The sequence below is a fragment of the Hydractinia symbiolongicarpus genome, chromosome 5 (genome assembly GCF_029227915.1).
Source record: "Hydractinia symbiolongicarpus strain clone_291-10 chromosome 5, HSymV2.1, whole genome shotgun sequence".
Classification (NCBI taxonomy): domain Eukaryota; kingdom Metazoa; phylum Cnidaria; class Hydrozoa; order Anthoathecata; family Hydractiniidae; genus Hydractinia; species Hydractinia symbiolongicarpus.
The window spans coordinates 27583777-27655865 of NC_079879.1; the positions used below are offsets into that span (position 1 = coordinate 27583777).

General features: G+C 36.2%; 3 protein-coding genes and 1 long non-coding RNA gene across 4 annotated transcripts; 3 read left to right on the top strand and 1 right to left on the bottom strand.

Annotated features, from left to right (window-relative positions):
• The first annotated feature begins 19549 nt into the window (after positions 1–19549).
• On the top strand, positions 19550–24456 carry LOC130645803 (uncharacterized). Its single transcript, XM_057451903.1, has 7 exons — positions 19550–20095; positions 20226–20408; positions 20501–20646; positions 20809–20980; positions 21218–21940; positions 22365–22696; positions 22930–24456. The coding sequence occupies exons 1-7, from the start codon at positions 19729–19731 to the stop codon at positions 23590–23592; spliced, it is 2586 nt and encodes an 861-aa protein (XP_057307886.1). The 5' UTR covers positions 19550–19728; the 3' UTR covers positions 23593–24456.
• Positions 24457–28620: 4164 nt separating this feature from the next.
• On the top strand, positions 28621–32549 carry LOC130645804 (uncharacterized). The gene is made up of 2 exons (XR_008982741.1): positions 28621–29494; positions 32323–32549. It is a non-coding gene; the product is annotated as an uncharacterized LOC130645804 (long non-coding RNA).
• Positions 32550–54853: 22304 nt separating this feature from the next.
• LOC130646103 (piggyBac transposable element-derived protein 3-like) lies at positions 54854–55714 on the bottom strand. The gene has a single exon (XM_057452241.1). It carries the CDS (start codon positions 55712–55714, stop codon positions 54854–54856), a length of 861 nt encoding a protein of 286 aa, XP_057308224.1.
• An 11518-nt stretch (positions 55715–67232) lies between these two features.
• On the top strand, positions 67233–70694 carry LOC130646310 (uncharacterized). The gene is made up of 4 exons (XM_057452482.1): positions 67233–67310; positions 68568–68720; positions 69190–69321; positions 70261–70694. Exons 2-4 carry the CDS (start codon positions 68610–68612, stop codon positions 70408–70410), a joined length of 393 nt encoding a protein of 130 aa, XP_057308465.1. The 5' UTR covers positions 67233–67310; positions 68568–68609; the 3' UTR covers positions 70411–70694.
• The last annotated feature ends 1395 nt before the right edge of the window (positions 70695–72089 follow it).

Here is a 72089-nt window from a genome sequence, read left to right on the forward strand (position 1 = left end):
AGAGAATTCATGGCGAAATCATTTCAGCTTACCTGATGACGCCACGCGTGAGTTGTTTGAAGGATTGTATGATATCGATATGTCATAATGTGTATATGTTTTGTGTGTTATGAACACACAAAAATCGAGAAATTTACCATTCCTTAACATACTCCAGAGGTAATTCAATATCCTCTGGAATCAGCATTAGTTCTTCGGCTACGAAAGATCTATTGGGTCCATCTGCCAAATAGTATAATAACCTCGTACCAGTCACTATACGGTCTAGCCTGTATGTACGCTTCGACCAATAGGCATCTGTCGCGCGTCTCCAAGCATCCCCATGTTCTTCTCCAGGCTGCATGAGATAGAGGTGAAGGCCATCGTCGGGTAGAGGCTTTTCCTCAGGATATTCCTCGCTTTTCGCAAGCGGTACTTCATCTAGTTTAATGGCCTTGCTTGGCTTCATATCGATCATGGTAGTCTTGGTATTATTCATGGTTTTCACGATAGTATATAGGTGTTTCACCCAGGTGGTACTCTGTTCGTCACTGACCAGCTCCTGGGCATCTTGAGGCTTGAAAAGCTTTTGTGCGAGTACCTTGTTGTAGCTGTCAACAAAAGCCGTGAAAGTATGGTGGTATTTGGTAGTTGCTCGCTTTATCTCAACATCTTTGCTTTCCAACAACCTAGTCACGTCTGATTTAAACTCACTATCGTTGTCACATTGGAATATACTCGGATAACGCAAAGGTCCGGCTTTGTAGATGTCTTTGATCATTTCGGCGACTTTGCTAAATTTCTTGGTTCGCAGCGGCCTAGCTACTTCATGCTTCGAAGCTACATCGATGCCTGTGAGGATATACTTGTATGTATTACCATACAGCTTGTCATGTGGCATATAGATTAAGTCAAACTGGTGTATATGATCAGGCTTTGTAACTGTGAAATGCGGGTAACCAATGCGCTTAGGCCCTTTGATATGTTTTAACCAGAGCAACTGACGACTAAGCCAATGTATGACTTTCTTTTTGGAAAGACCACTCTGCTCTGGGAGTAGTTTAATAGCTTTCCGTCCAGTCCATAGATGTTCTGGAGAATAGTAGATTTGACTTAGTTTTTCAGCTTCCTTATCGGTAACAATATGTGCTTTTGTTTTCGACATATTTATTATACATGTCAAAAGCGACCTTACATATATCTGTACACCGCGAAACCCAGCAGAGCCAAGGGCCCTACGATGAACGTCAGCTAACCATTTTGCTTTTGCTTGGAGGGTATATAGTAGTCGGATAACTTAGGTGCCTTCTCAATGGTGGCTATATAGTAATTTCTCATGCCCTCGTCCAGCTTCTTTAAATCTTCACCAGCTTGGCGCCTAAGCTCTCGCTGCTGGTTATACCAGTCGATCTTTACTTGTCTATCGCGTACCCACCGGGCTTTAGCGGCTTGTAATTCTTCAATTGCTTTATCGTGTCTTTTCCTCTCCTCCTCTCCGTGTCCACTGAGCTTACTGAATAAAAAATTTGAGCCTGAAAATGCTAATGCGTTTATAATGGCTCCACCTGCGAGTACTGCTATGCTTGCCATGTTTATTTTATACGTCTTGGATCTACTAAAAACAAATTTTGATCTCTTAATATTCTACACTGTGGAACCTACCGTCGAGGATATTTAGCTTTGCATCCATCAACAAATACACATGGCAACGTATATCACCGGTTCCGTCAGCTTTTTTCGTCATATGAAGAGTAATGCCGTCACTGAGCCTTTGGAGGTGGCGCCCACTTCCGTGCAAAGTGTGATCAGGACTGCTACGAAAGTCAATGAACAAAGCGTACCTTTCAGTGAAAAACTGTCCAATGGTTACTATGAAATCGTGGGATCCCATGAGTTCAGCGACTTGTTCCATATCATCCTTAGGCACCATGGCATGTGAATAGAGCTGAGTAGGCTCACCCTCGATAGTGACGCTGACCGACAATATGCCAGGATTATAAAATTTTTCATTGTTACCAGCATATGCCTTAACCACCTCAGGGTCCTGGAATAATAGGAAGACTCCCTTTAAGCTCTTGGCAGGAGTATCTAATTGTAGATTGTAGGTTGTGTCAGCCTTTTTCAGTGTCACCACTTTACTTCTGGGGATCCTGTGATAGAGTAGGGCTAGACGGCTGTAGCGCGACATCATCGCACTCGCCAATTGTTTATCAAACTCAAGCGCGATATTGGTAATTTTATAACCAGCATTGGCGGGTTTAGCTGCCGTGTTTCCAACTGCTGCGGTCCCGAAGTCCTTTATCACATCACCGTACGGAGTAAAATGCAGGATGAACTGGAGCCGATCATGGATTCCATGTTGATAAAACAGGATCGAACATGGATCGTAATGGAATACAGAACGTGTTGCCGTAGGCCTCGGCTATGGCCTTTTCCTCGTTATTTCCAACATGGTCGCTGGCGTTGACTTGCAGAGCTCTTATGGTGCCGTCATTCGGATTGATACCTTGAAGGATCATATTATTGTTCCTATCAAATTTTGAAATCCAGAGATCACGGTACACTGCGAGCGCGTTGTAGTCAGCAATATTCTGAATTTCATTCCCGTTGAGTGTTATACGAAGGTTCTGTACCAATGCTTTGCCGATGTTTGATACGATGGTACGCTTGGTGTTTGTACCAGTCAATTCCAAGTCGAACAACAACTTGATTGAGCCGGGAAAAATTATGTCGTCCCGACTAAGGTTTGGCACGTCCACATACAAGTCCTCATTCTGGTTGATTATAGATGGTACGTGAGATATTTTCACCCTTTGTTTTTTCCCTTTCATACCGATCATTGTCTTTAATTCCTTATGCGGATTTAGCTTATTTCCGAATATGTTAGACATGTTTATTTATAGCGCTTTGGGGTTGAAATAAATGCCTATAAACCCAGCGTTTGAACCAGATTTTACACCAGAGGAAGACATTCCATACGAACCTGAAGAGTTCAGCAGTGAGATCCTTCGACCAGAGCCTGATGTCGGCATAGCGCCAGGAGAGCAGCAGGGAGGTGCGCGTAGGCGATGAGATGTTGGAATTGAAGAACAGAATTTAGAGGAAACTGTCGACGATCTTTATGCTAAGCTTGGCGAGCATTTAGGATTGCTGTCAACCGATAAAAATTATCATTATTTTAGGGTCGATGAAGGTAAAAAGCTTGTTTTTCGGGCGGTTACGCCGGGAAGTAAAGAATATAAAAAGATAGCGCTTACGACTGCGACCGGTGAGCTAAGAACTATTACAGCTATAGAGACGGCCTTAGGACCTACGCGTTTGAAGGCCTTAGGTTTTGCCGACTATGTTACACCCAACAAAGGCAGTAAAATGAGACCTCAAAAACTCCTGAATGATATTGATACAGTCGCAAATAACCCTGGTGAAATCGAGATGCTGCTGGTACTCGAGAATGTTCTAGATGAAACGAAGAGCCTTATGGAGGATACTTCGTTTACCGAAGCCTTAGACGAACGTGAATGAAAGGGGTTTAAGCGCAAGCTTCAGACTCTCAGCGGTAAACTAAAGAGGTTAAAGACAAAGAAAGCTACACCAGATGTATCCGAGGAGCAACAAAAAATTTGGGATAAGGATATCCATAATCAGCTTAAAGCGATTAAGGAGACCCTCATGAAAATAACCGAAGATGACACATCGCTAAGGGAGAAGCTGACTATCCTCTTCAAAGAGCAAGAGATAACTATAGCGAGCATCGTTTCTGCTGTTGGATTAATGGTCTCTACCATCGTCCTGGCGCTCACAGGTGGTAGTGGGGCAGCAGGAGCTGGTGCTGGAGGAAGTAGTGCTGCAGGCAAAAGGTTTGTTCAAAAGCAGCTGGGGAGAATCGGAAAATTCCTCAAATATTTGGCGGGTAAGGTTTTGGGCGCATTACCAGGGATCATTGGCAGCGTGGTGTCGTTTTTTTTCAGAGTTGCCGCAAGAGTTGTCGAATATGTAGTGAAGCACCTCTATTTAGCGATTGTGGGAGCCGTGGGTATTGTTGTTGCGTATGTAAGTAACAGAAGTAAGAATCGATGAAGAGTCTAGTATGTTGTTCAACACATTAGACCTATTTCTTCGATGAAAGCGAGGATAAGTCCTACTCCTACCATAACCAGCGTGGCTTTGGTATCCTCGTGAACAGCAGCTTCCTCGGAGGATGGTGGAGGGAGGGGTATATCTTGTAGCTTTGGTATATCATGTACCTGCTTCCTTGGTATGGTAACAGCATGTGAAGCGTTAATATTAGAATTGATACCAATCTTGATTGATCAGGATCTTGTTGTTAAATCCTTGGACATTCCCGATCCTCAGGTTCATATCTGAGGGGATCATGTAAACCCCGAATGCTACTGAGAAGTCTACCTTGGATCTCGCATATCTAAGTACATTCTCGAATTCACTGATATCCCTACCCAGCGACGTAGGTCTAATCACCAATTGTTCGAATGTAGTCAAGTATAGCCGTTGGTCATCAATCGCGGAGCCCTCACTCCCGATTATATTAGAGCGGGCGTTGGCTTGGCTCTCCAGAATCAAATACGCGTAGAACCTTACGCTTTGCGATAACTTTTCAATGCCAATACGGGTTAAGTCGATCGATTTCTCGATTACTCATCTGCTCCATGATCCCTCGTCGAAATAACTAGGTCCCGCATCAGGAAAATCTTTACGTTAGGCTTGCCACGAACTGAAAATACTCTTATTTTTCCATCCTTGCTCATTTGAAGATACACCAAATTCACGTGCTAATTGCCGAAGCTTTTGATTATTGAATGGGTTATTCAAGATATTGAAGCGAGAATAGCCAGGCAACGATACCTCAAGCTCCTCTAATATTTTTCGAATTTGGAAATAGACATGGAATCGATAAACAGCGCGAACAAGGGGTAATGGAGAATTAAAGTGCTGCATTGAAATGCCGCATGCCGATATAGCGCAAAATACCGCAAAATTCAATTCTGTCGACCAGAGGCCGAAGGGGTGGTTTTGCCAGGTATTGACCGAAGGATTAATGTGGAAAACATAGTCCACGAAGATATCCGGGAATTTTACTTTAAATGACGAGCCTTTGGCATCAACAACGATATCCTGCTTGGTAAAGTCCGAGCCCTTGAGTCTTTCGAGATAACGCCCATGATTAGGGGCATACTTTACCAGTGGGTTATAGCTATAAATATTCATTGTTTCTTTAAAGAAACATGCGACAGCTGTATGTCGCAGATATAGAAAAACCTACGATTTTTGAGGACTACCTAGGGCAGGACACTGAGATCGCTCTCAAGGCGATTAGCATTCGACTTACATGGTTGAATATATATAGCAACAACGATTTTACAATACGCAAAGTAGGACCTGATCAGACTGTTACCCGAATTGAAATAATGAACGGCCTGTACAAGATCGAGGATACCGCGCCATAGTCAATACCCAGGCAGGGGATAAGATTAAGCTGCTTGTCCTGAAAAATGGACTATGCAGGCTCCGTGTCAATGAAGGGTACACAGTGGTGATTCATCGACAACTACAAGAGCTATTAGGTCTACCCTACGATCCCAGTAAAAAGTATTACATGAAAGGTGACTATGATGCATTCTACAAAACTGACGTATACCAGCGACTGAGGCTTGTTTGCCCTCAGCTAGATGAGGATGATTGCTTGCTGGATGGTAAAAAATCAAAAAATTTAGCCGTACTTCCAACAAAAGTGAACGCATGGGGAGACATGTTGACATGCAATTTCGAAAACCCTGTTTACCTTCATTTGAAAGGTTCAACAAACAGACTGGAGTTCATGTTAACAGATGAATATCACCATGATAAAAACGTTTCGTTTGTGGGTATAACCATGCATATTCTGATACAATAAATGACGGTTTTTACAAAGCTTTATCCGAGCTTACCTTCTGCACCTCGGGAGAGTACAGAGGAGGACAGTTCACAAGTCTATAGACTGAAGAAAATTGAAGAAGTGGAACAATACCTGCGGGCTGAGATTAAAGAGCGTGACAAGCTCGCCAAAAAGTTTAAAATGCATGATACGTGGTTTAGATACATGGATCACGGGCTGCTAGCGGTAAGTGTAATAACTTCAGGCGTAGGGATAGGGAGCATGCTCAGTGGGATCGGTGTACCACTAGCCGTTGCTATCGAAGGCATCACCATAGCCACGGGATTAGGACAAGCCGGTCTGCGGAATGCGGGGAACAGGTTAGGTGTCAAGAGTAAGAAGCATGAGAGCATCAGACTATGAGTGGAAACCAAGTTGAACTCTATCGTTGACCTAATCTCTAAAGCTGTGGAGAATGGTGTTATTAGCGACCATGAGTTTAGCTTAATCACGCAGGAGAAACAGAAGTACATGCTGCTAAAGGAGCAAGCCAGGCAACGGACACGCCACATCGTGGAATCTATAAATGAACGGGAGCGACAGCAGCTTGTCGCGAAAGGTCGAGAGGAGGGTAAACAGGAGCTGATAAAAAAACTTGCAGTCTGTACAATATGCCAGCGGTACTTAGATGAACCACTCGCGTATTCATAATTTAATGTTTTGTACAAAAAATTAAATTACACCTAGCACCTCACCGGTACTAGCGTCAACCATGAAATCTCCGTCATAAATTATTGTTTGTTTCTGTCTCACTTCGAGGCCTCTTATGTATTCATCGAGTATTTCTATAGCCGCGATATCCGAGCATGGCTTGCAATAAGACCCAAGTGTTTGTGGTTGAATATCCACGTATACCTAGTTTCTTTGCCTCTTTTTTAAGCTCGTTCATGTTTATTTTGTGTACAACATTGCATACAAAATCTATCGAGTTTTTACTATACTACAATGAATGGTTCTTCATCGTCATCATCTGAATCGATAATATGTCTGGTGCCATAAAACTCGACAACCTTATACTTGCACTCCTCCAAGTAGGTTTGCATGTAGTAATTTGAACCTTGCCTGTAAATGCCAGATAGCTTCCTTATGGCGCTGCACTCGTAGCTTTGTTTTAGTGGTACCTTTTTGGAATGAGGATCGGTTCTGACTTTACCCTCCCACTCCTTCACTTTAGTAGTGAAGTATTTACCTTTTTACACAGATGGGGTGGTGAAGCAATGACCTTCCAAGGACTCTACCTTGGTCAGGATACTCTCATACTTCTCTAGCCACTCGGGATGGTTATATATATCGAATGACATGGTAAGAGAGCAGCCCTCATTATAACGCGAGGCACCATTGGAATAGAGCTTTTTGGGTGTTTTGATCAATAGAGGTGATGGCTTGTTGTCACTATTTTTATAACCAATGACGAAGCGTTCATCTTTGCCCTTGTTTGCTGGAATAGGATCGCTTAGCACGATATTTTCAATATTTACATCTTCAATATTTAGTGGAGTCGCTTTGGCATAAAAGTCTCTTGAGTTAACATTCTCATTACCGAATTTGAACATTTATTTATGGAAACTGGAGTTCAACTAGGGCTTTTTACAAGGACATATTCCTCCGTTGTAGGTGAGCCACATGATATAGTGTTGCCAACACAGCATATTCCATAAATAATTAATCTCCGTCCACACTTCTCGCATCTGTCATATTTATCGAGAATAATTCTACATTCACCACAATACTTAATCGTCATGCTTTATTTTTTACTGAAACGATCCGGAACACATTCGATTATATTAGGATATTCGCGAACTGCTCGGTCACACATTTCCTGTGTCTTGAAATGATCGGGTACTAACATTAATGTCCAGGGATGTTCACGAACTACAGCAGTACATATTTCCTGTGTCTTTAAATGATCGGGTACAAACATTAGTGTCCATGAATTAGCACGGACTATTCGATCAGGCATTATGAGATAATCATTAATGGACATCTTATTACATATAATGTTTTCAATCAACAAAATTTCTAGCACGGTCATGATAATTTTTACTCATATTCTGTGTGATTTAGTGTGGGACGTCATATGTTGTTTATATCATTAATATTATTTTGTGTTGGTTATTGGCATTTATATTCTATATTATTATGATTTCACGCATGCGTTGATGACGTCATATGATTTCGTTTTTACTTGTTTGTGAGATGAGGTGGTGGTGGAAATAGTGAAAGCGGGGTTTTGGGGGGTAAAGGTGTAGAAGGAGCGAAAACCTGGTTACATTCACTCCCTACTACTACTCCTTCTATCAAAAGGAATGAATTTCTGTATGACACAAGCTTCAATTCCAAAGAAAGAAATAGTTGCGAAAGTGGAAGATGCAATTAAAGATCTACCAAAAGAAAAGGCAGACACAGTAAGAGCTAAAGTAAGCCTTACGCTACAGAAAAGCAAAACACCAAAGGACAATTTGCAAAAATCTAAAAGACTGTCATTGAAGAATCTAAAGAAGGACAAAGATATCATAATGCTACCGGCAGACAAGGAGAGAACAACGGTTATCATGAATACACCTGACTACATCAACAAGTGGAACGAACACATCAACACGGGCCTTACAAACTTCTCAAGAACCACAGAAAAAACTCGAAAGAATTTTCGGAATACATCAGAGAAATAAAGATAGGCGAAACAAAAAGAAAGTTTAAGCAACGTGTACAAGAACATATGTGCGCAGTGAGAAACGGAGATATGAAGAAAAACGAAATTGCGCACCACAGCCGGAGCAGAAGTCCTCAGTTTAATTGGGATGAGAAGAAAATCATTGACAGAGAATCCAGAACAACGGCCAGGAAGATTAAAGAAACCATCAACAGTGTAGAACGTAACAAACACATAAACAGCATCTCGTATCAACTTCCTGAGATTTGGTTACCAGCCCTACAGAAGAAGTAGTTACCTACATCTAGGTCCGAAAATATTAATTACCGTAATTAACTGTAATTATCAGCTCGTTTCTCATTGGTTAATTTTTATGAATTTCGATCCTCTGCAATTATATAAATACTTGCGCAACATCATTTTACTTTGCCCGATGATGAGAGAAGGATGTCCCAAAATGTTCAAGAAATGATAAACTTTCCTCAGTAATATGAATACTAAACAGACAAACCGAAATAATATCTTCAATAAAAAATAACTTATCCATATTTTTTGGCTTTTTTGTTTATGTTTTTTTGTTTTTTTTGTTTGTGTTTCGTTTGGATTTTCATTTAAAGTAGTGTCCTTCTTTCCATTCTTCTTTAAAAATTTAAAAGACAGCTTTGATTGGGCCAGACTTGTTTTTTGGATTGTCTTGATTTTTGGATTCAAATCAGTGAATTTTAAAATTTCTTTAATTCTGATCATACAAGACTGTGACCTTTTTTTTAAATTTAAGAGCATGGTTAATTTTTCAAGACTGACACTAGCTAACGCAGATATAAAGATACTTACTTATACTTACTTATAAAAAACGAAAATTTGTTGCAATGCAGATATGCAGATACAGTGAGTGAGCTGCCATATACATCTTTATTTTATTTAAATACGTCATTGTTGCGCCTGAAGTCAAGCGGATTTATTTAAGGCTCTGCCACCTTTCCTGGAACAGATTTCTGCTGCATAAGATGAGATTAGGGTAAAAACAAAAAAGAATTTTTTTGGGCACAATGACCAAAAACTCTGAAATAAAATTATGGCTCATTTAAAGCAGACCGTACCAATACCTATACCTGTAAAATGTTGTGCGCAATCTTGTGAAACTTGAATCTCGGATTTTAAACCATTGACTTTTGTATTTTGCTTTTGGAACTGATGAAGTGCGATGGCAATAATTTGACTTCAGTAACGATAATGTAAGTTTTTGAGTCTTCAAAACTAAAGTCACTTCGGAGAGTATAAATTTTTGTTTTCACTATTTAGGGTGTCCACTTTAAGTAATACTTTCCTAAAGATTTTTTTGTTTACTTTTATTTTGATTGTGTCTCAAGTCCACCTGAGATGTGGATCGGTAAAAACTGTCTTTGCTTTATAAAAATACGTATCTCTAACAGGAAATGTGACATAGTTACAGTCGGAGGGAAAAAAGAGCCAGCCGTTAGGTTGGAATCCCAAAGGACGTCAAAACTTCCCGTTCCTTACTTACTTACTTACTTCAAACTTACTTACTTCAAAATTCATATATTACGATTTAACGTGGTCCCAAAAAACTGCATTTTTGAGGAGCATGTGAAATGTAACAAAGGCAGTTTTGTGGGACCGTTTAAAAGTATGAAATGTAACGTAGGAAGCATTATGGGACCGTTTGAAAGTATAAAAATGTAACTTAGGCAGTTTTGTGGGACCGTTTATGAAGTATGGAAATGTAACTTAGACAGTTTTATGGGACCGTTTATGAAGTATGGAAATTTAACTTAGGCAGTTTTGTAGGACCGTTTTTGAAGTATGGAAATGTAACTTAGAAAGTTTTGTGGGACCGTTCATGGAGTATGCAAATGTAATTTTCGCAGTTCTGTGGGACTTTTTATAATGGAATACGTGTTGTAACTTAAGCAGATTTGTGGGACATGCCATGCATGAAAACGTACCGTAACTAGTGCTGTAGAGCCTGTTTAATTTTAATTTGTCCTGGGTGGACAACACAACAGTACAATTTTAATGTACGTCAGTCCTTGTTTTGGCTCTACAAAATCTTGTGAAATTTTGTCATGTTTCAACTAAATTTGGGCAGTTTTCTAAGAGCATTTAAGAGTATTCGAAATGCAACTTAGGAGCATAGGGACTCAAACAGTTTTCTGTGGCTTGTCCGCCACACCTAAGAACATAAGAACGTCGGACGCATGCAAATTCGATAACCTTTTGGCGAGTTTGTAAAATTACTGTAAGCTAATTCTTGATGAGTAGACACGACTTTTTGACATAACTTTAGCAAAGCAATGCAATCAATCTTGTGTTGTGTGTGGAACCGGTAAAAGGAACAAACTTTCGCTGGAAAAAAATTTCGTGATTTCGCGGTTTTTGGGGCCTTTTCGCGAAAGTTTCTTCCACGAAATTTTCTAAAACGTGTTGTCCGCGAAAGTTTTTTCCCTCGAATTTTTCTAAAACGTGTGTGTGCTAAAGTTTTTTCCCGCGAATTTTTTTGTAAATTTAGTTCCCAGTGAAGGAAGGGCGTCTAATCGGGGCCAAGATCAAATATAAGGTTGGTGTTAGATGCGAGGGGATAAAAAAAATGCGACGTTTAGAATTTCAAATCACAAAACGTCTATTTTAAAAACGTGTAAAACAGGATTTTTAGTTTCTTTTCACCATCAAACTGACTAGTCAATACATGCGCTTCGGTAGTCCCCGAGAATGCACCGTACAAAAAGCAATGAAAATAGAACTTAGGTAGTTTTGTGGGACCAGGTGCAACTACAAATTAACATAAAAAACAAAAAATTCAGCACTGCTATCTTTTTAAAAGAACGTCTAAATTTCAGCTGATGCTGGATGGATGTGCATAATTTTTTACACTTTTCTAAAAATTAAGGATATATATGGTCAGATTAACGGTTGATTTGAATTTCACTCAAGCAGCACTAGGTCGCAACCATCAAGATTACGGTCAGTATATGTGCGAGAATGCTGATTCGCTATTGTGAGAATTGGATATTGTGCACAAAAACGTAAATGATGTTAATAATGTGGGCAAATTGCTCAAAATAAAGTTACTTTTAAAATTAACTTTACGCTGTTAGAAATAGAAATAAAATCATTATAATACAACTAGCTAGCTAGATTTTTTCAACGCGCGCTACTTCTAAAAAGATTTTTATAGATAATGTTTACATTTTTTGCATTATTTTTAAAATAAGTACGTTAACAATGACAAAGTTACTGATTGACCGAAACTTTATGATTAATCACGTGATGCTAATGTAAGCAAAATCCGTTGCAACTTAGCTCTCGTTTTCTCGAAATAAGAGTGGTAAGTGTACTTGGCTAGGATTGAAAAAAAAATGATGTTGAAGTTATCTTATTGTAAAAACATACGTGTTCAGTTCTAAAACAAATGTTTATTAGCAATTTATTAAGTATTAGTTGTTTATAAGTAATTTTAGACTCGCATTATTTTGTTTTTATAGTCAATGAAAGAATTCAGGATTAGTACATTCTAAATTATTTGTAGAATCTCACCTCAACGTTCTTATAAACTAGGTTTTTGTAAAAATTTCGCTTACTTGTCAAGTTGTAGTAATTTTGAGATTGTCGTTTTGTAAATTGTTGCGATGACAAAACAATAACTGTTTTTATACGGATATTTCTTTAGAACACCAGTCGTTTTTATAAAACTGGCGAAGAAGTCTCAGTTTAAAATCTGACGTTCTCCTCATATTATCAACTAAGTTAACAAATAAAGATGGCGCGCTTTAATTGTAAATTTCTTTTGAAATACTATATTTTCGGACTATTTATCAATCGCATAGCATAATGGATAATTTTTAAAACTATCTTTTCACGTTGATATTTTTGAATTTTTGGCGCCATTTTTAACAACTTTCTTTTTCTTGCACTCATTATTACTCCATGTCTTATTCAATAACTTTTTCCTTTTCTCCATTCTGTGTAAAAATTGTTAAGGCTGCTTTCCATTAACGCATTTATGGCCGCATCTCCCAGTCCTAAAACGTCAGCTCTAAATACGCTCAATTTCCATTACATTAAAGATGGCAGCGTTTTCTGAATTTTTATTGCTTATTAAAGACAGCGCTCAAAACAAGAAAGTTTGCTACTTCTCACCTTCCTGACTTCCAGAATTTCAGGCGTTGCGTCCAGAAATGTATGTTGTTGCTCAATGTTCATGCTCAAACGCTGCGACCAAAAACGCTACAATGAAAACCTTTACTTACATTTTATTGTAAAGTTAGTCTTCGTTTATACATGCACATTTTCTTAGATGAGAACACCTGTCTTTTTTTTCGTTGCTTAAGTGCCTTACACTGATCTCTTTATGAAACACCTGTCATTTGAAGCAGATCAGATGCTCAAGCAAACTCAGTATAAAATCGACTAACGAATGATACAAAATTTCTGTAAAAAACTATGTCACTTTAAAAATAACATTCTATCATTTTAAGACTAATATTTAAAACTTTGTTTGCAAACACGTTTTTTTATAAGATCCAACTATATAAGAACATATGGCTTCAAAGGTCTAAAATGTTAAAACATGTTAAGAACATTTTGACGCTTTAAATTTAAAACGTTAGGAACATTCGAGGATTTCCTTCAGGTTGATTATTCCCATAAAAAAAGTGTATTCGTCCTCTAAATACACTTTTTTATAAGAACCAGAAAATTCAGCGTCTTAAGGGAAGAAATCAACGCATTTTACCTTATTTCCGACTTTTTGCAATTTTCCTTTTTAACATTCACTTTAGACATAACAATCTGGACTGTCTGTCAAGTAGGTTGTTGTGCTTAAAAATAAAATGAGAAACTTGCTTATGTACTAACTTTTCAAATATTTTTATAGGAAATGGCAGAGTGAAAACACATTTTTAAATGTTTGCGATCGAAAAAACACGTACATTACGTTGGTCACAGTTGTACCGCTATGACATTGTTTTTAAACCAATCAGCTTGATTTTGCGAGAATTTAAACCAATCTGGATATTTTACAATCATAACAAACTTTTTAATCGACATGTGAGACGAAGTCAACTTTATTTGAAAAAAATCACTAAAAAGCTTAATTTGCTTAACCCGTTCGGTAAAGAAGACTTAAAATGTTAACATTTTACAATTTTTGTCTAATAAAATGTAAAAATTTTGTGGACAGTAATTTTAAGTGGAAAGGATATATATCTATCTTCAACGCCCATCTCATCAAAAATATCAAAATGGGAAAAATGATATGTTTAGTTTACAAGGCTATAGTTATAAGAAAACGCTAGAAATTAGGTAAAAAAAATGTAACAACCTGAAACCACATATCGCTGAAATCGACACTAAATTGACTGCAAACTGATCTTCTCAGTCCCATTATTTACACGTTTTAATTAGCTAAGATTATAAACATTCTAGTCACAGTAACAAAAATGAAGAAACACATAGCTCAGCTATTATTACAGAACAAAAAAAAGATTAACCAAAACAACTGACCTTAAAGCTATTCTGCAGCGATACTTGTTTGTTTTTACATGGGCAGGGAGATGGCACTCCGCAACTAACTAACTTCTTTGGATTAAACAAAAATCAACTTGCTTTTCAGTCTTTATTTCCCCGTCAGGTAAGTATGCTTTTGTAGCACGTCAGGAAATGGTAACATAGAATTACATTTAAGTTCTTCTAGCAATTTGGCATAAATTTCATGTATCCAAATAGAACTTTTTTCATTCGAAAACCAACTTTACACGCTCTCGCAAGCTGTTGCAAGCCATGTTGAGAACGGAAGTATCCTTTCGAACATGTGCGACCGATATTTATACCAAACGCCTATAATCTTTATCAATACGTAGAAACAACCTTGACAGGGTTTGTGTCCTATAAAGTCTAGTTCCACTGTCAAACCCTTACGAAAGACCATACCGTAGTTATGTCTAGAAACAACCTTGACAAGGTTTGTGCGCTATAAAGTCCAGCGCTACGGTCAAGCCGTTATTTCAAGGTTATACCTAGAAACAACCTTGACAGGGTTTGTGTGTTATGAAGTATATGTGTACAGTCTGATATAAAATAGCTTAGGCCAACATCGGTTGATCGAATTCGCGTTGTGATGTAGGTGATAACATAGATAAAGCGAAGCAAACTTAGAAGTAGAATTTCGTTCCCGGGATTCTGGGTATAATTTGAAAACCCTGGGACTTATTTCGGAAATTATTTCTTGCACACCGCAGCGTAACATTGGACTCATTTTTTTACTACGTCGCGTGACTGGGTTGACAATCTGAATCCACGCATGACATAAACTAAATTGTGATTACTGATGCCTAAATTCAAGACACCAGTCTTAGAAATACAAGAATTGTTAGAAAGAATGAAGTCAATAAGAGTGGTACTATTCTCTGTAACACGAGTTGGCTACGTAGTATGTTGTTTTAGGAAAAAAGTGGAGTACGATTCATTTATTTTGAAAGAAAAAGCATATCTTAAAAGGATGTTACAGTTACAATCTCTAAAGATAAAAACTTTTTTTTCTTTTAAGAGTTTCTAATACATTACACAGGTATTCAGTAGTCTACAATTCATTACCTCCAAGTGGCCTGAACACCCCCCACACTTAAGTAGGTTTTGTTTTCTTTCAGGAACATTTTTACCTCAGGAACATTTTCACCAATCATTCCTATAACAAACATAGCCATCAATTTTAACGTCATTGTCTGTGATGGTGTCATCAATTTTAGTTTCACAAATGGAGAATAAATCAAGTGTTGTTTGATGTAGCAAAAGTTTAACGTAGTCTAGTTTGGGTGACAGACCATTAGTTTTGCGATGGGCTATCTTTAAGGGCTTTCCATTTCTGATTACCTCCAAATCAAAGTTTTCATCTATAGTAATATTGATGTTTTCCGGGATTTCATAGCCAAATGACTCCTCATTAGCAAAAGGAAAATTACGAAAAAGACTGCAAAAAATATCGTTTATCTTCAGGAGTATTCATATATTGTTGATGTTTTAATCAGAAATACGCTCACATTTTTCTGAGCACATATTCCACACTCGTCACATGAAAGTACTGTGTGTGATTTTACCACAGGTTCTAAGCATGAAGAACAAGGATACCTACCAGCACCTGAATTGGGGCAAATGACCCCCGACAAGAGGATTTAAAAATAGAAATACATGTGCCTGCTTGGCTTAAGTTTTGATAAAGTCAATAATTTTAATTGGAGAGTGAGCTGGTTTTTAAAATCCTCACCGCAGGCAACAAGTGAAGACATAGAGAGGAAACTCCTATCCAGTCGATTATTTCGTTGTTGTTGGGTGAGCTTTTCTTGAAAGAAGGTTTTGTATACAGCGGACACAAAAATCAGTTTTAGCGTAAGTATGGGGTTTTCTACCTGAGTAAAGTTATTTATAAGTCGTAGAGAGATCATTTTATGATTGTGTGCTCTTCCAAAACTATATTTGAAGGATCTGGGACAAGCCCATTTCCTTACGATATTACAAAGAAGGAGCAGTAAGAACTCACAACAAAGCTACCATATTAGATGATAGATGAATAAAGACTGACTGGGATAAAAACAATATATTAATAAAAACAATAATTTAAAAACTAAGAAAGGAACAATTTGAAAAAATCAAAAAGATACAACTGACATACCGTGAGTCATAGGTGACATGCTTAGAATACATTTTATCTCTCCTTATAGTCATATCAATGTAACTGTCGCCGCGTGTTATAACTGCCGCCGCGTGTTATAACCGTTTCTGCGTGTTGTAACTGTCGACTCGACACTTATAAGTCTCGCCGCGTATTATAACTGTCGATTCAACACTTGTAACTGCCGCCGCGTATTATAACTGTCAACTCGACACCTATAACTGTCACCGCGTGTTATAACTGTCGATTTGACCCAAATCCTTGTTTTATCTAATAGGAAAAGGGATTGTCACGTGCCTCTTATGTGTACAATTCCTGATACCCGCAGGTTATGCAATCCATCCGATCAAATGGAAGACAATGTGCTGTATCTGCTATAACATTAGCTGAGGCATCCTGCCTAGACCTTATGGTTGTTTGGAAGAATTCACTGAGTTAGCGCATATATTAATTAATAAACAGGGCCTTGCAATGCCTGCGTCAGTTCAAGAAGCCGAAAATTTGTTTTTTTTCCCGTGCAAGAAGTAAATGCCTTGTAATACTACTCTAGGTGTATTATATAATTGTGTGAATCCCAAGTATCCTCCAAGTGAACACAGTATCTCGGAGCCAAGCAGCCCTTTCTTTGGATTTAAAATCTAAAAGTTGCTACAAAAATTAATATTACGCTTCTTTTGTATAACACAAGTACAGTCAGTACAACAAATAGAACAAATATCTCATGATAAAATGGTACAGTGACAGTATATGAACGTTTAAAAAAATATTTTGGAAAAATACCTCATTTAATCCTTATGTGAACATATCCTATCTTCAATTCAGCAAGAGATTCAACCATTTTGATCACATCACAACAAAAACATTAAGGGCTTTATCAAAATATTTCTGCAGCATACAAAAATATGTTCATTTGATTCTCGGGCATCCACTAAGATATATAGGTCATAAAATATAAAACGGGCAACTTACGGACAGTCTCCAAAACGTGGTTTTACTAAGCGCACCAACCTGACTGATAATAAAACATCCTGGTTTTTTTTATTCGTTCAGGTGAAGGATCGATTTTTGAAAAAAAGCTGTTTAAAATTTTTTAGTTGTATTTAAGTCGATATAGCCTCGCTTTCGTGATTTTATTCACCTTTTTAATTCGGTAAAACCCATATAAATAAATACGCGATCAACTATAAACGGCTTTTTTTTAAGTCGTCGACATATTATCTGTGGATTAAAAAAATATCCGATGACGCCACATACCCCTAAGTGGTGCGAACTGTAAAACACGACGTTTTCTTTGATTTTTCGTCATTTTCAGTACTTTGACGTCATTTTTACTACGGTGTCGGATTTTTTTCCCGTTATATTAAAAGACGCGCAAAAACTGCGGGAAAAGAAAAACATAAATATGGTAGCTTCAGCGGGAAATTTTTTTTGTGGAATAAAGTAAGAACGAATAACGAATATCATGGCAAACGTTTTTGAATGCGCTTTTATGCGTGCTGAAGTATTGAATGGGATGAAAAATATAAGTCATCATCACTGTGACTTGCGTTTTTCAAATTTTATGGCGATGTTTCCTGATGTATCCATAACGAAAAATCATTTTGACAGAAAGTCCAAGGAACTTACTGCGTTTGTGAGAAAAAAAAAGTGGAACGGTAAAGTAAGGGAAAAATACCTAGATGATTTTTCTCAAGACAATTGGAAGAAACTCAAAGATAATGAGAAGATTAGGCATACTATACATGCATGTCAAGCATGCAGTTTATTAGAAAAAAATAAAAATACATTTCCTGTTTCAACATCACACAGAACAAAAAAAATCAACAATGTTAAAAAACCATTAACAGATATATCAAACACTGTAAATAGTACGAATAATAAAACTCCAACTACAACAAATAATACGTCCACACCTGTAAATGTAACATATAACAACATATCAACGATTACTACTCCAAACAGTATCAACACAACACCAGTTCATCCAATCACCATAAATTTGACAATTCCTCAAACAAAGACTGACATGTCATATATGAAAACAACGGCAGAATCTGTACTTAATAGTATCAACTCAAAATGGGACAGTATATATGACACTCCATTCACAAAGGTTCTCACAAAGGTCAAATCAGCTAATATTGCTCAAGTGAAGTCCAAGTCTGATAAAAAGAAAGAGCTTAGAGAACGGAATAAAATAATAAAAAAATCCTTGGAAAAAAAATGTTTTGGTGAAAATAAAGCAACAGACACAATCTTTGGCATCAGACAATCAAAAGCTTCCTACAAAAAATCAAGATCGATTCAATACTTTGAAAGTAAAGAAAATTCAATTAAAAGAATGATAGGTATAGCTATATATATTTTTTAATTTTAATCTTTCACCTGTACTGTATCTCCATTCACCTACAGGCACTGGTTTTTCTTGAATGGTATTATTTTATTGTTGCATTTTTTGAATATAAATTTATAAATAATTATATACACGCATATATATATATATAAACAAATATTAAAATGAAAAAATAAGCAATCAACATATATCATGATGAAGTATATAACCCCACGAAATTAACACGCAGAAATAATTAAAACTATGTTATGAAAATAAGTTGCTGTGTGAATAAATGCAAAAAAAATAGCAAAAATAAATAAAACCTTAGGTTCGTAGAATTCAGTCTCGCAAATCATTATTGACTAAACTAAAAACTGTAAAAATTATTTTAAACAAAATATATTAAGGAGTTGTTTCTAACCATAGGGCGGACAAAATTACAACAAAATCAAGACGTAGATGACACACCAATCAAGAAAAAACGACATAGTCCAGATCCAAACAAATTAAATTTCGATCGTCATGCTCTACTTGAAGAAGTGTTAGGAATGGATGTTGGTAGTAAGGTATATCTTCATGTATCTGTTAACATTTGTGTTGAACACATTGCCATTTATATCATTGTCCAATTTTGAACAAAAAAATAACTTGTGTGACACATCGATTTATTTCCTCTTGCAGATAAATTACTCTGACTTGGCCCGAAAATATCATATACCTGGAACTACTGGAAATACAGTTGTTAAGGAATTTCTCGAAGATAACGGTGTTGATTTATCAAAATTTGCAAACAATTTTGTTAACCCATGCAAATATCGTCGAAAATATGAAAAGTTTCCAGGTGAGTACCTAAAAAAAAGAAGAATTGATATATAATGTACGCTTCCAACATTGTGTCTTGTCATCAAATCTGTATAATTTATAGCAAAAGATTCTTAAATTCTTTCAAGTGTTACAGTAGATTTCTGTGTGTAGAACAATGTTTACCTAAAACACATTGCATCTTCACAATACTTTTAGAAATATGTATTATACAAAAAGAGGATGTATATATCGTAGCGTTTGTACAATCAACTTAACATTCCTTGTTCAGAAAGAGAGATATTGAGAACATTTCATTTTTTACAGATGGAAGTGGAGTGTCGGTTCCTATGCCCCCTACATTTGAAAAAATAAAAGAGGAGATACTGAAGAAGATTGAATCTGGAGATATTCTATTAGGATCTTTGGTTGAGCCAAAAAAATATAAAAAAGCTGTGATAAAGAATGGAGTGATTTTCAATGAAGAATTCACAGTATCTGGTCGTTGTATACCACTGAGTGACATTCGCAGAAAGATTTTTGAAGAACATCAAAGTTTGGGGATTATGAGAAATCCAAAAGGTGCTTTGACAAGATACTTCATACTATGGTCTGATCATGCATCACTTTTGAGTGCTGGCCATTTACTATTGACTGTCAAAGTTGTTTACGATGACAAGTTATTTTATACAGATGAGGAAATGTATGCAAAAACAGGTATGTCATTTAGAAGTATTGTTATTGATCACCAAAATTCTAGATATCTAAAATCAAAAATATTTACTTTTTTTACTTTGATAGTAGACATTAAATGCCACTTAATAATGTTCGCTAAATTAAATTTTAGGAATTTGTCATGATGTTCAAGAACTTGTGGAGCGTCCATCCGTTTATATTATTGGTTTTGCCCAGGATAGCATTGCAGAGAAGCTTTCATATGTCGAAACCAGACTTAATGACATTAGAAAATTGTCTGACCCATTAATTGTCAATGATAAGAAAGTGGTTGATGTGATAAGGTTTTTTCATGGTATGTTGATGGAATTCAATTCACACAAGTTTAATCTGCATAATGCAACAATTTATTTAAAAAAGGATAACAGGAATTCATTTATATTTTAGGTGACCATCCTGAAATACAATACGAGAGTGGTAACTCTCATGGTGGAAACTTTCCCTGTCTTTGTGGATGCAAAAAATCAAGATTTACAGATATAGCCCATGTCTACAGTAACAAAATAGTGTCCTTGGAACAAAGAAGGAAGAAGGTACATAAATTTCAAAATAAGTTGTTCGTTATTTGTAATTTTGACAAAAAGTATAGAAAATTATTTATTCCAGGTAAATGAAACAAAATATGAATGACAAATTTATAGATTTCTATTACATAACATTAACTATTTTTAACTAACTATTTTTGATTATTTTAGGTAATATCAGGCCCAGCAGGACAACAACAAAAAGCTGTGTCTCCATTTCAACAACTCAATGTGGAGAAACTGGGTCTTGAAGTAAATTACAGAAACCTTGACCGTGACTTACCAGTTCATCAAAAGTTGCACAAAAAGGACCTTGAACAGCTACTAAAAAATCATTTGACAGGTTAGGGCTATTTTATTTTTGATAAACTAAAATAACTTTTGCAAATTTTGGCCTTTTTCGCAAAAGTTTTATATAAGTTGATGTTAGTTGATATTTGTCTGAAAATTTTTCTACAAATAAAGCAAAAGAAAATCAGATATGTTGAGGAAAATTGAAAAGCATAAAAACAATTCTGATTTTATTTTCAAAATTACACTCATTAAAATTTATAAATTCAGTCAACAATTTTTTTTAAAGGAATTATCCGTGTTCCAGCTCTTTGCTTTGGAAATGAACATAGTACAATGGAGTCCTTGAATCTTGCTAATTATGAAGTGATGCCGATTGAACCACTGCATGATTGTAAAGGACATATCAAGAATTTGTGGGATGTTTTGCATGAAGTGTTGACACCTCAAGAGAATAAAATTTTTCAACAGTCCCTAGATGCCACATATGGTTCGAAGGACAAGGTGAGAGGATCTGACTATCGGCTGTCATCAATAGTTGTTTACCAATCAATGCAAAGCACTTGCAGAAAGGAAATCAAAGAGTTGTTGTACACATTGATGGAGCTAGTTCGGTTATCATATCTTAAATCCCAAAAAAGGTCCCCACGAATTATTCTACGATTACATAATATTAGTTTCCAGCATGCCATGTTGTGCCAAGATCTGTTTGGGCATAATTTAAAGTCAATGTCTACACAAAAGCTTTATGGCATTTATTATCATGGCTTGACAACACATTTAGCAGAAGTATCGAGAATTATCTCACCAAGCTCCTTACACACAGAGAATGAAGAACAGCTATTCAGCAAAATTAATCAAATAAGTTTGAGAACATCAGCCAGATCCTTAGAATCCATACGTGATAATAGCATCATCCGTATTCAAGCTGAACAGAAATTTATTGCCAAAGAATGTTCTAGAAAATCAACTAACACATCTAAAATATCGAAATTTTCAGAGAGTGTACTTGGTAAGTCTAAAATATCTGTTTCTACTGGCTTTCTAATTCATGTTGGCATTCAGAAATTGCTGAGACGAATGTCCACATGAAAACAAAAGTTTTCAATTCACATTGGCAAATATTTAACTGTTATTTGTGTACTGCAGCATTTGGCCGCAAAACAAATATAAATTGCAAATGTCGAACACGAGTTTGCCAACGCAAAACAGGAAAATGTCATTTTACGTAGGCAATGTTCTGTCGTCATGGAATAAACTGAAACAGAAAGGCTGTTCTATGTGATAATTAAATATATTTTGAAGTGCTTGACTTAATAAAAAGTCTGGTTTGATATTCAAACATTAATCTTTCTAATTTTGTTTAAAATTTTAACATGTGATAAAAAGTGTATGATTGTCATTTTGTTTTGAAATAAACTTTTTTGAATTTTCAGATGAGAAAAGAAGTTGTTTTAACATTAACTTACCTCTACGGAAATATCAGGCACACTTGGAAAGAATTGCAGATTTTTTGCTCTATGGTAATGGTGTTTGGTGGCATAGAGAAAATGATATTATCATATTTCATGATGGAAAAGAGGATGATGATTTCAGAGTTGAAGGGCCTTTGATGACAAATTTCAAACAAGACAACCTGCAATCAGTAGCAAAAGATGTAGAAGCTTGTTGGAAGAAATGCGTTGATCGTGGTATTGAATTGCCAATCACAAAGATAAATACTTTCGACGAAAATGGAGATTTAATAGAATGCAAGGCACTTGAAGAAGTAAGTAATACGTCATTCTTGGCTTACTGTCTGTAGGATGGGTATATTAATAGCCCCCAACTCAAATTCCTCTGTATCAAGTCTATCTCTACACTTTCTTACCCAATTATCCTCCTTCATTCTTGCAAGTGTCCTAACCAACTTAATCTACTTATATCTGGACAACATCTATCTTTAATTCTACAGATACCTAGCCTGCTTCTTAGCTCATATGAACTCTTTCTTACTCTCAGACTGGCGTTACAAATCCAAAAGCAAACATAACAAGTAATATCAAACTGATGGCTGATGATGATAATGCAGAATATGATAATGCGTATATATCACATGATAATAATGAAGAGATAGAAATGGAGATAGATATCACATTAGAACAGCAACCTTCCTTATTGGATTTAGAAGTTGACCAAGCTGTTCATTTTAAGAAAGAAACATCAAACACAATTACATTGGAACAACAACCTTGCATAGCTGACTCAGTTACTAATCCTAAAAAAACTGCAGAAAATAGTAAGTTGGAAAAGATCTGTAGAGACAGACAGACGAAAGCTGACCAAAACCCAATTCTTGAATCAGGTGTATGCAAGAACATAATGTATGTTCTTGGCTATTCAGATAAATTGAAGGACTTCGACCGTCATCATATGTCATATAAGCTGACTAAAAGTGAACATTCAAGAAAAAAATGTAGAGCATTTATCATTCATTTTCGTGAAAAAGTGATGGCTGTTCAGCATGAAGCAGAAAAAGCTACGAAAGATTGGGAAAAAGACTTCATAGCAAAAAATTTTAAGATGCCGAATACAGAAGAGCTTAAATCAAATAAAATTTACATGGAGAAATATAAATTAAATTACCACGCCAAAAAAATTCTTGAACAATGGACAAATATTTAGTTTTTCAGCAAAAGGATCAATATGCGCTTTTAAATTTTAAGAAGCATATTTTTCAACAAATTAGCCAGAGCTAGCTAAAATAAAAACATTTGATATATATATATATACAAAACTTTTTTTCTGATACGTTTCGTATGGGAAATGTATTTTTATATTATTGTGGATCATCATTTTGCACAAACGAAAAAACAAGAACAACACGAGAAGGAAATTAATACCTTTAAAAAGATATCAAAGTATTTGTTGTTGCTTTGACGGGCTTAATACGCAATAATCTTGTATTGTGCAAAACTTAGAAGAAATAGCTAGCTAGCTAACAGTCTTAAAAAGGTCCATTTTTACAATCCATTATGTGGGTTATATATCTGCACCCTAAATCAAGAGAATACTAGCTAAACTGCTTTTCTAATTAAGCTACTCTTTCGTACAGAGGTAGGATTTGCACCCACAACTATTTAGCTAAGTAATCTGCAGTGATCTAAGAACTACATAAACAGTTTAATTTCTTGACTAACTGTTTTTATATTGTATATATCTATCTATGTATATATCTATGTATATAACAGCCAGAAAGGCTATGTATAGCTCTGACAGTTACAAAGTTTAGGTAAACACTTCCAGAAATATATAGCTAGCTTTTGCTATAGCTACTATATATATAATTTTGACAGGTAGCTATAGGCAAATAGAATATAGAAAATTTCAAATATATAGAATAAATAATATTACAAACCTTGTTTTTACTGCGTGATCACAAATACCTTAACAGCCAAATGTATGGTACAACCAACCATTTCTGTCAACACAAAAACACAAAAATGGCGGCACCTTCTTGTCTTCTTCACAAACTTGAAACGACAAAAAGCACGTCAGATAGCAAAACGCGGTAGACGATTATGATAAAACGCGGTATACCCGTGTTTTACCCGAAATAATTGGAGACTGTCCGTAAGTTGCCCGAGAAGGATATAAACATAAAATATTCAACTTTCTAATTGAAATATGGTCAATCAACACACAGTCATTGGATTCAAAAAGAGTTTGAATAAAACAAGAAGGAACCTATTACCAGAAAAGATGCAGGTAATCATTCTGTAGATCAAACTGTTGCTGATGAGAAAAAATAGATTGAAAACGAGGTTGTGCTAGAGAGTGACGTAGTGTCGTGTGAAATACTTACGAATACCTCGTGTAGCCTTCAAGACGTTAGAGCTACGTCTTTAAACGAATTCAAATAAATCACATAATAGTTTAAAACCTCAAACAATGGCTTTGTGAGAAGAAATCCACAGAAAAGACCTTTCTTAACCATATCCTAGCATCTTTTTCCCGCCACACAAACTCCAGAGGCCTTACCGCTGAATAGCAAACAAGGAACGTCAAGCTGGAATTCATCTATGTCTCCTTACTACTTGTGGCTAGGTTGAAGTTACTAAAGATAACACAAGACGAGCTAATAAAGATTGCTAGCATAAAATGCTTTCATACCAAACTAAATAAAAAACTTTAGAGAAGAGCTCAAGCTAGGTACTAATAGCTGCATTCTATGACTATCTACTACTGACACTGACTACGTTACCTGTCCTGCTAGCTATAAGTCAGTTCTAGCTAATATGGAAAAAACTAGCCGGGCAACCCGGCGTTTTGACCCTGGGTCTCCCGACTAGTTTTTAAGCAACCAAGTAACAATGCAGCCTGGCGTTGAACGCCCAGTGCAGCGCCCCAATAAGAACTGCGAGCAGTGTCAGACATTGAGGTAGCGCGTTTTAGTACAGGAATGCAGTATGTCGTATATCTAGTAAGGCGGCCACAAGAATTTAGTGTTTTAGTTGCAATGTATTTTTTCTTATTGAAATAAAAACATAGTTTACAACTCGTTACTATCCTGTCACAGCAGAAACAGTCGTCCAACCTTTTTTATTTTTCGGAGAATGTTCCCGGGAAAATTTCAAAAATGGATTTTTCTTCAGGCTAAGTGCTTAGTACGAATAAACAAAGTTGTATATCAATATTTGTGTAATACTTTTTTCTGAAAGAAACTTAAACGCAACTTCGGTTAAACAGAAACATAAAAACATCCCATCGTTAACACTGGACTGAGCTCTTAGTACAACCCGCTGTTACCCTGTTAATATTATTTTATTTTGCAGAATAAGTTTCAGTAAATGTTAATAAATTAATTCTGACACTGTACTGGGCACTTATTACAGGTAACCTCTGTCACACATGGCTATAGGCGTAATAGCCCTTTCCTAAAAAACGTATCACAACTTAAATAAAAAAACAAAAAACAGGCCGTTGTTAACACCAGGTTAAACGTTTATTACAGGTAAACCATGTAACATATGAGTAATAGGCGTAATAGCATTTTTTCAAAAAACTTTTTTCGCAACAGTTTCAATGAAAACACAGGAAACAGCCCATCGTTACCCTGACCAGCTAACAAAGTTACTTTGCAGAATAAGTTTTCATGACAGTAATAAAATGTGCAGTTCCCTAACTGCATTTAGCATCATAAAAATTATTGAATGAGAAATTTGTTGTAGCTAGTTAAAAACTGCATTTGATTACTTTCACTTCTTAGCCAGAGGTAGCACAAGAGCTAATTAGATAGCCACAACCCCAACATAAAAATTAATAATGATATATCAAACGGAAAAAAACTTTAAATAAATGGGAATAAATACGACTAGGTATAGCGAGTTAGCTAACTTCAGCAGAATGCTGCTTTGAAATCCACGTTTCTAGCTAAAATCTTTAAATTGGTTTGTTTAAGATATATACATGGCTAAGGAACGTGATAATATATTTATCATATTCCCTTAGAGTTATGTAATGAGCAGCTATCATAAGAAATATAAAGGGGAGTAGCTAAGTGCTTCAAAAAATGAGAAAAAAATTGGGGAAAAAAATAAATGTACAAAAGCAATGTAAAACCAATCCGTCCTCGTGGACTCGTGGTTGTGTATATAAATTCTGGTGACCTCATGGGCGGTTATTTCTCCAGTGGCGATGTTCAGGGTAAAAAGGGACGTCACTTTCCAAAATTAATTAACTCTTGACATAATTGCAGTATGTCATAAGAGAAATAAAATGGTATCAATAAATTTTGTTTATGTCAGCCGTTATCAACAAAACTGTATTTGAACGACGCGATAATTTAATATGGTAATTATGGTAACAGCTAATTGCAACTAAATGACTGGAATCCTTTTAAAATCAAGGTTTATTTGGCACATGTTCAATATTCTTAATAATAGATTAAAATAAATTATAAACCCTTTATGACTGTAAGTAGAAAATAATGTGGTCATATCATATACCTGTATTTTTCTGTGTGCAACAAAATATTTTCCTGTGTGCATATTTGTATTAATGACTTGGTCAGGTAAAAATACAATGTACCATTTTAAGGCTAAAGTTTTATTTATTGATAAAATTGAATCTTTTTATATAAGACAACACTTCTCAACTTATTCGTTATTACAGAGAATATCCGCACTCTTTTCTAAAGAATTCCATGCCTACTTAAAAAGGGTTGCCGTAAATATTGTAGTGATACGTCCTTATATCATGGAATGTATTTCGTGTAACTTCTCATACGATATACAGTACTTTGTGAGATCACAAAGATATAATTGTGATCCGGAACGCCAAGTAAAAAAAAGAAAATCTTCACAAGCAAACTTAATGTATATTGTATGAATGTTGACACCGATATCCTCATTAAAATCTGGTTTATTTTTTCCCAAAAGTTTTCTCTGTCAATTTTTTTTTAAAAAGATGGTTGTATGTGTTGTTTATGTTTGTATTGCGATTAATGACGTATTTGATTGCATATAGAAAAATGGCCTATTATAACGTTTAGATTAGAAGCACTGAATCTAACCAAAATGTAAAAATAACAATAAACTAATTATAATTATACCATTTTAACGATAATACGTAATTAAAATGTTTAGCCTAAAAGTAAAAGCATGCTAAGAACGTACTCAACCTAAATTTCATCATAATAATGTGAGCTTAGAATTGATGAGAAGGGATTATTTCAAACAATCTTTTTTGCTAGTATAATGTTTGTCTTCACTATAGGAATAACGTCAAAAGCATCTATTTCTTCTAATTCTAAATTCATAGAGATCATATATTTTTCTGTTTTTTAAAATAAATGGGAACATTGCCTGAAAAGTGTTAAAAATTACTTATATATCTAGCCTAAATTGATATATAGACGCAAAATTAGTTATTATTATGTTTTGAATTTCCTTCTAAGTTTTCCTGTTGAAGTTTTGTATACTTTCGATAACTAGATGTGGAATGCACAGCTTCTTTTTTCGGCCGAAAGATTGCCTGATCTTCTGGGATTTAATTGAAGATATGCATGTCTCGGACGCGGTTAGTAAAGTTTACGGTTAATCTGCTATTTTAAAAATCGCACAGCTCAGGTTTGGAAAAGATCTCATGACTCTGTCTTGTAAATACTATGTCTTTTTCCCAAACTTCTACATGCTTATAAATATACCATCACATTTTTTCGCCATGTAACTCTTGGACAGGTCATTTTTATCCTGCTTGCTAAATCTGACGTATATATCGTTGACAAAAGTAGTTGAGACAAATGCAAAAACTGACCATTAGTGGCAGAAAAGGCAAGAAATACAGAATTACGACTCTTTTTATCTCCTTCCACCTTTACACAATGTTGGAGAGTCAAAGCAGCAAACTTCTGTCTTCAAAAAACCTGACTGCAACATTGTCTGGGGGGCGCGGGGGTGAAAGTGTGAAAATAACTCTATTTTCAAAAAGTTTCCCAACACTTTTGGCAACGATTGTAGAGTTCCTTTAAAGTTTTCCATTTAGTTTGGTATAAGAGCAATTATTGCTAGCCATCCTTATTACTTATTTTTCTGTTATCAATAAGAAAGTAGTAGGAAGGCATAGATGAATTCCTGCTTCACGTTATTTCTTTACTTTTCAGCAGTAAGTTCTTTGGTTCTGGAGTTTGCGTGGCGGGAAAAAAGATGTTAGAGTTTGGTGAAGAGAGGTCTTTTCACGGAAACATTGCTTGAGGTTTTAAGCTATTATTAAGTAGACTAGTCGATTAGGCCCGTGGAAAAATCCACTTAGGCAGAAAAACAATTAAAAAGTTCTGTCATTTGAATTTTGATGACATCAGCAAATATTTCAGTATATTGAATATGCCTTTTACTAAAAAAAATAATCTGAAAATGCATAAAAAGAAAGTATATAAGTCATAATTTAACAAAAAAGTTCTTAAAATCTAACACAAAATATCAAATGTCAAATCGCATGAAATCCTCCCAACAAAACTTCAGACAAAATATGAAAAACAACGGCGTGCAAGGTGTAAAATCTAGTTAGTAGAAAGTTACAACATTGACAGTCACAACCCAGACAGTTACGACAACAATAATAATAATGTCAGAAATAACACATATCTCAAATATGTATACATCTTATTATGTGATTATGTTGAAAACCTTCAATATTTTAATCTAAAGTGTCGAAAAGAAAGGCTTGCAACAGTAAGCACAGATTTATGAAATAAGTTCTTTACGCATTTTAAACAATATCAAAAAGCCAAACTTAAACAAACACAAAACACCTAAAAACAAAAAGTTAAACTTTGAAAAATCATTTATTCGGTTGCATACCATCCTCTCCCGCAAAAATATGCACAAAATGTAAAAATTAACCGGTTAACAAAACAATTTTTTGTCTAATGATCCGTACTGACTTTACCAAACATTTTAACCTGAAATGTCGAAAAAGCAATATGCAAGGAGTAAATTTCAAATCAACAAAAATCATTATTTTGAAAACATTGTATATATATATGGTCCTTCCTCACAAAAGTTTACAATAAATGTAGAACACAAAGGTTTATGAGGAGCAAATCAAAATATGAACAAAAATCAGTTCAATTGGCATGTTCTATATTGTCTTTAGCCATAAAATCTTCCACAAAATTGATATGAAACCCATCAAATTCAACTCAGAAAAAGCAGTCATTTAAGTGCATACAAAAATACAACTTGTAGAATATCAAATTATTATTTTTAGTATATATAATTGCATATGGTCCTCCCTCACAACAGTTAAATTTTTGCACTAAATTTGCAACACAAAATACAAATTCTAAATAATTCCTATGGTTTTCCTCAAAAGTTTAATCAAAATATAAAAGATGAGAGGTGAACGACAAAATCAAAGTTTGCAGAATTTAATTATTTTGGTATATATATGTCTATTGATATATGCCCTTTATAACAATATTTCAATCCAAAATTTGAAAAAGAAAAACAGTTTGCAACAAAATCAGTTATTCTGATGATATTGCATACACTTTTTCTCCACAAAAGTGTAAAAAAAGAATGGTTGTAGGAAATACTTCTGATTCAACAAAAATCAGTATTTGCATCTTGTACTCATTAAATATTACCCAAAATTTCAAAAAACTGTGATTTGGAACGCATCAAATTTATAAATAGAGAGGGATCAGTCATTTCGGTATGTTGTACAGAGTCCTGCCTGGTAAGAATTTAAACAAAATATAAAAAAAACACAAGTTTTTTCGGTGTTGTACTCCCTCAAAAAAGTTGAAACTTTTCTTAATTGAGACAAAATGCCATAAACAAAAACATTTTAGTCAGAACATCTAGAACAACAAAAATCACTACACTTAAGGTACCAGAATTACTACACGTTAAATAAAAATCGTTTCGTCATATTGCATGTAACCGATGTATATAAGTTTAGTTACACAAAATGTGAAAAATACATTATTTGCATACACAAATTGTGAAAAATACATTATTTGCTTAAAAACAGTCCTTAAACTCTTCTTAAATATTATGTAATACTTTTTTAAAAGTTGTTGTGGCTTGTTAATTTAAGCTTAAAATGTCAATTAAAATAAGTTACAGTCACATTCTTAGCAAAGACCACTAAGATTAGCTTACATGTAAAAAGCAACATAAAACTGAAGCTAACATAAGGTAGCTACAGCAGCTAATAGCTGGTCACTTAAATATAAACTACATATTTATAAATTCCTAGCTACCTAGCTAGTTGTTGTTGGTGTGGTTGATGCTAGCTAACAAACATGTCTCGCATCAATAATATCATCAAAACTTTAAAAAACATAAACAAACCTTACAGAAACCTTTCTATACTTCATTTATATACCATGCCCCTTTTTAAATGCTTTTGTAAAGATTTATTTTGAAGGCAAGAGAAGACAAATGCTTAAAAAGGACAGCCATCTTTTTTGCAAACACATTTTCCGTTACTTTGTGCTAGAACTTCATTTAACAAACCACACAAAACTCGCGGCTTTTCACGACAAAGAAGACATATTTTTTTCGGCAACATCAAAGATTTTTTTCGGCGACATCAAAGGAAAATGACGATATCAACTTTGCCTGTTACAGACACACGGAACTGGCTTATTATTATATAGACTAGTTATTTAAACCCGTGGAATAATCCACTTAAATATATTTTATTCGTTCGTTTTAAACGAAATCCCGCAGAGATATCCACTCAAAAATATTTAAAATTTATTATATGTTTCTTATCACAAAATCATTGGTTGTCAGTTTCATTTTAAAGACGCAAACAATGAAAACTTTTAAACAAAATTGACAACTATGATAACAACGTTGGTTGCCTGTGACTTTACTCGTATAACAATTTATAACAAAGGACCCGTCACGGTAAATTTAAATTCGCATGCAATAAAATTCCCAGCAAATAAAATCACTTTATTTTATCACATGAGTTGTTATAGCTAAACAGCGAAATTTATTGTTCTTTTCGTCAAAACGTTTTTTGTTAATTCCATTCAAGCGGGAATAAATGAAACCAATATGTTATAACAGTAGACAATAGACACGTGCGTAAGGGAATAATAAAAATTAATTACCCGTGATTTTGTGTATTAAAGTTTACATCGTCACAGAAAGGTTTTTTATGAGAACAATAAAATAAATTAACCGTGACCTTTTTAAATCAAAAATTTTAAATCAATATGAAAAAGCACACAAAAGACAGAATAAAAAAAAGTTTAGCAAAAGTGACATGTTACTGCGGCTGTTTCTTTAGAAAAAACAACACGTCCACTTTGCCTGTTACAGACACACGGAACTGGCGTATTATTATATAGATTAGGCCCGTGGAAAAATCCACTTAGGCAGAAAAACAATTGAAAAGTTCTGTTATTTGAATTTTGATGACATCAGCAAATATTTCAGTATATTGAATATGCCTTTTACTAAAAAAAAAATAATCTGAAAATGCATAAAAAGAAAGTATATAAGTCATAATTTAACAAAAAAGTTCTTAAAATCTAACACAAAATATCAAATGTCAAATCGCATGAAATCCTCCCAACAAAACTTCAGACAAAATATGAAAAACAACGGCGTGCAAGGTGTAAAATCTAGTTAGTAGAAAGTTACAACATTGACAGTCACAACCCAGACAGTTACGACAACAATAATAATAATGTCAGAAATAACACATATGTCAAATATGTATACATCTTATTATGTGATTATGTTGAAAACCTTCAATATTTTAATCTAAAGTGTCGAAAAGAAAGGCTTGCAACAGTAAGCACAGATCTATGAAATAAGTTCTTTACGCATTTTAAACAATATCAAAAAGCCAAACTTAAACAAACACAAAACACCTAAAAACAAAAAGTTAAACTTTGAAAAATCATTTATTCGGTTGCATACCATCCTCTCCCGCAAAAATATGCACAAAATGTAAAAATTAACCGGTTAACAAAACAATTTTTTGTCTAATGATCCGTACTGACTTTACCAAACATTTTAACCTGAAATGTCGAAAAAGCAATATGCAAGGAGTAAATTTCAAATCAACAAAAATCATTATTTTGAAAACATTGTATATATATATGGTCCTTCCTCACAAAAGTTTACAATAAATGTAGAACACAAAGGTTTATGAGGAGCAAATCAAAATATGAACAAAAATCAGTTCAATTGGCATGTTCTATATTGTCTTCAGCCATAAAATCTTCCACAAAATTGATATGAAACCCATCAAATTCAACTCAGAAAAAGCAGTCATTTAAGTGCATACAAAAATACAACTTGTAGAATATCAAATTATTATTTTTAGTATATATAATTGCATATGGTCCTCCCTCACAACAGTTAAATTTTTGCACTAAATTTGCAACACAAAATAATTCCTATGGTGTTCCTCAAAAGTTTAATCAAAATATAAAAGATGAGAGGTGAACGACAAAATCAAAGTTTGCAGAATTTAATTATTTTGGTATATATATGTGTATTGATATATGCCTTTTATAACAATATTTCAATCCAAAATTTGAAAAAGAAAAACAGTTTGCAACAAAATCAGTTATTCTGATGATATTGCATACACTTTTTCTCCACAAAAGTGTAAAAAAAGAATGGTTGTAGGAAATACTTCTGATTCAACAAAAATCAGTATTTGCATCTTGTACTCATTAAATATTACCCAAAATTTCAAAAAACTGTGATTTGGAACGCATGAAATTTATAAATAGAGAGGGATCAGTCATTTCGGTATGTTGTACAGAGTCCTGCCCAGTAAGAATTTAAACAAAATATAAAAAAACACAAGTTTTTCGGTGTTGTACTCCCTCAAAAAAGTTGAAACTTTTCTTAATTGAGACAAAATGCCATAAACAAAAACATTTTAGTCAGAACATCTAGAACAACAAAAATCACTACACTTAAGGTACCAGAATTACTACACGTTAAATAAAAATCGTTTCGTCATATTGCATGTAACCGATGTATATAAGTTTAGTTACACAAAATGTGAAAAATACATTATTTGCATACACAAATTGTGAAAAATACATTATTTGCTTAAAAACAGTCCTTAAACTCTTCTTAAATATTATGTAATACTTTTTTAAAAGTTGTTGTGGCTTGTTAATTTAAGCTTAAAATGTCAATTAAAATAAGTTACAGTCACATTCTTAGCAAAGACCACTAAGATTAGCTTACATGTAAAAAGCAACATAAAACTGAAGCTAACATAAGGTAGCTACAGCAGCTAATAGCTGGTCACTTAAATATAAACTGGAGACTTAGCTAGGTATAAAGAACATGGCTACATATTTCTAAATTCCTAGCTACCTAGCTAGTTGTTGTTGGTGTGGTTGATGCTAGCTAACAAACATGTCTTGCATCAATAATATCATCAAAACTTTAAAAAACATAAACAAACCTTACAGAAACCTTTCTATACTTCATTTATATACCATGCCCCTTTTTAAATGCTTTTGTAAAGATTTATTTTGAAGGCAAGAGAAGACAAATGCTTAAAAAGGACAGCCATCTTTTTTGCAAACACAATTTCCGTTACTTTGTGCTAGAACTTCATTTAACAAACCACACAAAACTCGCGGCTTTTCTCGACAAAGAAGACATATTTTTTTCGGCAACATCAAAGATTTTTTTCGGCGACATCAAAGGAAAATGACGATATCAACTTTGCCTGTTACAGACACACGGAACTGGCTTATTAATATATAGATTGACGCCTGCGGATTAATTAAAATTCGTTTAAAGTCCTAACAATGCATTCGTGTGATGAAATAGACTAAAAATAACTTTGCTTCACCTAGCTCCCTCATCTTTTTACATGCCACAAAGATACCAGAGGCGAAAGAAGTTACTGCTAAAAAATGTAAACAAAGGAATTCATCCATAAGTTTAGTAAAATTAAATGAACAAATGTTTTTGTGTCTTATATGCTTTATTGTAGTTAGTAAAGAAGAAAAACGTTTTAATAACCTGTTAAAAACATATCATTAGATAATTCCTGCAAATTTTAGCCATGATAAACCGCTTAACAAAGTCTCTTTCTTTTATTCTGATTGTATAGACGAGTTTTAAAGCTTAGGTTTCGACAGATTTTCCACACCTGTGTATGAAAGTAGGAAAATTAATGGAAGATATATAGTTGAAGAAAGTTAAGTTACTGTTATGATATTTGCTCAGCTAGTAGCATCTTTTTACTGATGTACGATTTTAATTTGAAGATCACAATATGACTTCACTTGAAAATAAGGTTTGCAATGGTCTACAGCCTACTGCATAAGTTATTTTGACTGTCAACTTGCGTAGAAAGTCTGGGAAATATATACCACACTGCATCATAATTAAAATTGTTCAGATTTGTGGAATGTCTAAAAGGGCGTTTTGTTGGATGCTAAGCAGTATGCCCGAATAAGCGTGTTGTGCAATAATTTCAAAACTACTCTTCAGCCCATGAAATAACCCAAAGGTTGTTCATAGCAAATATTCTCAGATCAGATAAAATGGCAATTCGGCACAAGTTTGAACAAAATGCGAATATTGTAATTGAGCTTGCTGCTCCCTGACTAAGCAGAAGTGTTTTTACAGTTCTCCAGCTTTTCAATTTTTCCTCTGTAAAACAAGCACCAAAATTTTAATTAGCTATGCTACTAGTTTTGTGGTATTTACAACTCAAGCTTATAGAGAGCCTGTTTTGTGGTATAGTATATGTATTCAATCTTGTACGATTAACGGAGACAGGTAATTAATTGGCTTGGTAAACGACAACCTGCAGCCTGTTATATCTCCAGGAATGTCAATACCGTTGCCTTAAAAGTCAAGCGAAAATTTTAATTGATTTAAGAAATAGAATCGAGCCACAATAAACAACATGCATACGGTTTTAACCATTTTCGATTATAGACATAGCTTTTTAGGGCTGTGGCACGGTATATGTCACTTATAAACATAGCTTTTTATAAATATTTGGGAAATGGAGGAAAAATCCGAAATTCAACCTAGTTATGCAGACGCATCTTACTCTCAACAACAACAACCATTCCTAGCAAAACAAGCGCAAACACAAGTATGTGAACTAAATTTATTGCCATTACCAAAAACTTTTTATATGCGTTTTTCGTATTACTTTAGAACGTGATACAAGTGTTATCATTATCTCTCTAATAATAGCCGTCGTCTGTCTGTTCGTGCGGTGGTTTGTCTGTAATTAATTGGCATGGTAAACGACAGCCTATTTTATCCCCAGGAAGGTCAATACCGTTGCCTTTAAAACAAAGGAAAAATTTCAATTGATTTAAGAAATGGAATCAGAAGGTACAATAAAAAACATGCATACGGTTTTAACCATTCTCGCTTATAGCCATAACTTATTAGGGCTGTGGTCCGGTATAGGTCGCATATAGGTATGGATTTATATAAAAGAGTGATTTACAGGAAATGGAGGAAAAAGCTGAAATTCAACCTAGTTACGCAGACGCATCTTACTCTCAACAACAACAACAACAACCATTCCTAGCAGAATAAGTGCAAACACAGGTATGCGAACTAACTTTATTGCCATTACCAATTATATGTCTTTTTTGTATGACTTCAGAACGTCATATACGAGTGTCATCATTATTCCTTTTATATTAACGCCTCTATGGAATCGATGTGAAAACCAAAATTTAAAATAGAAAAATCCATTGTCTTAGAAAATCTGTTTTAAAAAATGTGATTAAATATCATACAGTGGAATCCCCCTAAAGCGGACACCCTATAAAGCGGACAGCCCTCTAAAGCGGACAAAAATTTTTGCACCGGCAGAATTTAGGTCAAACTCTCATAAAAAAATCTCTATAAAGCGGACGATTATAAAGCGGACACTCTATAAAGCGGACAAAAATCTTTGCACCAAATGACAGTTTCCCTTATAAACACTCCCTATAAAGCGGACAATGGAAAAATAACGAGATGAAATGTCACTTTTTCTTAAAATTTAAACCATTTTACTTAGTACATCTTTGAGTTTTGTTATTTACCGAGTCCAACACTTTCCTTATATTTTTCTCGGCCCACTCAACTGCCTTTTCAACACCAATTAATTGGTACTGGGCAGGAATTTCTAGTCCGTAGCCAGCACCACGGTTCACTCGCTTCCCAGTCACTTTACATCCGATGGTACAGTTAGGAAGCGACATGAATTTGACGTCATTGTCAGCACTTACTTTAACTATCAAGTCAACACAGTATCTAAACTTCGAGTATCTAAACTAAAGCGGACACTTTTTTTTGCACCAATGGTGTCCGCTTTAGAGGGATTCCACTGTATTTTTATCAACGTGTTTAATGTCAAAATTATGTCAAATGTTTATGTACAAACTGAAGATCTTCTCTAACCTCAGCTCCATCTGAGCACTATAAAAGACATCTATTATCTTATTCACTTTGTTTAACCGAAAATAAAAGTCTTATTTTTTACGTAATCTCTTCTCAAGACTTAGGACGCTATTCAAGAAATAAAATTTAGTTAGTGGAGTCATCTTCGGTATTCGTACGTATTTACAATTTCTAATACACTCAATATTATATAATTACAACACAACTTAGGTTACAACAAACAACAATTTTCTTACGTACTTTCTATCTATACTTCTTAATACTACCACAATTATTCTTAGCTCGTGTAAGCATTTTAAGACTTGTTACCTTGTTGAGATAATACATTAGAGTCTTTACCGATTCCGGGATAACGACTTCCGGTTATCCTGATTGACTTCGTCTATCCTTCCGGAAGAAACCGTATAGATAGATGTAAAATTCTATGACACTCAGCCAGTCTTAATATCACTTTTCGAGTAATTTCCTCAACTTACAGGGAAGAGTGGGCGGGTCGTCTAACCCGTACGAATAGAATTGACTTGTGAGTAGGAACGGGTAGCAAATTTCTATTCAAGCATGCGCTATCAGGCGCATGCGTATGTTGCCTCGATTACTACGAAAATAAGTTACAATATCTTAACTTCTCATAACACTAACAATAAACATAAATATTATTTTAGCATTTCTCTTTTTAACAGCAGAATTATGTGGATAACAGAAACGGATTAATTATCCCACATAAAAACCAGGTTGAATAAATACCGTAAGAACGTGATTGAACTCTAAGATTAAAGATTAGAAATGCATATTCGCTTTATTTAGCAACCCAGTACCACAGTTTTAACAGTACAACAACCTTATGTTCAAACAGTGCATATACGAAACTACGCCCTTATATCTTGGATAGCTTGTTTATTTTGTTGTTGCCCAATTGGCATTGCAGCTATTATTAAATCCTGTGAGGTGAGCATCATGCCAATGCATGGCTAATATTATTTAGCTATTTTTTCCATGTGTTTTATACACTTTAAGGTGTATATGTTTTACAGTTGCTATCTCTGAATATAATTATGCTTTTTTAGGTACATAATGCTCTTGCAGTGAATGATGTTCCACGTGCCCAGAAAGCGTCCGAAGCAGCTAAGAAACTTGCCTTTGCTGCTGTGATAGTTGGCATTATTCTTATAACCATTAACGTTGTGTTGCGGGTGCTGATTGCAAACTCAACTAAGTAGTTCGTTTTATGAACTATAATAGTGTAAATTGTGTTTACAAATTTGTTCTTTATCAAGCTTGTTAGTATTTGTTTACAATTAAGAGATATTAGCAGATAAAATGTAACGAAATATTTGTTTAAAGCTTATACTAAGAACAAAAGTAGGAAAACCTAAATCTGACTCTTTCAAAACATCTTCACCACCGCTACCATTTAAAAGTGGTTACGACCGTTCCTTTTGGCAACAACAACGACACCTGGGACACGGTTTCCGAGCTGTTAATTAAATGAAACATATATCCAAGTTGTTCTATTAGATCATGGAATATGCGGTGAAGTGTTCGAAATATTAAGGGTGAAAATCGTCGCGACACGCCATTATTCATTATAAATTTTGCGGTACAAAAAACAACAGCTATTATTATCGAAATTATTATCATAATTCTTAAACTGATCATCATCATAACAGTTTTATTAAACAAAAGAAAGAAAAATAGGAAAGAGATTTATAAAGTAAGTGTTCAGCTTTGAACATCCAAATGCACTGAATATAACCACTTAATTTGCATCATTAGATCCCAGAGACACATTCTTAAACTTTACTTGTGAGTCTGCGTCTACAAGGAAAGAAGGAAATGCTTATAATGATAGAAGGAAGGTTAATTGGTGACAGTGTTATCCAGGAAAGAATTTCTGCAACATTTTTTCGTAGTAAGGGTTTTTAGTTTCTCTGCACTTTTAATAATGCAACTAGGCAGCATTTACAACGTTGTTGGACATTTTTAGATATATAGTAAGAAAGGACGTAGTACCCCTGAAACGTAAATAACAATACATCAATGGTGGTCAGTTATAAATGCATCCAATAGGTATAAGCACATAAAAGCAAAGAAAATTAATTCCAAGTTCAATTCAAATGCAAAAAATAATTTTAAGCATATTTTCTGTCATTATTTTTTAACAATTGAATTTCCATTTAAAGTCGTGTCCATTTTTCCACTTTCTTTCAAAATTGAAAGGACAAATTTGATTGAGCCAGCTTTGTTTTTACGAATTTGGAATTGAAGAACTGCGAAGACAAATTTTATCTCAGTAACACTACTGTGACATTCTGAGTCAGTTTGGAGGGTAACCCGTCCGACCTGATGTGTAACTGCTCATAATATAATTTTAATATTGCTGTAATTGTTGTAAACATTCCTGCTAATGCCAGCCTTGATACAGATCCGTTAGGTTCAGGTAAGTTGACTGAAAAAATCTTTAAAGACGATGGAAGTTCATCCTATAAATGTTACCATCGAATTAATAACGCAATTAATGACGGAAGTAGAGTTATTGCTGCAATTAAACTACGTTTGATAAGAAAATTTCTTTCCCATTTTCTTTTTCAAAATAAATGATATGTCTCAGAAAAGAGTTTTCATTATTTAGGATGTCCATCATAAATGCCTTAAGTAAAACTCTTCTGAAGATTTTTTTGTTCAGTTTTATTTTCATTGCGTCTCATGTCCACCTGAGATTTGGATCGGTAAAGATGGTTCCATCTTACTTGTGCTTCATGAAAATCCAATCAAGTAAATTTCTGAAGGTAATGCGATATAAACTGTATTGTCAATCAGTACCGAGAAATTTTATCCGAGTCGAAAAACTAAGGTTATCTTCTAAAGACCAACATTTATAGCGACAGTTTACATGGACAAACGAATTTAATTAACAATATGAAAACAATTTAACAGTAATCAGTCCGGAAAGGGAGGAGAGGGTGGTCAAATTTCGCTCATTTGCCGGTTTTTTTGTAATAAATCTTTTTCGCTATAGTGTATGGTTGTGATACTTCCAGAGATTTTATATTTATAGGTTAGACACTTGCACACCGAATGTCTACCCATACCTGACTTAGATATTGGTCATTGCTCGAAACTGTTTCTTATATTTCTATTAAGTCCGCATAATTAGGAAAAAATGATAACTTCCGTTAGGATTACCTTTGGAAATAAAAAATCATTCAAGAAAATTTGTACACGTAATTCATCTGATTTTCCGATCAAGAAAAGTCAGATTTACGGCCATTTTTTTGTATTCTTTTTATTTAAGTTATGAAAACAGAAACAAAAAATTATGTTAAATAACTTTTATTTGGCTGTCACAAACTTTAAACAGATTGTCAAAGCTCGTTCCATAAGTAAAGTTATTGAATTTTAATCAAATAGTGGTATTCTGAATAAAATCCAAGTTTTTGATAATGTCACAGAAACAATGCTGACATTTTGTTCCTTCCGTGATGTATTATAAGTTTGATTTTAATTTAGAAAATCCTATGAAAATTACGCAGGAGGAGAAACGTAAAATGTAATTTTTGTTAGGCAAATGACAGACTACCCAATATAAAACGTTTTTTAACGTGTGATGTCACAACTCATGAAGGGAAATTTATCATTCAACGAGCTTTCTTTTACATTTTATGTAGGGGGCTTAAAGCGAACTCTTAGATTGAGTTTGTAGTTTATTGGCGGATGAGATTGGGGCTTCATGTAGAGAAATAGAATTTTGAAAAAATTCCAAAAACACTATCTTTTTTTGGAAAATTTTAGGATCAAGGGGAAGAAGCAATGGACAAAATGGTGCATCAAATGCCTTGATATGAATAATTCATCAATAGAACGTATCAAATGCCCCAACACAAAAGAAGAAGAAACCAATGTCCAACATGTGATCCCCTAGGTTATCTGTATAAGCTTATTTTTAACAGGATTTATAATGCCCTAAATCGTGATACAGAGATAAGATCCCAGGAATATCTGGGATGCGACATTGTAACGTTTATAGGTCATGTTCAGTCCCTGTTTAGAGGTGGGATGAGCTGGGGAAACCGAGTGGCAGTTTCACCACAAGATACCAATAGGGTGCAGGGAGAATGGAGAATATCCTAGCAAAGAAGAATAATTGAATAGGCTGCACTACACTAACATACAGCCCTTATGGGTTGTAGATAACCAAAAGAAAGGTATTCGTTATATCTCCGAGTAGAGTGTAGCCTAGCGTGGTTGATCAAACACACCTCCAATAAATGAAAGTGTGTTTGTATATAACTGTAATTTTACCTTATGCCCTGATTGAGTTTTGATTTTTTCGTTACAAAAGGCTATTAATAAAGATGTCAGAACTAGCGCAAGTATTTGACTCCGCAGAACTTTTTGAACATGTCGAGAAGGCCACGGATAAGCGGCAAGTTTTAAAGAAAGCCCTGCACAAAGGCAAGGGAGATCTCTTGCCGAAGAAATTTACAAAAGGCTTTGACGACAAGGTCCCTGATGAGGCAGTCGAAAACGTACATACCGAGTATGTTCAACGAGAGCTCCTGGAGAGGGAGAAAAAACGGCCAAGGCACTATGTACCCAAATGGTCAGCCTGTACGTGAATCTTGTTGGAAGTTTTGTGGATATTGATAATGTTGAGGATCTGCGAAAAGATATCGAGGAAGACTCTATCATCAAAGATGCCATGACGGATCTCGGGGTCCTGGACTATTGCACAATTGGTAGGTGTTTAGCGCCTATATTGGTGGTGGCCCGGCACATGTCCAAAAAAAGAAGATGAGGCGGAAGCTAACGAAACAGATCTTTAAGGATCAGGGCCTACAGTAGTTTTTTCTTATAAGGACTTACAAGAAATGAGTGAAGAACCGAAACAAAAAATAAAAGTCATCACGGGAAGAGTTGCCCAGGAGCACATGTTGGCAGCACTGAAGAAAAGGAAGGAAGAAATGAAACAACAAGAGGGTACCGTAGAATCTACAATCAAAACCTCTTCTGGGGCCAGTTCCGTACAGTCAGTGTACATCTAAGGTGTATGTACGCTTGCCATACTCGCGGTAGCTGTTGGAGTATGATATACATTTGGAGGCAAAAATGAGGACGAGCCCGCCCCTGAGTCTCAATAGGGACAACGGGACAAAGCTCAGTCTGAAATTGACATTTTCAAGATGAGTTAAATTTTTCAAAAAAAATACGGTAAATAAATGACATGAAATACCTCACATAAATACCTCACATGACAAGCAACATAACCCGCAAAGAAAAAGAAATTTTGGATATGCTTTACAAGACTGTCGTAGATCGCAGTTCACTTTTGCTTATGCACTTGGGGGTAAGAAATTCCTAGGCATTCCACGACATTCTGCTAAAATGGACATGAACGACGTGATGAAGATGACGGCCTATTTTGACGCGGGCAGAGATTCTCTTGAGATGGCTGTAAAAAAAGGGTGGATCCCAGCAAGCATCGTTCCAAAGCAATAAATGATTGATGTAGCCAGAATTGATAAGGAAATTACAGGGTCTCAACAGAACGAGCTCTACCTGTGCCTCTACACCTTGTTTTCCCACGAAATTGTGCGTAGGTACATTAAACGTTTGAAAACACCAATCAAGATACCCTTTTTTAACTTCGCACCCTGCCCTGTCTCTCAAGAAAAGGCGCGCCTCGTCAAAAGATATCTCAAGGGGTTGCGGTACCTAGATGGTAAGCTATCATTAGATCCCCTTCCCCTCGTATACAAGACCACGTACTGCCCCGCCTGCTATGGGTCTCTTGTCAACAACCAAGACAGCGCGTGGATTTGTTGCGATTGCCTTTCTACGTATCTAAAAAGATAGCGTTTAATAAAATTCTAGACGTTGTCAAGGAACCGCACATGGCTATCTTCACAGGTCCGACAAGCTGTGGCAAGACGCAACGTGTCCTGGACCTGCTCGAAAATGAGTATAAACGACACTACTACAACATAGTCATACTATGCCTTGTTATACAATGAAATAGCGCCTATCTCAAGAGAGCCTCGCTCTGGCGGAATGACTATGTGTACCTGATCGACCCCAAAGATCAACTTTTTGAATGGATTTAAAAATTGTCCTCGTTGCTGGCGGGAGAAGACACGTTTTTCGTCTTATATCTGATGAATGCCTCGATAGGCGGGGACAATCCCTGCTTGAATTGGCTATTTTATGGTAGGCACAGGAGGCATAGTTTTGGTTACTCACTCAGTCTTACACAGCCCTTCCGAAGAACCTTAGAAGACAAAAAAATCAACCCTTCGTTTGGTTTCCGCACAAGAGGTCGGATATGAAGCTAATCGACGAAGAGACGAACATAATCCTTGACTGGGGCGAAATAAAGGCCGAGTTGAAAAAGTGCAAGCATGCACAAATTTCGCTTTTCAACGGCATACCTGCCGGAGAAATTGAGACCCTGTTCCATGAACAAAATCAGCCTCTTTTTAAACGTGCTGACATGGGGAGGTTTTTGAGGATCGATGATATAACAGCAACATACAGAGACGTGAAAACCATTCCTTGCCGTGATATCATGAGGGGTGCGGCAGCTGCATCGCTCAAAGAAAGTTAAAATAGGATCGATGTCTTTGTCACATTTGACGGTGCATTGGAGATTTTGCAAGACCCTAGAGTTAATCAAATGGCTTGCTCGAAAAGGTGTCGAAAAATTACAGGATGAACTTGAGAAGCGAGACGTGGCCATCGCCATCCTCGAGGACGATCTTGATGCCAGGGATGAACAACTCATGGTGCTGGGGGACGAACTCGAAGTACGAGGCTTCAAGAACGGTACGTACCACATGCTCAAGATCCTGGAAAAGAAAACATAATCATCGCAAGCATACCACGACGACGAGTATCATCATCTTCCGTACTACTGTGCGCGTGTTCAAAGACGTGTTCTTCCCACCAAAAAGAGATGGTTCAAAGACAACTACCCAAACGCGGATGAGATTGTCGTCATCAATAATCCCAACTGCATGCATGCGCTTAATAGGTTTGAAGAGGACGAGCATGTGAAGCGTTACTGGTGCCACTTTAGGCTTATTGACCTTACTCGAGACGACTTGCATGATTTAGGTGTTCCGGCACTGGAAGACTAAAAAGGCGCTAATTTTACTCTTGTGAGTAGTAAAATTACCCCATCATATAGCAGAAAGGCACCACCCTACACTTTGGAAAATAGACCTGTTTGGCTTCCTACTAGAAACCCTTGAAATAACAAATATGGAAGCATACATATAACAGCAACAATTTAAAAATAAATACAATATCCATGTAGCTGTACTACGTTGTTGCATCGAGGCAGCGTCAGTTACGGGTTATTGCCTGCAATGCTTGGAAAATTTTAGGTTTCGAAATGGACCCTACTACGAAGGGTTTGAGCACCCTGATGATGAAGAGCTTTTAGACAGGGTAGCATCAGGGAAAAAAGGCAAGACGCAAGACCAACAAAAAGTTGGAGAATGCTATAAAACGTCAAGGGCTCCATATTGTTTATGTCAAAGAGAACAAGTATGGAGTTCTCTGTTACGAGAATATCAAGAATAAGGAATTAGGCTATCAGATTTAGCTGATTTAACAAGAATAAGCGACATCCTCAACTTTAATTGAGCTGATTTGGCAAGAATAGACGACATCCTCTACTTTCATCATTTGGTACGAATAGGCGACATCCTCGACTTTTGTAAAGCAGATAAACCATTGGTTGACATTGACCTTGATAGTGAACGTAATGTTATCAAAGGTATTGTGTATGGGTATCCGTATACCCTACATCTCTGGGATTATCTGCGAGGTCCATGATGACAAGGATGCTTAATGAGAACTTTTTTTTGTGATTTAACAAGACCACAACAACAAATCTCCACTCCTTGACATGCTCGGGAGGTACTTGAACATCTTTAGAAATCAGCATCAAAACACGGTACGATCCTATCCAGCCTGTACGTTTCCTTGCTCCAAACGGCATTAGTTGCGCGTCTTTTTGTGTCACCATGCTCTTCTCCAGATTGTAGCTGATAGAGACAACACATCCTAACGCAATAGTTTCTCCTCAGGGTATTGTTGCCCTTTTGCGAGTGGTACCTCCTCGCCTATCACCTATTGCTCTACTAGGTTTTATCCCAATCATAGCAGTTTTTGCATTGTCGAGACCTTTCACGATGGTGTATACGTGTTTGGCTATTAGTCTCCTCAGAGACCAACTCTTGCGCATCTTGGGGTTTAAAGAGTCTTTCCGCAAGTACTTTGTTATAGGACTCTACAAAGGCAGTAAACGAGTGGTGGTATTTCGTGCTAGCCCGTTTAATTTTCACACCCTTGTCCTCTAGCATTTTTGTCACTGCCGACTTGAATTCGGAGCCATTGTCACACTGAAGAATGTTGGGGTAGGTCCCGCCTTGTAAATGTCCTTGATCATGTCAGCAATCTCGCTGGCTTTTTACGTACGTAGGGGTCTCGCTACCTTGTACCTCGAGGCTACGTCAATACCCGTGAGGATGTATTTGTAGGTGTTACCGTATAGTTTGTCATGAGGCATGTACAATATATCAAACTGATGCATCTCGTTGGGTCCCGTGATGGTAAAATGAGGATAATCGATTCGTCTCAGACCCCGAATATGCCGGAACCCGAGCAGTTACCTGGAAAGCCAGTGAAAGACTTTCTTTTTTGATACGGCACCCTCTGCATTGAGGAATTTGGTGCCTTTTCGACCAATTGCTTAAATTCCTCGCCTCCTCCTCGGTAACTATATGTAATGCTTTTGACATGTCTTTATTACATGTCAAAAACGTTCTACAAATACCTTTAGGCAACAAAATCCAAAGGAGTCAAGAAGCCAACAATGAAAATGCGTTCACCATCCTGTTGTTGTTTGGATGGTGTGTAGAAATCTGAAAATTTTGGAACCTTATCATTCGATGCGATGTAGTACTTGTACATGTCATCTTCCCGGCCTGTATTTGCAATCCAGTCAATTTTATCATCTCTGTCTTGTACCCATTGTGCTTGGGCGAGTTGTAGTTTTTCCATCGCTTCATCGTGTCTTTTGCACTCTGCCTCACCATGCCCTAAAAGCTTACTAAACAGGAAGAATGTTCCTGAGAAGGTCAAGGCGTTGATTAATGCTGCCCCTGCCAAGGTTGCCATTTATTGCAATACTCCACAGAGTGAAAATTACCATCGAGAATGTTTAGCTGAGCATCTTGAAGCAGGCACACATGGCAGCGTATATCCCCAGTTCCGTCAGCATTTTTCGTCATGTGCAGCGTGATGCCATCACTCAGGCGTTTTAAGGGCGTGCCAGAACCATGTAGGGTGTGATGAGGAGATGCACTAAAATCGATAAACAGGGCGTACCTTTCTGTACTGAATTTCTCAATCGTCACATTGGACTCGTCACTACCGAAGAGGTTCATGTTCTGCTCGAGGTGATCCTTAGGAATCATTGCGTGCGAGTATAGCTCGTTGGGTTCAGCCTCGACAGCGATGTTTAGTTTTTCGATCTTCGGGTTGTAAAACACCTCGTTCGCACCGGAGTAGGCTTTCACTTTCTCAGAGTCTACGAACAGTAACAGGACACCCTTTAGACTCTTTGCTGGGATGTCGATTTGAAGATTATGACTGGTATCCGCTTTTTTTCAGGGTGACCACCTTACTCGGAAGTACCCGATTCTAGAGTAACGCGAGACGGCTATACCTTGACATCATGGCGCTTACGAGACCCTCGTGATTTACCTTGTCAAATTCCAAGGCGATAGTACTAATTTTGTAGGTGGCATCCGCTGCCTTGGCTGCCGTAGAACATGCGGCCGCTGTATCTTCATCTTTGATAACGTCGCTATGTGAGGTAAAATGTATGACACACTGCAATCTGTCGTATAATCCCGGCTGGTAAAACGGCAAGTCTGTCATTAGTTCAAATAGGTTACAGAAAGGTATACAAAACGTGTTACCATAGGCCGCCGCGATCGCCTGCTCCTCCTCTGTCCCGGTTACACCGGTAGCTTCCACCTGCAGAGCGCAGATGTTTAGTATTGGTACCCGTAAGTTCCATATAAAACAGTAGCTTGATGCTACATGGAAAGATGACGTCGTTTTGTCTTATGTTGGGAATATCCACGTACAGTTCTTCGTTTTGATTGATTGTAGAGGGAACGTGGTTCATCTTGACACGCTGTTTCTCTCCCCTGATACTAAAATGCGTTTTAAATTATGCGTATGGGTTAAGGTCATCTCCAAATACACTCATTCATTTTAGGGTCTTTTTTTAAATAAATGCCGAAGAAGCAAGTATTTCCACCAGAGGAGGACCTTTCAGATTACAGACCTGAAAATCCTCCAGCACCAACGACAAGGCCAGTACCAACACGAGGAGAACAAGAAGTTGTTCCGGGAGGCACCACGACAAGGCAGAGGGAAGAAGTACTAAAATCTAAGGTTGATAGTTTTTACGAACGTCTTGGCGATGAACTGGGGTGACAACATCTGCAAAATTTTACAACGAGTTTGAAATGACGGGGATCAATTTGCTGTCGATGGTATAGTGATCACAAATAGGAATGGTGAATTAAAAAGCGTTTGCCAGATACAAAGGTTGTTAGGTAAGGAGCGTCTGATAGCCATAGGGTTTACCAACTATGAAACACCCAACAAAGGCAGTAAGGCAATGGCCCAGAAACTCCTGAACGAGATCGTTCACGTCGAGGAGGCTGATGATATTGAAATGATGCCATTGCTTGAGAATGTCCTAGACGAGACGGAGAGCCTTATCGAAGTTACTTCGTTTGACGGCGATGAAGTTTTTACAGAACGCGAGAGAAGAGGACTCAACCTCGAAGCAACTGAAAAGCAAGATGATTCTATACGATAGCGAGATTGGCAATGCAGAAGCCAAGGTGAAAGAACTCGAGGCTAAGAAGGCTGAGGCAACCGAGGGACGACGAGCTACCTTGGGCAGGGATATCGAGAAGGTCCAGGAAGAGATTGAAAATCTGCAGGATGAAAAAGAAGCCACATGAGAAGCGCACGACGTACTAGACTCCGGCATCCATAGCCAGCTGAAGGCGATCAACGACACGCTGATGAAAATAGCCGGATATCACACGTCCTTGCTTAAAAAGCTCAATATCTTGTTCAAAGAGCAGGGTTTTACTATTGCAGATATCTCGGCTATTGGTCTAATGATTTTCACAGTCGTGGCACAACAGGTGCCGCAACAGGTTCAGGTGGAAGTGCTACAGGAAAGGGACTTGTAGAAAATCAGCTGGAAATACTTGGAAAATTCCTGAAATACTTGCCGGGTAAGGCAGGTGCAGCACTACTTGGGATTATTGGCACGGTTGTCTCGTTCTTTGTTAGAGTAGTAGCAACAATTGTCGAATACGCAGCCAAAACCTGTATATGGCAATCGCTGCCGCCGTTGCTTTTGTTGTAGCCTACGTTGGAAAGAGGAAAGTCTAATATGTTTCAACAACACATAAGACCTATTTAAGCCAGATATAAGCGACAATGATCCCTACTCCTGCAGTAATCAACGCGGTTTTGGTATCCTCATGTTGTTCCCCCTGTAGGGATACCCTGTATTTGATAGTGCCAGCCTGCTCTGTATACTTAGGGGGTGATTTGATACTATGCTTAGGAGGTGGTTTGATAGTATGCCCAGGAGCTGCTTTGATAGTATGCTTACGGGGTGGTTTAATGGCCTGTTAAGAGGGTGGTTTGATAGTATGTTTAGGAGGCTTTATATTATTCACGTCAACCTTGGACCCAACGCTTACATTGGCAGGTGCAATTAAGATGTTGTTGTTATAGCCCTCAATTTTATCTATACGCAGGTTCATGTCTGAGGGTAGCATGCATACGCTGGGTATAACAGCAAAGTATTGTAGCACTTTCTGAAATTGTGTTATATCTTGGCTTACATTTTCTTCCCGCCGCACCATGCTTTCAAATTTTTGTAACAGAATTTGTCGGGCGGTATAGTTGTCCGCACTAGGACCGAGTAAGGAAACTTTAGCCCCCGCCTGCGACCCAAGCAACAAGACCACGTAGACACGAATGCGTTCACTCAATTTTGTCAGAACTTCTGCTGTATGGTCCTGAATTTTTGGCATTATAAATTTTTCATAATCCCCGTCAACCTGTGGCCACCACAAACAGTTTGTGAGTGACGACTTTACTGCCTTAAATTTGTAGAGACCGTTAGGATCTGCACCGTATTCGCGACATATCTGTGAGTAGCCGGATGCTGAGTAGGGATTTTTATACTGAGCAAAGCCATCGTCAAATGGAATAGGTACCTTCATTCGTGCAAGAATACAACGCATGTAGTAATAAACATGGAATTTCTGAGTTGACAAGTGGCACGGAGCCCGTCATGTGCTTCGCGGAGATGCCTAATGCTGTAGTTGCGCAATGGGTAGCAAAATTAACCTGGATATTCCAGTAATCCAACGCTTGTCCTGTCCAACCAACTCTTACGGGATCATTAAGGTAGGTTGTTGGAACTTTGATGGCATACTTGGTAAACTCGAGGAATAAAACGGAAATGTGAAATTCTGTGGAGACATACAAATCCGGGTGCTCCAGGTTCGTGATACCAAGTGGCCATGTTTGATTTGTACTTTGCCTTCGGGCTGTACGAATACATGTTTATTCTTTCTCAGAAGAAAGAATGAAGCAACTCTACATTTCCGATATTGAGAAGCCCACAATATTTGAGGATTACCTAGGAAGGGATACGAGGATTGCCCTGAAATTGATTAGTATTCGGCCTACGTGGCTCAATATTTACACAAACAATGAATTCAACATCTGTAAGGTAGGACCTGATCAGAGGATTACTTGAATCGAGATTATGAATGGTTTATTCAAGATCGAGGATCTGTCAACTATCTTCAACAGTCAGGCACAGGACAAAATCAAGCTGTGTGTCTTAAAAAATGGACTCTGCAGGCTCCGTGTCAGTGACGGGTACACGGTTGTGATTAACAGGCCACTGCAAGAGCTCCTTGGTCTACCTGCTACAGCTGATGGAAAGTACTATACAAAAGGCGACTATGATGCTTTCTACAAGACTGACGTTTACATTCGGCTACGCTTTGTTTGCCCCCAGTTGGATGAATGTGACGCCCTACTGGATATTAAAAAGTCTAAAATTCTCGCTTTGATCCCCACCAAAGAGTTAAACGTGGGGGAACACATGCTGACCTGGAGTTTTGACACTCCGATTTACCTTCCTTTGAAGGGTTCGACAGATTGGCTTAATTTTATGCTTACAGGTGAACATCACCACGAAAAAAAATATTTTTTACTGGTATTACGATGTGCTTGCTCATAGAATAAACGATGAATGATGTAACCAATTTATATTCGAATTTACCAAATGCACCTGAGGACGATACTATCCACGAAAGCAAAAAATATGGACTTGAAAACATTGGGGAGATTATCTACAAAGTGAGATTAAAGAGCGGGAGGGTCTTCCAAAAAAGTTTAAGATACATGGGACGTGGGTGAAGTATTGTGATCATGAATTACTGGTCGGGTGTTGGAATTGGGGCGCTAGCCTCGGGTTTGGGGGTCCGCTCTGTAATGCAATGGGAGAGATAACAATTGCCGTAGGGATCGTGCAGGCTAGTCTGCGGAACGCCTCAAAGAGGTTTGGTGCCAAATCCAAGAAGCACGAGTGTATCAAGTTAATCGCAGAATCAAAGCTGAAATCCGTCGTTGATCTGATTTTAAAAGCGTTAGAAAATGGGGTTATCAGCAATTATGAATTTAGTCTCATTATGCAGGAGAAACAACGGTACATGGTGCTAAAGGAGCAAATACGACAACGTGTTAAACGTATTGTTGACTCCATCAACGAACGATAGTGTGCTCAGCTAGTTGCGAAAGGGAGATAGGAATGCAAAGAGGAGAACTCAAAAAAACTTCAACCATCATGCAAGCAGTACTTAGACTCTCCCCCTGTTTATAAGCCTTAGTATATTTTGTAACCCTTGTAGGGGTTATAAAACATTTAATAATCACTCAATATCCATTAGACTTTAAGGTCTTTATACCTACATTCCACCTCATCTACCTGAGGGTAGTTGTATTTCCCCGCCTATACACAGATGATTTAGCCAGGAAAGCACTGACTTGGCAGGGTTCATCTTAGGGTACTCGCATACCGTGGAATTTAGTCGTGATCGCGTCCTTGTAGTATTTGAGCTTTGCCATGACGTAACATTCTTTTTTCACAGGCTCTGTCGTCAAGTTTTGACAGATCAACTCTTGGATTTTGTTCCAAATTTGACAATACTTTTCAAATCAGTCGGGGTATTCTTGGAAATCAAGACTCATCGTCGGTACAGTGTCAGCATTTTATCGGCTAACTCAGGGCGGGGACCAGACTTTAGGCGTTTTTACCCCCAGGGCTACTACGAGGTTTCGCGTATGATACCCAACGATATTCCGTTTATCCTTACCTTCATTGGCAGGAATGGGATCTGACACTGTCAGATAGTCCACATTGATATCACTGATGTGGGTAAAAGTACACGCAAAGTTATAGAATTATCTGGGAATTGACAATTTCGTTCTCAAATTTTAGCATCCTTTATTGAATTTCCAACAAGGTCTGAGGATTGCTTCTATGGTTTCTTGCACATGCACAACTACCCCTGTTACATGTGATATACTCATGGTAGCACAACATTTTAGCCTCCACCACGAACCCTAGCCAACATTTATACCGGTCATACTCGTTAAGCACACGTTCGCAATCATTGCATCGTTCTTTCATTTATCTTATAACACCGATGGGGACTATGAGATAACCTAGGGACTCCCTATGACCCTAACTCGATGCCAGGAATTCCTTTTGCGTCAAGTCGCCCTTAAATCTGAGGAGGCGCCTCCAGTCTGTGGAGGCCCTTCCTTTGTAGCGCCTTTTCAACAACCACAGCGACACTTCTTACCCGCTGTCATAAACGTTTCGCTCCTGCACGTAAGCCAACCAGCACGCATTTCCACAAAAGTAGCCCCGTACACGTACTCGCCGCCGTCGTTGTCGTCGTCGCCCATATGAGCAGCCACATTTTCTTTGACATGACAAAAGCCAGATTCCGTCGTATGTTTTTTACTAACCTGCGGGGGGTTGTATCTCATGGGGCACCTGAAGCATTTTTTGTTGCACAGTTCTACAGAAAACCAGTAACAGAGTACCATTTTATTGATGATAGCCCTGTCGCGTTAAAGTTGTAATTGGCTTTTGCCCAAATAAAACCTATACTAGCTATTCTAAATCACGAATACGATCCTCCAAATCTGTAATTGTTTGTTCATTATTCTTTTCCTTCGACGATTCTTGCACTAATGACAACGCCATAAGTGGTAGAGAGATATCAACGTCAACTATAAATATCATGCCTACTACACTTTCGAACATTTCAAATTTTGCTGCATGGTTGATGCACATTTTTACAGTATTTTGAATAAAAAAATTTGCCTGATTCAATCACGATTACTCCCACAATTTTGAAATCTCTTGGGTCTCATCCTCCGCCATACACTAATCCCATTATCGATTTGGATGCCAAGATACTGGGCGATGCTTCTTGTTAATTCTGACGATAGGCCTCGAGTATTTCATTCCGAGTTTTCATTCTACTATGCATGTCTTGGGTGACAAACCAGTCTGGTACATACTCGAACAGATAGGACATCTCTTCAACAGCCCAATTTGACATGTCTTGCGTCTTGAACCTATCTGGGACGTACTAAAACGGGTAGGTATCCTCTTCAACAGCCTTGTTGCACATTTCCTGTGTCATCAACAGGTCCGGTACAAATTCGAGCATATTAGAATTCTCTTCAACCGCTCTGTCGCACATGTCCTGCGTCTTAAACCGGTCCGGCGCGTGACAGATCATCAAGGGCTCCTCTTTAACAGCCTTATTGCACATGTCTCTTGAATTGATCCAGCACGAACCAGAGCATGTCAGGATCATCTTTAACAGCCTCGCTGCACATGTGTTGTGTTTTGAATTGATCTGGTACATTCATGAGCGCCAAGGGATCATCCTCGACGACTTTGTTGTCGTCGGCACATGTCCTGAGTCTTGAACTGGTCTGGGACATAATCGATTAGCCATGAATTCTCTTCAACAGCCCAATTGCGCATTTCCTGTGTCTTGATATGATCTGGTGCATTCTTGAATATATGGATATCCTCTTCAAAGGCTGTGTCGCACATTTCATCCGTATTGAAGTGGTCCGGCACATACTGGAGCATTAAAAGTACCTCCTCAACGACCATGTCGCACATGTCCTGAGTCTTTAACTGATCCGGGACATATTCGAACATATGGGGTACTTCTTCAACTATCCAGTTGTACCTGTCTTGCGTTTTGATATGATCTGGGGCATTCTTCAACCAACTCATCTTCTTTACGTTCACGATCCAACCTTGAAGGGTGGAGAGGATGTTGGGAATTTACCCTATTCAACATGTTGGGCACGTGTTGCTGCGCATGTCCTGCGTCTTGAACTTGTTTGGCACAACCCTTAGCATGCAGACATGCCATTCAACGGCTTTGTTGCACATGTCTCTCGTCTTGAATTGATGCGGAACAAGCCAGAACATATCGTTGTTCTTCATGAAAACTTTGTTGCACATTTCCTGTGTCTTGAACCGGTCTGGTAAAATCTGGAACAGATAGGCATACTTTTCGACAACTTTGTTGCACATGTCCTGAGTCTTGAACTGATTTGAGACATATTCGAACATATGGGGTACTTCTTCAACTATCCAGTTGTACCTGTCTTGCGTTTTGATATGATCTGGGGCATTCTTGAACCAACTCATCTTTATCACTACAACCTTTTTTTCTCCTAGGATGTTCAAGATATATGTTCCTGCACGTTGGTTACCCTGCGCATGCGTTGACTGTCACCGGATTTTGCTGATTGTCAGCACATTTTGTCTCGATGAGGCATGATGAACATCTGTGACGTCACAAGTGTTTGTGTGTATGTTATTTTTATGATAGTTTGACTGTGAAAATTGGAAAAGTGTGTGTATACTGACTCCCTATACTAGCTACTCTGTTGTTTGCTTTCCATTTCAAGGTGCAGCGTGCACAAAGATGCTTTAGCTTGAGATAATGTATGCTATATATTTTGCCAGATTCTTCGGTGTGTTGAACTAACCACAAAATTTTATAAACTAAAGATTAACGGAATTAGCGACCTCAAGTTTGTTTTTAACATTCTTAACCCATGGAGTTCAAGTATCTTAAGAAGTTGACTAAAAAATTGTCCTTTTAACCGTGGTACACTAATATTGCCTTTATGACGTGCATAATAAAAAATCTGTGATGACGTCATCTCTAGAAGATATTTTTGATGGCCATATGACCACTCTGTGACTCATGGGTAGTAGGAATACAGAAGAATACTAAATATAAAAAAATACTGAAATACTAAATATTGACTTCATACAAAGTCAATTACTGTGGCTGTATTTTCGCTTTAGACAAGCTTTGAAATTGTTAGAAAGATGAAACATGTGTTTCTGTATCTAAATGGCTTTGGGTGGCAATTTTATGTGAGAAAGTTGCTTATATTCAAAGCAATTTTGGACTGAAATTGAAGAACGGTATGGTTGTACGAGTAGACTTTGTGGAAAAACTGTTGAAAACTAAGCAATACAACACAACTAAGGATTAATTGTCATTCAGTAATAAAAGTCATAAAAACAATTACTTTTTCCCGTTTGCACTGCGGGCACTTGTTCTTTTTTTCTCTGTGCTCAGGCGAGTGCCCCAACTCGTCAAAGCGTACGTCTGGGATTGGTGTAGGTACTTGTGGAGTATAGCGTATTGTTTTGTGAACTTGAATATTGAGGGATCGTCGCTTTGGTGGCCTTCCGACAGGTCTGTCAAAGGGCTTGTCTTTCCTCATTAGCGCAGCACAAAACTGGGTTACGAAGAGTCGTAGACGCATTTTTCCCCTTTTTTCGGTATCTTCAACTGATCTGCATATCTCCTGTATAGCAACCAGGAATTAACCTTGCAAATATCTACACGATGGAACACGACCTTCAGGTACCAACATTTTATTTTGTAGGGTGAGCAATATAGCGCTATGAGCATATCGGCTAAATCGACACCTTCCATAGCAGAGTTATATTCTTTCACTATACCAGGCCATGGAATTAGCTCCCTTGTTTTCTTCTTTAAGAACCTCTGAACTTGTGAGGAAACAGACGCTATCGCGTATGTTGAAGCAAGCTGCACGGATTTTTTGTCATACCAGCGGTCAATGATGATTCCAAAATTTGCATCTTTACGATAGTCATGTGGCCCTCTGCCAAGTTTCCTTAGGTCCTTTTCAAGCATGAGCGGACAGTTAGCGACACGGTTTGATCGGATGTTGCACGTCACTAGGATCTGAAGTTGCTTTAAATTGACAAGGAGTTCCAAAATGCTGAACCAATTTTCAAAGGAAAGTTTATGGTTGACATGTTTTAGCAGACCTTTACACAATTTCATAACTACATTAGCGGCTGTTTCTCCTATCCCGTGCTTTTGCGCCAAAATACAAGAAAAATTCGTAGATAAAACCACTCTGACTTGCTCGTACCAACATCTTGATACCCACTTTTGCGGCTTTTTTGGATTATATTGGCGGATAGCACTTGTGCGCGTCTTAGCTGGAATGATTTGTTCATCAATGCTATGATTTTCTTTCGGTTCGACTTTGATGCAATTATCAAGAACCATTTTCCATAGCGGCTGAATTTTGAACAGTTTGTCACTAGCTTGCTCATTAGTCTTCGACATGTTGTTCACAACATGGAGGGATTTTTGCTGGCTCCGGTAACGGTTAAGGGGCACCAAATCCGCAAAAACTGCATATCTATTTTCTGTGGCTGAGTACATTTTGTATGCTGACATCATCATCACGCCCATGAGCATGCCTATCAATTGTTCGATCTTTAGTTTGTTGGTATTGATACATGTCCCATGCTTCTGGGCGCTGTAGAGGTTAATCTGCTCTGAAAAAGGCGCATTGATGTCGTTATTCCATCACCTTTTGAGAAAGTCTAATGGAGTTATCTGGTCAAAATCTTCTGGTGGTATGATCTTGGCACTTAAAAATTCCATCGGCTTTGGTGGCTCAATCTTTCTCCAACGGAACGTACGCTTTGCCTTCTGACTGTTAACTTATGAGTCATCTGTGCTGTCATCCCCTTCATCATCAGCCACCGGTACAAATTTTTCACTATCCTCAACGTCACTTACCTCTAAGTCTGATATCTCGGAGCCTGAGGCCGGATCGAGGACATAATTCAACACATCTTCTATAGTGTATCGTGCTTGCTGACGCGTCTCCTCCATGATTTTTCGAGCTATAACAAAATAAAATCCATCCATTTTTAAGCCATGTCAACTATCTACCAATATGTATCTTTCACACAAAAATGCCATACATGCATACAAATATCAACCGGATCTGTGTATTCACTAAAGGGCAAAATTTTTGGTATCTAGCAAACAGATTTACTCAATTCCATGACCATCAAGACCCAAAGTTGCCATTTCAAAACTAAAAATGACAATATGTGTGAGGTCTAACACTGTCCGGATTGTAATTCATTGACAACACCATTGAGCTAAAGATTAACTGCCAGGAAGTCCTAACCTTCTGTTTTCTTCCAGGCAGATTTTTACTATGCTTTCAGCTAGCGGAAGGTACCATACACCTCGCTTTTATTTTGGTCTAGTACTAAGGTACCACATGCATGCGTCGGCCATATTTGAAGGAAAACATGCCGTCCAAAGTCCGTATTTTACGTTGCCATATGGCCACCGAACAGATCTATAGGGAGTCAACAAAGATCTAGTAGCCATATGGATACTGTGTGCCCTAAGAGGTTAAATTACCATTTAAGACCAATTCGAACTGACAAAAACGTGACGTGTTTGTCAGTTCTTCAGATAGACTAGTTGGATTCTAAATCACATTTTTAAACCGGGTTATTTCCATATTTTGCTGTTTTATTACAATTTTTTTGACTTATAAGTGATTTTATAAAACATCATTTTTCTGCATTAAAATAATTTTAATACTTACATCATTGTTAAGTTAAAATTTAATAAGTGTCTACCTTTATTGTGATCTTTATCGTGCGTTTGTTTTGTGGTTTTTTAAAATGTCTCTAATGACGTTTCATTAAGAAATGTGGTCAAAGTTGCCACGGTAGTTGCTGAACATAGAGCTCATAGTAAATATACTGTACTTCAGGCGTAATAAAATTCAAAACTCTCTTAAACACTTTACTGGCCATAACAAAGAGAGTTTGTGTCAAACTTAAATTTACTAGTTTGAATGATTCGAAAAATAATTTATTTTTATTTCAATTGAATACAAATACTTACAAAAAAGATAAATATTCAGACAATTTAAAAAGAACTGTCCTAATCCAAGTACCAAAATAGGTCTACCACTTCGTATTTATCAATTTTACTACAACAACAATAGGAAAAAAACTGAAAACAAATGTAGCAGCGCTGATAGCATAGTTCCTAACTCCTTCCGTCTCTTTTCATGCACGTAGAATATCGTTAACAGCAAGTGCATCATTTTCCTTAAATCAACATATACTATATTACAACTAAGCATATATCAGCAAATATGCTGATATCAGCAAAAACATCCAATATCAGCAAACATGCTAATATTGCAGCAAAGTTTCTTATTATTGAAAAGCAATGGTGCCATCACGTCAAAAATACAACGTAATAGTTGCAACTTCAAAACAATGTTAATGTTCCAGATTACTATTATAACCATTCGCATTATGATCTAAAGTTGTTGTAAAGAGTATTTTTTGTTTTGGATATCTTACATAAACCATTGGCCAAGATATGATAATAAATGTAGGAATGACAACGGTATATTTCGATGCGCTTATTAACCCTTTTTTAGGACGGGATGAAAATGTTTTTGTATTGATGTCTCTTTTTCGACGTCAGAAAAATCTTTAAACCCTTTTATCGCCTTAACCGTACGTTGTTTTAAGTAGAATTTCGATCCTTTTCCAAATTTTTAACTTTTAAATAAATTTCTAATGTTGTCGTTATTTCTTTTTCTGCCTCATCAATTTATTTAAAAAGCGGCTGTTATCTTTTCGATTTTGTCATCTTTTTACTTTAAGTTTGTCCGATTTGATTTTAATATGTCCAGGGCAAGTACATTTTGATCAAATTTGTATAATAATCTATGTTAGAACTGTCATAATAAAAGAATGTTTTCAACCAGCTTAGATATAATGTGAAAAGTCCACTTTTGTTTTACTAATTGAAATAACATTTTCCACATCTTCACGTAATATGAAAAAGTGAAAGTCATAAAATTTTTAGCATATGCCTCATATAGAACAAAATTTATGCAAACTATAAAAATTAACAAAAAGTAACTAGCTTGCGGGATATTAATTACAATTTTGTTACGACTATGAATATACGACGCTGATTATGAAGTTATTTTTTTAAGTTTACTAGTAGACAGGGACACTAGATACATGTTAGTATTTTGAAACTACTGTAAAGTGAACCAAACCATTTTGTTTAGATAGAGATCTGATATAGAGCACAACGGTTCTTTTTTTTGTTCTGTTTAAAGTTTTTTATCCATTTTGTCTGTGTGATGTAACTGACGAGCTTAACCTATATGAAGAAAGAATTTCGAAATGTATTGAATAATACCCAAGGCAAACGGCGTTTTATACTTTTTAAATTATTTCACAATTTTAATTCAAATTTTAATAATTTAGATCTCTTAGGTTAAGTTAACAATAAATGTAGCTCAATGTTGAAACTGTCAATATGAAAATAAATGACATATTATTAAGTTTTAAAATTCTTCAACCAACTCCTACAAAATGTACAAAAATATCACTTTTGTTTTTACTACTAAAATGAAACCTGGTAATAGGAATGAAACAATGGTCAAACACTTCTAGCTTGTACCTTATCGGGAAGAAAGGTTATCGAGACTAAGCAGATGAGAGTGGCAGAAAAATATGTTTTCAGAAAAATAATAAAGTAAAGGTAAATACCCTGACCCATAGCAAATCTTTATTCTCGCTAATCATTTTTTTATGCTGCACTATATTTTCAAACTAAATTTCATCCGTTAGGGTTATGCCAATAACCTTGAAGAATCTTCGTGTAGAATTCTAACCCAACTATCATATTTACCTACTAAATATTTTTGTCTTCAATATCTTAAAATACATTGGTAAACTGTTATGGCGATTTTGTTGAAACGTTACACCAACGTTCTATATCGCAAATTTCATTCGTCACATAAGCGGATTTACAATAACGTCACAGCACAACGTTGTTGTGGCGTGTTTTCTTCAACAAAGGTAAGATATGAAATCACATCAATAAAGGTATGTTAAATATAATATTCTGCAAAGATTAGTGTCTCACCTCATTTGATTTTATGATGGCCATTATACCAATTGCAAATATACCAAGGAAAAGGAATTATATTTAATTGCATAGCCGAATACTATTGAGAATTTGCTTGCCCCTACGGATCAACAGACTCTCCTTTAACTCCAAATCAAAATTAGTAGTAGCGGCGGAGATTATGTAAAAAGGTTCTCCAGAGTAGTTTTCTTTGCAGAAAACAACATGCTCCAGAACCGCACTATGATTTTTGAAGTGTTGTGATTGTTACTTGTTATTTTACAACGCCACACACAATAATTAAATTATTATGTTGAATATTCGAATAAAATAGATAGTTGTTATTTCATGTTATAAGACTAGTTGGTAGTTCGTGAATATGACAACTACACTGATGGACTTATCAGGTTAAATTAGTAGATCAATTAGAGCTTATAAAATCGATTAAGTGGAAAGAAATATCTCTCCATGGCAGGTGATTTTAAGCTTAAGCCAGACATTAACTCAGGCATCTGCACGACATACTGATATATCATGAAGATAGAAATAAAGCAGAAGATTAAACTCATCTCTGTGAGCATAAAAATTCTTTTTAGATGGCTTTTGTTTGTGCATCCTTTTGATCTCCATAGGCGATGTGAATTGAATTTATACAGTAAAAAAATCCTTTAGCGAGATGTTTAGTAAAATGGTAAGAACATAATCCTTAAACAAATCTCGTTTATTTTGGATTTGTAGTGTTAATTTCTTTCTCAGGGAAAGCGAGGTTTCCGCTATCGCAGATTGTTGGAAACAAAGTTTATTTTCGGATTCTGTGCGGCAATGCTTTGCGGGTCTGACAGCACATGCGTAGTGAGTTAGTATTTAAAGCGATTTTCGCAAGGGTTCTTCCTCGATCGCCAGTTTGCCTTGACATCGGAAACTTTTCGTAACAGTGTTTGATGTTCTTCATATCCTTTATTTTTTATGCACCAACAAACTTCGAGTTTATGACGAAAATCGTGAAAAAACAGACTACAAAGATATATATTGTAAGATGCCTGGCATAACAAATGGTCATCTTCACGGTTCTTCTTCTCCAGAAAAAAGGGTACAAAACTCCCACGTTTGGTTGTGTGGGCTGAAGAAGTTTTTATCCAGTTGCTGATCATCATGCCGTTCATCATGTTGTGAAGTTATTCGGACGTTGTTGCATATTGAGCTGTATTTATGTCTTTCATGCGTGTTTATCACGCTGAATTAGGCGGTTTGTGTTTTGTGTTGTATTGTATACGTGCTACGGCTTCGCCAAGCCAACGAGGCGGTGTATTGTATACGTGCTTTGCCAATCCATTGAGGCGAGAATACGGTGTATTGTATACATGCTTTGCCAAGCCAACGAGGCGAGAATACCAATTATCACCATATTGAGTTGCTATTTATTCTTGATCACCCATTTCTGGGAAGAAAAAAAAAGAAGAGTGGATCCTCATAACAACTTCAAATTGTGCTCGATATTTAAACAATCAGTTTTTTAATCAGTTTTAAACCTTTTGTATAATGCAAAATATGCTCAAAGATGTATTCAAATTTAGAATAATAAAGCTCTGAGTCAAAATTGAGTCACAAATGGGGAAAAAAGTAGAAGATTATTTTTCTAGCCTCAAATGGTGTTATTTTATAAATAGATTCGAATGTTATTAAAATTTTCGATAGGGATATTACCAGTATTTTCTCAAGACGTGTCTGCCATTTTGAACTAAAATAATGCTTAGCTGGCTAATCAATTACGTAATGTTATAAGACACACATATCTAGATTAATTTCCCCTAAAAATTTACAATTGAACATGAGAAGAACGGTACGCTTCCTTTCTTAGACACCCTAGTGTCTCGCAACGGTGGTAACTTATCAGTATCAGTATACCGCAAGCCAACTCATACTGATCAATATCTCAACTACACATCTAATCACCAAAATGTCTTGCAAAGGAAATGTAGTGTCCTCATTATTGGACAGAGCAGTCAATGTAGTCAGTGGAGAAGATGACCGAAATGGGTACTCGAGACGGACCAATAAAAAGGTCGAGAGGAAAATCAGGAACAGGACTGATAAGTGCAGTGACGGGGAAGATGCGGAAAATGAACCAGTAGCTACTGTGTGTATGCCATATATACCAGGGACAAGTAATATACTTCGTCGGGTATTGAAAGATCATAAAATAAAGCCAGTGTTTCAATCTAAAAACAAGCTACGTAGTATACTATCACATCTGAAAGACAAAATAGGTCTAGAGAGTTAATGTAATACCGTGTATGATTGTGATGCTGTTTATGTCGGTGAAACAAAACGAATGTTTAAACAACGTGTGCAAGCTCACAAAAGAGCCGTACGCAACGCAGATACAGACAAAAATGAGATTGTGGAGCATAGCTGGGAAAATGATTATGTTATTGACTGGGACAATAAAAAGATCATAGACCGAGAGTCTGGTTGGACAGCAAGAAAAGTAAATGAAACCATAAATAGTATAGACAGAAGTACTCATATCAATAGTATTTCCTATCAACTTCCAGAAAAATGGTTACCCTCACTTCGGAAAGCGAACATTTAGGAAAAAGTGCAAAAAATCTTTCGAGACAAACGTAACAATGAAGCGAACTTTTAGAAAAAGAAAAGTAACATAAAGCGAACTTTTAGAAAAAGAAACGTAACATAAAGCGAACTTTTAGAAAAAGAAACGTAACATAAAGCGAACTTTTAGAAAATGAAAAGTAACAGAAAGCGAACTTTTAGAAAAAGAAACGTAACATAAACTTTTAGTACGATGGCCCACAAGGGTCACAGTGCGAGAATCTTTTATACACTGCGCGAGAATTCTAAAATGTGCGAGAATTTTCCACTACACTGCGCGAGAGCTTATAAACTATGCGAGAATTTTTTTGTACACTGCGCGAGAATATTCAACAATGCGCGAGAATTTCCAAATATTGCGAGAAAATTTATATAGACTGGACGAAAAAATATTTTAAATATCGCAGGCCTACATATCATCGATCTGGTCTTTAAAATTAATTTTCTTTCGCGCTTTTTTTCTCTTTTAATGGAAACAGCATGGACTTTCGAAAGCATAGCTCGAAGCCATAATGCCTATACCAACGCACTTGCCATGCATTTCAGTGAGTGTTAACAGTGATCGTGATTCTTTGATATCGCAATACTTCTCTCAAGACATGACAAATCTTGAAATAATATCTTTTCTTGCAATTCATCACAGTATTTACATAAGTTTGTCAACATTGAAAAGAAGTTTAAGAAAAATGGGCTTGAGACGACGCATTGGTCAGTACGAGTCCAGAGAGGAAGTGATTCAAGCGATTTCAAGTGAATTGACTGGAAGTGGAAAGTCACTAGGTATTATAGCATGAGTTTACGAACAGGACTTAAATTTTTTAATGTCTTGTTCCCAAGCATTTTCTACCAGGCGTGAAAACTGTTATTACAGTTGTTTACTTTTTTTAGGCTACAGAAAGCTGTGGAAGGCCATAAAGGCAAACGGAATACCAGCCAGAAGATCATCTGTCATGGAAATTTTAAGAGAGTTGGATCCAGTAGGAGTTGAAAGTCGCGCAAAGAAACGGTTGAGGCGCCGAATCTACAGCGTACCTGGGCCAGATTTTTTATGGCACTTGGACGGGCATGACAAACTGAAGCCCTACGGTTTCAGTATACACGGTTGTATTAACGGGTTTTCCCGCCGATTAATTTGGCTCGAAGTTGGACCCACAAATAAACGACCAGAAGTTGTTGCCAACTATTTCTTAGAAGCTGTAACCCAGTTGAACAGACAGTTCTTTCCACACACACTAAAATAAACATCCAGCCTTTTGGTCAATAAATGCTCGAAAGTTTGATTCTCCTGATTTAAAGCAATGAAACAGCTTCCTCCTCCCTCTGCTTGTTTCACATTTATCCAATTTCCTCCAACCTCTCTCATCCACCTTACTTGGATTCTAATATCCTTTTTATTTGTTGAAGCATTGCCAGCAGCACGAACACTTTTTTTGGTTATCTTTGTCAACAAAGTGTTCAATCTGGTAGTGATGTTTCCATGTCTCTTCTGTTCGTTCTTGATATCACTGGATTCTCCATTACAAGCTTGGTCTTGGTCTTGTTTTGACAAAATACTTCTTTCAATTTCTTCTTTCACCTCTTTCCTGACTTCTTCCTTAACTTCTTCCCTCACTAAACGTCTGAGTACAGAATCCATTTTGAATTTGGAAAACAAACAGAACAACTTTGCTCTCACCCCGAGATACCTAAATAAATCCTCCATAAATGGTATGGGAGGCGCTGTGGTGGAGTTCAACCTCGGTTCCAGGATACTGCAGATAAACTTCAGACCAAGGTCTGTAAAATAGCATAAATTTGATTTTCATAAGAAACTTTCTAACACAAATTCAAATTCTCGCGCACAGTTTCGAAATTCTCGCGCACAACAGTTAGATTTCTCGCGCAGTGTAACAGAAAATTCTCGCACATTTTAGAATTCTCGCGCAGTGTATAAAAAATTCTCGCACTGTGACCCTTGTGGGCCATCGTATTTTAGAAAACAGGAAAGATACGTGAAAAAGTTAACTACTTTAATTGCGGTAATCTGTTTGGTAATTTCGATCCTCTAATTATATTTTGAAATAATAAACATACAAAGATGATGATGATCATTACCCGTCGATGGCAGCTGTGGTTGTCGAAGCGTAGCCTAGAATAAACTCGCTTGTTTATGACATCATAATATCTATATTATTTAATGACAATGAATGAACAGATAAGGCTTTGACCATAAAGAAAGATGAATTACCTTTTTGGGAAAAAGTTTAAAAACAATTTTATCTTTTCCTTTTAAATATGTACGCAAAAACAATGAAGTGCCCACAACGATACAGCATTTCGGGTCCATTACCTTTCAGGTGGAAAATAAAGCATCAGCTTAAAGAAAAACAAAGAAAACGGCCCGTCATTATCCCATCCAAAAAACAATTAGCAATTTTAACGATTATTTAAAAATAAGATTTGCAACTAACTGTATTTGGCTATTTTCACTTTTTAGAACTTGAAAGATTGAAGAAGAACTACTTTGTTCAACACTAACACACTGCCAAACAGTGAGTGGGATTCGATCCGCGGTCCCCAGAACTGGGAGCCGCAGACGAACCCACTACACTACGTGCGGCAATATGTTAGTGATGAACTCAGATAGTTTATCCGGATGGTGTGTAATATTTTGCACTATGTATAACAATCGTATTTCACGGATACAAGAAATCCGACTTCCCGTCTTCTTTTTTCTGTGACCGTAACTATTATGAAATTATCCTTGTTCTTATTCACGAAACTTGATATTTCAATCAGCACATGCCCTACTAGTATTTGTCACTGTTTGCTTGAGAAAATAAAAAAAATTTTTGTCATGTTTTTACGTTTAGGCTCCCTAAAAAAATAATTATGTGTTAAAACAAAGCACATCACAAAAATTTGATATTTAGACTTTTTAGGGCTAAGTATGTTCTCAAAGTCATTCCACTGCAAGAAAATCATATTATTTTGAATCTTCCTTTTTAAATGAAGGAAAGCATGTTGTTCAATTCTGCCTTTTTTTCCTTCGAAAATGAAAATTACGTTTAGTTATTGGCAGCCCTTCTTGAACTATTTCATCGAGTTTTTAATAAATAATTGTTTGAATATTCTGCTTCGCCAAAAGATAAATCAAGTTGTTTATGACGACGACGGAGTGCTTTGTTCTATCTTTCCTAAGCTAATGACTTCAATTTTGACACTTCATACTTTGGTCTGCCAACCGCATCACTCACAGCTCTAGGACTGATGTAAGCATTGATTTTGTATCACATGGACGACAATGTTTCGGTGGTTTTTTTCTATTATTTTATAGTGATTTAATACCTTCTGGTATACAATCAATTGCAAGTACTCCAAGTACATGGATGCTAAATTCCATATTCGAATTGTTGTTACATGTCACAATTTTGTTCCTTGTGACAATTTTGATTGTTTGACAGGTCCCACAGAAAGAGAAAAAAAATATATAAAAAAAGATTTTTTTTTTAACTAAAAAAGAAAAAGAAAAATGCGAAAGAAAAAATTTTCTCCTTTTTTTATATATATTTGAAAACCTTTTTTCTCGTAAAAAAGCTTTTTTTACATTTTTAGTGTTGTTTTAATTCTTAATTCTGTCACTTCAGTCACGCCATATATAATTTCTTAATGACGGCAAAGGTAAATTAAACAAAAGTATAATTTTGATTTAATCAATAGTCTAACTGATTAATTTTGATCGTAAATTTTAAACAATATTAAAACACATGACAAACTGACCTGTGCCAATTACCAAAGGTCTAAAGCATGTTAGAAAATTAGACAATGATGATCAGGGGCGAATGTAGGAATTTCTTTTGACTAAAGTAAAATAGCCTCGAAGAGGCTTAATTGCTCTTTAGAGCGACAAACACAACTTTTTGGAGCGCCAACCAACAGGACCACCGCCCTTTAACGCCCTCTGATGGTCTAATGGTCTGATGCTCTGATGGTCTTTGCCAAACTGCAGAAGTTTAACCTTTTTGTACCTATTAAACCCTAAATAGTCATTGTTAAACCGCTTCATTTTTCATTTTTACTTCAAGAAAATTTTACTTTTCTTGTACAACTTTGAACAAGAATTACAAATATCAATTTTTCTTGTTTTTTTTTACCTAAATTAGGTACAGATTCATTAAATGGACATAAAAATAATTTATACTTGACTGATTGCTTTGTTCTTGTCTAGTACAATGACGCCATTTTTGTTCTTGCGTGTGACGGCATCATCGCACAGTAACGTTTTGTGGTAACTGTAATTACACTTCTAACCGGACAAATTTTATTATAAATTTTACTAATCGTAATGAAATATATTTTTCAAATCTTACTTATTTACTAATTATTGCAGACCTAAAAGCATAGACCCTGCACCCCTACATAAGGACTGTACACCTAGTCCCGTGAAATTCGCGGATAGCGGAAATTGTATAAGCTACCAGACTTCTTGTTATGAATCGTAATATCAGTTATACATTTTAGAGGTACTTGATGAAGTCATAATTTCACATAATTAATGAAAACTCTGGAAAAGAAATAAATATTTTTTATTTTCAATAAAATTAACTTGTTTTTTAAGTAAGAGATAAGCTTTCAGGAACAGCACGTACGTGCATGTAATTGCGATAGTGACGGAAATGGTGGTCAAGTCATAAATATGTATTGAATAACTTATTGTATAACACTATGTATAACGATAAACTAAAAGCTGACATGATGTTCTTATCAAAATAAACAGCAATTTGTGCATTTTCTCTAAAGAAAATAGTTGCATTACGATCACTCGTTACTTAGAATTTACACAAACTGGTGGGTGTGAAAAGTATTGAATAAAGAAATGCAACAGAATAAATAGGACTTGCATGGATCTTTAAATATATGCTCCGCTAAAACATGGCGACCTAAGATAACATTTTTTCTTAACCTTCATTCATTGTAAATCTTCTTCATTGTAGGTAGCATTTACATTCAGAAAAGGAAATGTACCAACAGTAATTAATTACCATGCAGTAATTTCCCATAATTTTGAAAAACTACCCCAGGGAATTTTCTTGATTGTTTTACACGGAAGTTTAAACAATTACAACATGAAAACTTAGGACGCATTAAGATTCGAAAAGGAAATGTGTAATAATTTTTCCATAATTTTGAAAAACTACCCCAGGGAATTTTCTTCATTTTTTACACGGAAATTTAAAAATATAATGACGATGTAAAACGATTACGACATAGCGGCTTCTATAAAATTAAATTATTTATATCTACAACGCATTTGCTGAAATATTCCAAAGAAGCAACTAATCTATAACAGACATATAAAACAGTATGTATGACATTTACTATCGATACTCTCTTTTCTCTGCTTTTATTTATGTCTTTGTTTTATTATTTCGATTAATTTTTCCTCCTCTCTGCCAACGCAAACTTCAGTAATGACGAAATGGTTTTGAAATTTGCTTTTTCAACGTAAAAGTATATTCTAAATGTTTTTTAAATATTGATCTCTAATTTTATTTTTAAATGAATTGCTTGCACTGATTTTTATTATTTTCCATGTCCTTAATTTACACGGGAATTCAAAAAATATTTGAAATGCTAAAGTCTTGCTATAGCCGTGACTTTAATAACTGGAATAGATTATAATTCTTTGATAAAATACTAAGCTAACTGCAACAAAATCTATTAAAATCAATGGCTACTGAAATTCCAACTGATGGTAATGCCATGCCAAATGTTTGAATACCATCAAATGTTCATAAGTTATTAATCCCTATTTCTTTATTGAGTCAACTTTTTTTACCGATAAGGTAGACCTGTTAGCTATGCCGACTGCGTAAAATTCGCCAGATAATGCCTTGTTGGGAACGTTTTAAAATAGTCAAAAAATGTGCCAAGTCTTGTGCATTCTGTATGTAAGGAAATACTTAGTAAGCACTGCTATAAATCGCCCTACCTCGTGCTATACGCAGTGGTGTTTAGAAAAATGTGGTAATATGGTAACAGTCAACGTGAATCACAGGAGAGTTCGATAATCATACATTTTAACAAAAAATTTTTGTTGAATTTTGAAAAATTTACGATTTACTGTGTGTATTATCACTAAATTTTTTTTTCCTTAACAATTTGAAAATATATTGTTATTGCCAGTTATACCTACTAGAGCTGACTTCTAGCAATTGATGCATCGTGAAGATTTCAAAAGATTCAGGCGCGCTAGTAAAACAACTTGTAAAGAAATTCTACCTTAAAATTAAACTTATTTAATCTTTGTCTATAAAGTATTTTCAGCATCCGTTTATCTGCTTAAATGTAAATAAAGTTTAGAGATAATTGTTTGGTTATCAATGAGAGTCCTGCGAAGGCTGTCCATCCCATTTAAAGCTTCCATCTAAGATACGGGAGACGTGCAAGCACAACAATCGCTCACCACCTAAGATAATAATTATATTCTCATGCTTAGCGTTAACAAGTTATAGCTTTAAGACTTGCTCGGGACATTTCGCACTGGAGGCGAACACTTTAGCACCAGGCTACCAGTCACTATCTGTATTTGGTAAGAAAAGTCCATTTAATGTCTTAGAAAATTGAAGGAAACACCGAACCCCCACCAAATTACACTGAAATGACTGATCCTCGACAAGAACCATACCATGTACCAGCACAACTCACAATGGGTCAACAGCAGTACAGTCCTCCGCAACAACCACCTATAGTGCAATACCCACAAACTCAGGTAATTTTTTGAGCCAATATTAAGGCTATACATACTAAGTCTTTTCTGACACACTAAAGCTAGAGTGCGGGGTAACTTGTGGACCCTGTTCTGTAACAACTGATATAAAAAAGTACAAATTTACATGTAGCTAGAATATTTCTCTGCGCTATGTAATTACGAGCTAATAGAATCATTCAAATTTAAAGTAATAGAATCCTTCAAAAGATGTGTCCATAAAACACAATTGAGATTATGATTTCAAAGCAGCACAATTACTTAACAACTACAATCCACTTTGCACATTGACAAGTTCAAAATGTGTGAATCTAATATAAAAATAACCAACGCAATTACTTGTGGCGCCGAACTTCAAAATTAACTGTTTTGTCTCAATATATTATGACCACGATTGTTGAGACAAGACAGCTAATTTTGGTCACAATCAATTCTTACTTATTTGGCACTGATTACCATATTTTGTATTTAGCAAAGTATTGCAGTATTTGATGTACCCAACGTTCAAGCGGTTTCTATACCAAACTACGCCGTTTTGTCTTGGCTAGCTTGTTTATTATGTTGTTGTCCAATTGGTATTGCAGCTATCATTAAATCCAGCGAGGTGAGGATCGTGCATTTTTTCGTTCTCGTTAATTGTAGTCAATATAGCCTTCATTTAGCTTTAAAGCAGATGCTATCAGGAGCCAAGCTGCAGAAGTTTTTGCCTTTTTTATGCCATTAAATGACTGTTCATCGACCAGATGTTTACAAGAAAAAATCTTTGCTGTGAACATATTTGTTTTTTATTACAAACACTATGGAACAATTAAAAGAGGTGCACATTTATTTACACAAAACTTTTGGATTTATTTACATCGCGTAAGTGAGAGCGTATAAAACGCAATGTAAATCAACTTAACAGACGTTTTTTAGCGCACATTTCCTACCAACACTTGACTTAAGCAATTTTGCTTTATTTGAATTTTTCTGTTGTACAGCCCTTCGCGAATCGAAATAATATCTCGTTATGTCGTTATATCTCTTGCAGCTTTTTCACCTTCTTTCTCTTTCAATATATTATTTAGCTCTTAATCATATCTGTCAAACATACAAATTTTAAGTATATTTATAATGTGATTCTGAGCTCTCTATACACCTGGTAGATGAGTAAAAAAGAGAATTGCCACTGGTTTTAATATACTCCTGTCCTTTATATTTAAAGTGGGCTATTAGAATCAGGTTGGGTACATCGATCAAGTCATTAAAAATGTCCATTCATGTAAAAATCCACTTCTCGTGTGCTACCTTGTTCCCAAGTTTTCTCTGATATTAGGATCCCCCCAAAAAGATAAAGATTTGAAATTGAATGGTGTCCCAATTTTGTGTGAGCACTTAAACCCATATGGTTTATTGTTATAATAAGAAAAAGTGGGCCTAAATTCCTTGAAATTAATACTTGTTCTACCTCCTATCAACACCAAATTTAGTTAATTTTTTCTCAAAAATTAGTGAAACGATATAAATATCAGCTGTCTCCGTAATGTTTCATTGTTATTTTTAGGTAAATAGGGCACTTGCTGTCAACGATGTTCCACGTGCTTACAAAGCGTCAGATGCTGCTAAGAAACTCGCCATTGCTGCCATCATATGTGGTCTCATTCTTATACCAATTTCAGTGGTGTTGCGGTTAATGTATACACCAAAAGCCTAGTAAATGTATCTAAATGTAAATATTACGATACAACTTATGATGAAATATTGAATTATAGAGAATGCATTTTAAAAGTCCGGAGTGCAATCACGTTGACAATATGGTCAAGAGCCTTACCGTGTATACTATAACAACATGGGCTAATATAAACTAAAAAGTCATTTAGAATTTGTTTTTAATCTTACATACACGAAACAAACGACTTTATCTTTTACACAATTAAAAATACAATTTTTACCCAAGAATGACACAGGCTTGGTTATGTCATTAAAGTATCTCCTCTTAATAATGTCATCATAATTTTCTATGCATGTTTGTAATTGCCCTATTTTTATTTTTAATTTGCTTACGTATTTGCGTACATAAAATTACATGCAGCAGCATGTATTAAATTTCTTATTATAAAAATTGGAAATATTGTTTATCTACATGTAGCATATTTTCTTTTCTTAAATCATTATTGTGATAAGCATTACTTGTTATAGATGTACAAAGTATACATACAAAGTAGATTATATTTCTTGCAATTTTCTTTAAATGCCTATAAAACATCTGCTAAAAGGTATGTTTTGTTGATATATTTACTTGATTAAAACAAAAAGAATAAAATGAAAGAATTTTATTAAGACAAACGGATGCAGAGATATTAGGGTTTAAAGGTTTTTTATGACGTCATTAACCCGTCGCTTCCGAAACGGATTCGGTGACCCAGGTTTGGAAAACTTACCCAAATTGGTCCCAGGTAGTCCCTAGTTACCCACGCAGGAGATGACGTCAGTTATTTCCAACCATTTCCAAGTTATTTAGCCTTAAATTTAAAAGTGCAATGCAATGGCTTCACTAATCTTAATATACTTTCCTTTGACGTTAATATTGCTCTAACGTCAAAGTTTGCTAATTTACAGAACAAATTTATAAGCGATGTTTTATAGACTTTATCAAAGAAATTTTATCCACTTTGCAAAAGTCACAGACGGAACTGGCGTATTATTATATAGACTAGTCGATAGTCCCCGTGGAAAAATCCACTTAGGCAAGACAAAAATAAAAAGGAAGCGTCATTTAAATTTCGATGACATCAGCAACCCATCTGCAAAAAAAAATTGAACCTGGTTTTTACTTTGCCTCTATTGTGTAGAGCTTAAAGGGCTGATCAAGAAAATGTATGTAATCACGTGCTTTTGATGAATGGTTAATGAGATACAAGGGTTTAAAACTTCTGCTGACGTCAGCAAAGTCCCTAATAAAACAACAACAAAATTTTCTTTCGAAATTTGTATACCCGTTGCGTTCATTTTATAGATCTCGAAACGCTGATCAAGAAAATGTATAGGGCCATGTATCTTTGACAAACGGTTGCAGAGATATTAAGGTTTAAAGATTTATTGATGACGTCATCAACCCGTCCATTCCGAAACGGATTTCGGGACCTATGTTTGGGAAACTTACCCAAATTGGTCCTAGGTGGTCCCTAGTTACCCACGCGGTGAAAAATCATTGACGTCACCACCTCGCTTCCAAGTTATTTGGCCTCAAAGTTTTAAGTGCACTGTAATGGATTCACTAATCTTAATTAACTTTCCTTTGACGTCAATACTATTTTAACGTTAAAGTTTGGTAAATTACAGAACAATTTTATAGGCGATGTTTTATAGAATTTGTTAAAGAGAATTGTAAAG

Excerpts from the sequence above, each read along its gene's own strand:
- LOC130645803 (XM_057451903.1), top strand. The coding sequence starts at position 19,729 with ATGCCCCCTACATTTGAAAAAATAAAAGAGGAGATACTGAAGAAGATT. Across the intron at positions 20,409-20,500 it reads TGTGATAAGGTTTTTTCATG|GTGACCATCCTGAAATACAA; the intron begins GTATGTTGATGG and ends TTTATATTTTAG. Across the intron at positions 21,941-22,364 it reads ATTTTCAGAGAGTGTACTTG|ATGAGAAAAGAAGTTGTTTT; the intron begins GTAAGTCTAAAA and ends TTGAATTTTCAG.
- LOC130646103 (XM_057452241.1), bottom strand. The coding sequence starts at position 55,714 with ATGTCGAAGACTAATGAGCAAGCTAGTGACAAACTGTTCAAAATTCAG.
- LOC130646310 (XM_057452482.1), top strand. The coding sequence starts at position 68,610 with ATGACTGATCCTCGACAAGAACCATACCATGTACCAGCACAACTCACA. Across the intron at positions 68,721-69,189 it reads TGCAATACCCACAAACTCAG|CAAAGTATTGCAGTATTTGA; the intron begins GTAATTTTTTGA and ends TTTTGTATTTAG. Across the intron at positions 69,322-70,260 it reads CTATCATTAAATCCAGCGAG|GTAAATAGGGCACTTGCTGT; the intron begins GTGAGGATCGTG and ends TGTTATTTTTAG.